General features: G+C 39.7%; 1 non-coding gene and 2 pseudogenes across 1 annotated transcript; 1 reads left to right on the top strand and 2 right to left on the bottom strand.

The window, feature by feature from the left end:
- Positions 1–26,098: 26,098 nt before the first annotated feature.
- LOC130019371 (translation machinery-associated protein 7B-like) lies at positions 26,099–26,329 on the bottom strand (annotated as a pseudogene).
- Positions 26,330–26,771: 442 nt separating this feature from the next.
- On the bottom strand, positions 26,772–26,876 carry LOC130019467 (U6 spliceosomal RNA). The gene has a single exon (XR_008791795.1). It is a non-coding gene; the product is annotated as a U6 spliceosomal RNA (small nuclear RNA).
- A 12,413-nt stretch (positions 26,877–39,289) lies between these two features.
- Positions 39,290–66,136, top strand: LOC130019307 (tyrosine-protein phosphatase non-receptor type 11-like; annotated as a pseudogene).
- Positions 66,137–72,089: the final 5,953 nt, after the last annotated feature.

Genomic DNA, 72,089 nt, shown 5'->3' with positions numbered 1-72,089 from the left:
AGCCTGGAGTCCAAGGTCACAAAGTTCCACTTTACCTGGTTCTGTGGGGCTTCACTCCAGTGTGAGGCTCAGCCCCAGTGGTCGGGAAAGCAGCCTGGAGCGTGGAGGCGCCTGGGTAGTGGAGGGATACTACTGAGAGTATCCCATCTGCATGGCAGAGCCTGGCAAGCTACCCGTGGCATATATGATATGCCAAAAACAGTAAAAACAATGGGCACTGGTGGAGGGATGGGTACTGGATCATTGTATAACTGAAACCCAAGCACAAAAATCTGTAAGTCTACAACTGTACTTCATGGTGCTTCACTAATAAAAATTTAAAAACAAACAAACAAACAAACAAAAACAATGGGCCTCATTTCCCTGACCCTGAAAGAGCCTCCAATAAGGCAGCATTAAGAAGGATGAGCAAGGAGAGGCTGATAAAATCTCAGGGTCGAACTAGGCGGCCACACATTCTACAAGATCATCGTGGTGATTTTATTGCCAAGATAGACTAAAATGATTGTCTGTACTTTCAGCACACGTACACTGGCATCGGAAGCATCCATTGAAGACCTGATGGTGCAAGCACAGAAGACCAAGTCTGACCAAGACGAGAAGCCATTGATCACATCACTTCGTTTTCAACACTGGAGAAGAATTGTTCCTTGGAACATGTGACAAAAGAGGCATTGGTGGTGCCGGTGTTCTTGTCAACACAAACTTGACCATGAGCGTTGATTCATTCGAATGCCTAACAACCTGAATTGGACAATTACACTTGAAAAGATGTGGCTCACTGACAACAGTTTATATCTTCATCACCTACACACCAACATCCAACTACAATAAAAAAGAAATTGAGAAGTTCTACATGGAGCTAGAGAAGTTCTATAAAGACCACACCTTTACAAGATCATTGTTTACAAGACCAAACCTTCTACAAGATCATTGCAATGATTTTAACTCCAAGATATAACCAAGAAGGTTGCCTGAAGAATTCCACATCGGGACCAGTGGCCTAGAATGGAATGAACAGTGTGAGTGACTGTCTAAGTTCATCATATGGACCAAGACCATCCATGGTAACTCACAATTCCAGAAGGCCGAATCTAAACGTTGGACATGGGAGTCTCCCGGTGGAGACTTTGATAGCCGAGTCCACCTGCCCACATACCAAATTCCGCAGCAAGGATATGTCGTTCCCAACGTTTTTCAATTATATATATGATGTATATATTCTAATATGACCTTAAAAGAAATTGAGAAGTACTAGATATACAAGTTATGGACCTGATCCTCATGCGATTTCAAATTTCCCTCACATCACATGAGACTCCTAGCTTCTCATACTTGCAGAGGTTTTTTTTGTTTTGTTTTGTTGTTAGGATTGCAATACAACACTGATACTCTCTGTCATAACATTATTTTTCCCTGTTGTGGGAAAACTACCTCATTAAACAATTTTGCTTCTTCTACCTAACATGTTTTTGCCTTAGTCTTCCACAGTGCATGAATTATCTCATGGGAGATAAATAATATTGTGACTATGAATGAGGAAAAAATGGTATTTAGATTTAGCAATGCTTCCAGTAAAAGGTAGATCAAACTTTTCTTTAACAATGCACTGAATCTTGAACCTTTGTTTGTGTGTGTTTGGTGCACACCTCAAATCCAGGGCCTCACACGTGCAGGGTGAACATTTTTCTGCCAAGTCATATTGCCTGCCTCTAAAACCAAACTCTTAATTGATGTGCTGGGCTTCATGGATAAAACAGTCTCCTTAGAGACAACACAGCCTGAGTACTAGGATTCTCTCACACAATCAATATTTCTTGAACAAGGCTGACCTAATTTTGATACCGACACCTCTAGACTTGATCTTGAGTGCAGAATCAGAAGTGAGCCTTAAGCAGAGCCAGGGCCAAATATGGCCTAGCACTTCTGACCCCAAAAGTAAACAGAAAACTACCTTGTGACCTAGAAATTAAACTCTGGAATGCATTTTTTCCAGAATAAAATGACATTAATAAAAAAATATGTATATAAAATTTTATGACAGCTTTATTTTGAATAGCCTCAAATAAAAAGAATCCAGATGTTTTTCAGTAAATGAATGATTAAACAGTATACCCAGACTGTAAAATAGTCAACAATTAAGAAATAAATTAAACTACTGGTAGACATAACAAGTCCGATGAATGTCAGGAGAATTGTGCTGAGTGAATAGTTATGTGGAATAACTCAGAAGGTTACATAATGTGTGGTTACCTTTTAATTCCAAAGGGGTTAAAGAAAGGATGGGGGTGGGTGCAATGTGAATAAAAAGGCACCCTGATATGAAAGATCCTTATGTTAATGAGAAGATATCTTTAGTGTCATGGTCACGGTCCTCCCGTTGTTCATCAATTTGCTTGAGTGGGCCCAGTAACGTCGCCATCGTGAGACTCGTTGTTACTGTGTTTGGCATATAGAATATGTCACGGGGAGCTTGCCAGGCTTTGCTGTGGGGGCGGGGCGCCGATACTCTTGGTAGCTTGCCAGGCTCTCGGAGAGGGGCGGAGGAATCGAACTCAGATCGGCCATGTTGGCTGCATGTAAGGCAAATACCCTACCCACTGTGCTATCACTCCAGCCCATCTTTAGTGTATCTTTGTCAATATGAACATGACACTGAAGTCTAATTCTGCAAGATATTACCATTAGGAGATATTGAAGAAAACGTACATAAATATTACGTACATGCTCCTATAATTGTATGCAAATTTATAATTTTCCCTAAACAAAAAGTTCACCTAAAAGAATAATACTCAGAAGACTCCAAAATGAAATAAACATAGGTTATTTGAAAAACACACCCGAGTTATTTCTTATGTAGTCTTGACATCCACTACTGAAAATTTTACATTGAAGATATTTAAAATTGTATTAAATTTAAAAAAATAAAAAAGAACTAGAAGACAGATGGTAAATAGACTTGAGCTTGAATTGAGTCATGATGGCAAAGGGTCACTCAGCTGCAAGAGCAGTGACTCCTGGGCAATCTTGTCTTGGATTTGTAACTTAATGGTCTGTCGGTAGGATGTCTAGAGACTGGAACCTTTCTCAGCAGTGCCCATTTTCACTTCACTTAAATCTTGGAGTTTAAAAGCTTCTAAATCTCCTGGACCGTAGCTCTGACTGTGCCATGTGAAATCCCTGGTCCACAAAGTTCACAAATACATTATGCAGTTCATTGCTCAGGAAAATTTTCTCTTTGTTTGAGCTACAGGGATTAAAAACATTAAAGCTTAATCCCTTTGATGCATGGAGGCCATTCTGAAATGGAATGTTTTTCTATTAACTTACCTACTGGGAACCAATTCACTGTCACTGTAGCAGCAGAATCAAGCAATCCTGATTAATTACAAGCATTTCTGCCCGTCTGCTTCTGTGAATCTTTCTAAGATGTCTAATAACAAAAGCACTTAAATAAATCTATGGGGTTAATCAGTGTTTATGTAATTTCAAAGCCTTTCCATAAAAATAGAAGGGGGAAGAGATGAAAACAAGTAGACTAAAGAAAGCAGTGTTTAAGAATCCATATGTATTAAAGGCTCAAGGCATGTTAACTCTCAAACTAAAAAACTAATCCACCTTTGAAAATCTGCACACACAATTCATTGCAATTCTTAAAATGGGTAACATTATAAATTAAATTATATACTCAATTCATAACTTATAATTCTGCTGTCAGATTCATAACCTATAATTTGCAAAGACCAAGGATTAATAAACTGTCAAGGAGAAAGCTGTTCTGTTCATCAGATCTGCTTTCAGAATATAGGTGAGATTAAATATTTTCCATATGGAAATCACAGAGATGAATGAGAGCTTTGATTTTACTCTTCTTTGTCATTGATGTTCATGGAGAGAGCTATATTGGAAAGACATATCTGATATAGAAAATTGAATATTGCATCACATTATGCACCACAGAAAATGAAATAAATGAAGTGAATCAATACAGGGACAAATTTTAGAATCCTCAGATAAATTCTAGAAACACTTGTTTAAAAATAACTCAGCTCACTGAGTAACAAAAGAAAAAGTGGTGACACTGGAAGAATTAAGATTACAGAAAAATCTGTGTATTTTTCTGTAGTGTGGAAGATGATATGTGCGTAATAGCAACTGTGTACACATAAAATTTGCAAACAAGTCTTGACTTTTTTCTTAGTTTTTAATATTCCATTTCATCACTATGTAGACCAGTGATGATTTACAGGCGTAGGAAAGTTGAAAGGCACTTTCATGAGGAACATTTTTCCTTGGTTGTAACTCCCTGTCCATTGAGCACTTTGTAGAATGGGGTCCCGCCAGCATATATAAGATGGCTGAAGAACCCTACTCAAGATGGGATCCATTTTCTGAGTTTGTGTTGTAAACTTTTCTAAAGAATAACAATGCGGGGCTGAAGCAATAACATAGTGGGTAGGGTGTTTGCCTTGCACACAGCCGACCTGGGTTCAATCCTCGGCATCCCATATGGTCCCCCAAGCACCGCCAGGAGTAATTCCTGAGTGCAGAGCCAGGAATAATCCCTGAGCATCGCTGGGTGTGACCCAAAAAGAAAAAAATAAACAACAATGCTTGGAAATTATTTGTTGATGTTTAAGGGTAAAGTACTATGCTAAATACACTGTATTAAACAGATTTCACACACCAGCCATTTTTAGCATTTCATTTATTTAATTTGTTTATTTTATAAAGCAGTTAACAATATTAGATTACATTTAATATTTGAACACCAATCCCACCACCATCACACCTTCTCATCACCATATTTTGGATTTTTCCATCCTGAACCCCAACCCCTGTCCCAAAACAGAACCAAAATAATTAATTTTGTATTGTTTGTTATGAAAAACCGCTAAAAATGTTAGAAAAAAGTTTCTTTAGAGGAAAAAGTGTGAAGATTGTTGTGTTTCACCAAGGGGTCACTAAGCCCTTCTATAAGGGATCACTAACATACTGTTAAACGTTGAGCCTTGTCTGCTTTTATACATATATATGTATAAAATATATAAATATATATATAAATATTTCTCCCTAAGATTGATTGCCTAGCACTTCAAACTCCATCAAATGTGGTGGAGTGGGATTGGAGTGATACCACAGCAGTAGGGTGTTTGCCTTGCGCGGCCCGACACGGGTTTGGTTCCCAGCATCCCATATGGTCTCCCGAATATTGACAGGAGTAATTTCTGAGTGCATGAGCCAGAAGTAACCCCTGTGCAACACCAGGTGTGACCCAAAAATCAAACAAACAAAAAAATGTGCTGGACTATTCTTGGAGTATATGAGTAGTGTGAGGTATGAGTTGTGGCCGCACAGTCCAGGAATAGGTTCACTAGTGGGTGAGATTCGGTCCAAGCGTGTGGAGAGCACCTTGAACATGGTGGCAGTTGAGTTCCGGAGGTTTTCAGCTGCTGGGACTGGCTCCCTTGAAGTTGACCCAGGTTCTATCTCCTGCATTGATTCCCAGCATCTCATAGAGTCCCCTGAACTCCACCGGAAGCAATCCCTGAGTGCAGAGCCAGGCTTTTGCACTACTGAAGTATGCAAAATGCAAAACAAAAAATCATCTTTGCATTCAGGTATTATAAAAGTCACTTATATTTTTAAAATTAATTCATCTGGATATTGTAGACCATTAACATTTTTATCTTATATTAAATAGTTTCTTCCCTTTTATATTTTCTGTTTTGCTTTTGGAAAATTGAATTTAATTATCCTTTTTAGCCTGAATTTTTGGTTTTTTATTTTTGCATAAGATTTGCCTGAATTTTGGTTTTTCATTTTTGTATGAGATGCTGGAAGAGATGTGTAGTTCCAAGTCCTGATTTCTGCCCTCTGGATAGTTAGCTGCCTGGTGGGAGAAAAGGACATATAATCCGAACCAAGAGGGAATGTGATTGAGGTCTCTACAATCATACATTGATTTTCAAACCATATTTATCACCTGTGCCTTGGTTAGAAATGCAGAGTCCAAGGCCCTTCATCAGTTCACTTTGATCAGAAACTGCATTTTAACAAAATTTTCAGATGATTAGAATTTGCACTATAATGTGACGATTGGGTACTGAGTATGTTATGTTATTGAAGATGAATTAAATGTGCCTTTTAAAAATGGATGGACATGGAGGGTATCAAGCTGAGTGAAATGAGACAGAAGGAGGGGGACAGATATAGAATGACTGCATTCATTTCTGGTGTGTGTGTGTGTATATATATATATATGTGATATATATATATATATATATCACTGTCACTGTTCTGTTGTTCATCTATTTGCTCGAGCGGGCCCAGTAACTTCTCCATTGTGAGACTTGTTGTTTTATGTTTGGCATATCGAATACATCGATACATCATCATCACAGGGAGCTTGCCAGGCTTTGTTATGCAGGCGAGATACTCTCAGTAGCTTGCTGGGCTCTTCGAGAGGGGCAGAGGAATCGAACCTGGGCCAACCAGGTTGGCTGCATGCAAGTCAAATGCCCTACCCGCTGTGCTATCGCTCCAGCCCATATATATATATATATACATATATATATATATATATATATATATGGCTGTCATACTGTCATACTATATGACAATATAGCTGGAAATGATCATGTCGGACAAGAACCGAGTGCTAAAAGTAGATAAAGGAATATTCCTGATAACCTTTCAGTGTCTGTACTGCAAACCACAGTGCCCAAAAGGAAGTGAGAGAGAGCCTGTCATAGAGGCAAGCTGGGGGTGTGGGGTGGGGGTGGGGGTGGGAGGAAGACTGGGGACACTGGTGCTGGGAAATGTCCACTGGCAGAGGGATGGGTGTTGGAACACTGTATGACTGAAACTTAATCATGAACAGCTTTGTAAGGATCTATCTCACAGTGATTCAATAAATAAATAAATAAAATTTAAAAAACCTTTAAAAAGCCTCAAGTTCCACAGTAATTCTAGCAAAACAACTTTGGAAGAACTGCTTCACACTCAATTTCCTAGTGTTGTTTTTAGATTTTGTGTCTTACCCGAGCCTAAGGAGAGTTGAGCAAGGCGGATGGATGAGAACTCATCTAAAACAAATTATTTAAAATCTTTAAGAAACATCTCAAATTAAAGGAGTCATCAGCTATGCTTGTGTTTTATGCATCATATTTTTAAATGTAACTCAGAATTCTCCTGATTCTACTAGCTTGATAGTAAAATTAAGACCTTATATTCGCTTTAATATTTAAATGACATTAATTTCTAGCCCCATCTTTGAGTAGCAATAAATGTTATGCACAAATCCAACCCCTGATGCCTTACTTTTTAAAATGTTTATTGAGGGCATAACATTTAATTTGCCTTGTATTTTCAGCTGTAGATTTTGAATGCAGTAGCTTACTTCACATTGTTGTGGAACTATTACCACCATCTATCCATTTCCAGAAATTTTCATCACTCTGATAGACTCTCTTTACTCATTAAATACTAATACCCTATGTTTTAGGTACTTTCTAGGTCGCCACTGTTACCATTCCACTTTCTGTCTCCAAGAATTTGAATGTTCTAGGTGACTCATAAATAGTCACCTAGACTAGTCATATATTTATTTTCTTGTGACTGGCTCAGTTTACTTAGTATAATGTCTTTGAGGTTTACCTGTGTTATAGTATGTGTATAGTATAGGTGAGGACCTCTGGAGCCAGCCACGTCCATCCTGGGACCACTCTCCACACGTCCGGACTGGCCTCATGCATGAAAGAACTGGCAGAGGAACCCAGGCATGCGGGTCCCGGGGTTGAGGTCTCCAAACCTACTCAGATTGGGACTGGGCCTTCTCCAACCAGACCTCCCATCTTCCAGTAGGTAGGCATCACACCTACCAGCTGCTGCCAGCGCCAGGTTGGTCCCATCAACAGCCAAGATGCAGAGACTATAAAACTCAGCTCCTAGAAGTGCGCAGCCACATTTGCGGCCATGCGACATTTTCTTTTTTCTCTTGGAGAACCTGGCAGGCACCAAAAGTATTCTGCCTGCACGGCAGAGTCTGGCAAACTTCCGTGTCGTACTCAATATGCCAAATACCAGTAATAATGATGGGTTTCATTCTCCCAATCCTGAAAGAGCATTGAAATGGCTCTTTTAAAATCTCAGGGCTAGGGAGAAGGAGACATTACTGGTGCCTGCTCGAGGAAATTGATGAACAACAGGATGATCATGATCGTGATAGTATGTGCCAGAATTTCATTCCTTTGTAATGATTGTGTGAATATAACACATTTTTAATGCTTTCATGTATTGATGTGCATATGCATCTTCACTTTTCAGCTATTATGAATAATGGTATTCACAATACATTATTGTGGTATTGTGAATATCATAAGTACCTTGCTCTTTTTTTTTTTGCCGTGCAGGTGGAGGGGAGGTCCCAGGAATTGTTCAGAGGTTATGGGGCCACTCACACTGTTAATCACTCAAATGGTTCAACGCTTTCCTGGCGATTCAGCTTTGCTCAGAGCAGCAGTACTTGAGGCCACTGAGGTAGTTCTGGCGGAGCTCCTGGACTTCCAAGGTTATACCTAGTAGTGCTCAGGAAATATGTGCAGTAGGATCTAAGTCCAGTTCTTGATCATGCAAGCCACACACTCTTGACCCTAGAGCTATCTCCCAGACCTAAAGACCTGACTGTTTTCCATTATTTAGTGCTACTTATTTTTTCCTTTCTCTTCCAGTTAAGCTGGACAGTTTAGGAAATTTTTCACTGAAGTCATTAGTATATGCATAAAGGAGACATTGAGGGTAGTATACCCACTTCACTCTACTGTTGTAATATCACTGCCAGAACTCAGATATTCTACTGAAGCGTCTACTTACCATTACTGCTAATACTTGTACATCGAATTTCTGGTGGAAGGACAATACTCTCTGCTCCAGTGTAATGTTTAAAACTGATTTGACTGCTACATGCATTGAGTATCAGCCATTTCTTATCATTCAGCTACTCCCCCTAAAATATGTGATTGTATGGGAGTGCCTTAGGGACAATCCCTATAGTAGTCATAACATTACAGAATAAGTTTTTCTTAGAAATAATCCATACCCTATGGTTTAGCCAAGGAATCAATTGCGAACACTTTTTCTAGTTTTCTTCAACTATTTCTGGATAACTTTTCTTTTCAAAGGCACTTATAAGTCTTTTATTGCTAACTCATCTAAGTGAAGATAATTTCCAGTTCTTTATATATGTTCTTAAAACTTTGAATCACAAAATGGATGAACTGAGATTTTAAATGATTTCATTCCTTATATCAGGGATTTGAAAAACTATACGTATCTTTTAATCTCTTAAATCTATTAAAGCATTGGGTTTTATGTGCCTACTAAACTAGAGCAGACCGTTGGCACAATGGAAAAGTCCAATTGTATTTTCTTCCAGAACAGCGATAATTTCTTGTTTTATATTTCTGTAACTAATTGTTACTACTACTATGGAAGTGGTCCTTCTCTGACTAAGGACTAAGGACAGTTCTTCATGACATGGGAAAGGAGAACATATCCTAAATTATTTTCCAATTTACAAAAGAATTTAAATATAGTTTTTCTGTACTCTGTCGCATGGAGTTTTATTAAATTGACTACTGTTTCTGTGAAGAAACAACCCATTTTGAGTATAAAAAATAATTGGTAAAATTGACTTGCTCCAATAACTGAACCTCAGGTGTGTAAACGTCATCACAATTCTGAATGCTCTTCAGTATCTATTTCTTTTTTTTCTTATAGTGCTAGTCTATATTTTATATGTAATAAAACAATAGCTTTATGATTAAATTAATACTGTTAAATTTTTTGTTTGTTGTACAAAGGCTTGAACCCACAGCCTCACCTGTTCAAGGAGAGTCTTCTACAGCTGAGATATATTTCTCATCCCAAATTTTTACTATTGACATTTTTTTTCTTAGCCTAACCCTAAGCACAACTGAGCATTAGACAGGAAAGGTGTTCTGAGAAAAACTGGGAGTATTCTCTTTATTTAGAATTTTGCTAGGCATTTATGCTTAACAGGTGACATAAAAGTAGTCTAATGCAGAGATCCTCCTCTTTATCTTTGTGTTCTGTGTACCTAGCCAGTTTACAAAAAAAAAAAAAAAAAAAAAAAACACTAGGCCTCATGTTCTCACAAGAAAAACACATCAGGTAAATGAGAGTGATAATACCTATCACTGATCACTTAGGACTTGGTAGGCGTTCAATTAACACTTTTCCGTGTGTTATTCCATTTGCCGTTTACAACTAATCTATTATGTTAGTACTATCCTTGTCCCAATTTTATGGATGAGGGAACGGAGGCTAGACTCGCAAGTGATGAAGCAGAGATTCTGTGACTCCAAAGTCCATGATTTTAACCAAAATGTAAATACTTATGATAAAGCAAGAATGAGTCAGTGGTTCAAAGTTTGTGCAATCAAGTGGAGGGATATTGAACGCAGGTAATTTTTAACAGGAGAGACCTTGAGAGTGCTATAGGGAGGGAACGCAGTGCAATCTGTCAGGAGTTTGGACTGGAGCTTGGTGGCAACGAAAGAGTGGTTGATGGCTCGGAGATCGTACGTTATTTGACCAGAGAGGGCTGAAGATAGACGTTTGGCCCAATTGTTCTTCTACCATAATTTCTTTCCTTCTTTCCTACATCCATCATTACAAAAGTTTCACTTACAAAGAAATAAGGACACATGGAAAATATTTTTGTTTAAAGCACGTTTGATTTTCTCTCTTTTGTGATATCTAAATTTGAGAGTTTGGTCCCTTCCAAGTGAGGAAAACATAAATAATAATGAGAGCTTTAATAATGTGAAGTAAGAGACAGAACTTTTCCCCTTCACCGAAAATGAGACTTGTGCTATAAGGGATGAGTGGGGGCAGGGAGGGTTGTTGCTGTTTGTTTGGTTTTTGTTTTGTTTTGTAATATGAATATTTTTCTCTAATGGACAAATCTATAAAATATTAGAGATGAATCCAAACTTGCACAAGAGAGTTGAGATACAGTGTACAGTCTCTGCAGTGGTTTCTAGTGCTGACATTTCTAACAATAAGTAAACTCTCCTCACATTTCCTAATCTGTTATATCTGTTATAATTATTTTATGTGTCAACTTGGTTATTTATGGTACCCAATATATTTGAGCAAACATTATTCCAGATGTTTCTGTTAATTTTAGGATCTGATTAGCATTTAAATCAATTTAAAGTAAAACAAATTATTCTCCATTAAGTGTGTGGGTCTTACCAATCGAAGGTTTTAATAGACAAAAATTGACTTCCATGGTATGACAGGGGATACTGTCAGTAGATCACTTTTGAACTCAAACTCTTCCCTTGATCTCCAGTTGACCAGCTTCCCTTGTATATGTTTTACTTTCTATGTCTCTATAATTTTTTAAAAATTTAATTTTAATTTTGTAAAGTTGTTCACAATAGTTCATTACAGATAATATTCAAACAACAATTCCACCACTATGCACCTTCCCACCATCATAAGTGTAAAGTGTCTAAAGATTGTTGTATTTCATCTTGGAGCCGTTTAAGACCTTGTATAAGAGATTACAAACATATATGATAAACCCAAACAAACATGTGCTACTTTTGGTACATCAGTGGGCTAGAGTATAAGAGGTCACGTGACCTCAAACTCCAGGGACGTTCTATGTCACTCTATTTCAGTATTTCATAAACTCTGTATCTTGATCGTTGATGAGATTATATGGCTCTGGAGGCAGTTTGTGGGTGTGACTGCCAAGCTACTGGAAAACTGGGGAGCTGGCGAGGAGGAAGTTCAGTCCCGTTCCAAGTGAGCTTGGAGATTTCAATCATGGGTCCTGCATACGCGAGTTTATCTGCAGGTGAGACTTGTCCGAGCCTGTGGAGAGCAGCCTTGAGCTTGCCTGTGCGGTTGAGTTCTAGAAATTTTTGGCTGCCAAGGTTCTGCTGGGGTGGAGAAGGAAACTCAGTATATACACTATCCCATTAAAGGGATCATGATGGCCCTGATAGCCTCTACTCAGTTACTAATGAATCTCCAGACTTCTCCTTCAGACAAAGTATTTACTGTGTTTTCATAGCACTTATTCAGAATACAAAACTACTTCAAGAAGAAAGTGTCAATATCAACTTCAGGTTTCAATGAAAAGAGCAAAGCTTAGAGAGACTAAGCTGAGAATAGACAGAAGAAAAGTAAGAAGAAAAAATAGAAAAGAAGAAAGTATGGATAGCTTCATGGAGTTCAGGCAACTGGATCTCTAGTCAATAAAATCACAAATATCTGAGTAGGATGTTCTAGCACTGACAGTGTATCTCCAGAAACAAATATATAAACTCAAAGATTTTATTCCAGCATGAAATATTCAATAACAACAATGAAACCAATAAATGAATCCTGAATCCTAACTTGATGTGGAGTGGGTTTGACTATGTAAGCAGTTAAATTGTTTCAACAAGAAGAGAAAGAGAAGTTTCATAAGAGAAGAAGAATGAAAGTAAAGGAAAATATAAATGCCAAAGTGAATGAAAACTTTAGTTTTAATAATGAAGTTTAGGTCCTAAGACAATGCAGAAGATAAGGCACTTGCCTTGCATGTGCCAAGTATGGTTCACTGACCACTGGGAGGGGTCATTTCTGAGCACAGAGCCAGAAATGACCCCTGTGCACTACTGGGTGTGGCCCAATTCCATATTCCAAATAAATAATGAAGTCAAAACATAAGAATGATTTCAATATATGTCATTCACGAGAAAATAAGAGAATTACAAAAGTAAAACAGATTATTCGGTGACTAGGCACAGAAATTTTATGAATATGCAAAAACAAAAACTCATTTTAAATTAAAGTTAAATATAATGTTTTCTGTGGCGATGCCAAAGAAGTTCTGGAAACAATTCAGAGATAGTTAATTAATCATATTCTTCTTTGATCGATCACTGTACTGTAAAAATAACAAATTATGTGGATTAGCTTACTGACAGGTCAAAGATTTCATCACCATATATTTGGTTAATACTGTTTTCCCTATTTTACAGGTGGGGAGATTGAGGTTCAAAGAATGTTTTATGATTTAAAAAGAAAAATAAATGAGTCAGTGGTAAGGATTATAAAAGTGCATGTTCTAGGGAGAATGCTAATAACTTGATGTAGAGTGGGTTTGGCCATGTAAGCCGTTACATTGTTTCAACAGGGGCCAGAGAGATAGTACGGTGGATAAGACACTTGCCTCGCAGATGGCCAAGTCAGGTTAGAGTCCTATAACCCTATATGATCCCTTGAACTACACCTGAGTGATCCCTGAGCACAAAGCCAGAAGTAAGCCCTGAGCACAAAGAAGTGCAGCTTCCTCCATGGGGGGCGGAGGGGAGAGGGGGCAGAAGGGGAATCCTTCAATAATATTTTGAACTTGACTTTCTTCAAAATTATTACTTTTCTTGGGGTTGACCCGAAAGACTGTGTTACGGGGATCTGGTGATACCAGCAGGTCAACCTGTACCTGCGGGGCGAGTGCATCAGCAGCCTGATGGTGCCTTCAGACTTACTGATATCCCAAAATTGCCACTGTGCCTTTTGGCCAGACCCCAACAACGTGGGGCCAAGTTCACCAAGAAATTAAACAGCCAAAGGTTATGTATGTGGAAGCCACACCTACAAACCACCTCCAGCTCAGCTATACAAGCTCATTTATTGGCCTTATTTTGGATACCCATATATCTCGAAAGAGATCAAAAGCCGATGTTAGGGCCAGCAGCGCAGTGGAATGTGGGAGAGCTGGCGTGCCCTGCAGGGCACATGCCAATTGTTTATTTCTCTAGAAGAGATAGAAAGAAGGGTCATCATCCAGAGACACGTAGAAGAATCTCCGAGCCGATCAGCTTGTTACAGAGATGCCTCTGGACTTTAAGCCAGGCTGCCTCCACCGGGGTGCCTCAGAGAAGGGCAGGCATCATCCCTCCACCTGCCCCCTAAAAATCCCTGGGGGCTTCCGACTTCCAGAACCCAAGGAGAAGTGTGGGTACGTGGGTTCAGTGACAACAAACTCCAGGCATCAAGGGATAGGGGATGGGCTGGGTCCTCTCATCCCCCATTCGCATGTGACCCTGGAGGGTATGCCCACGAACTGTCTCTGGCTGCTACTTGAGCTCCTTAAGGATCATGATCCAGAGACAAACAAAGGAATCTTCAAACTGGAGCAGCTCATTGCAGAGATTTCTCCAGACCCTAATTATGTAAAATTTTAGAATTCCAGGAGCATGCAGCCACTCTTGTGGTCACACATCTTATGCGATTCATAACAAGCAATACAAAAGAGAGTATGGGGGAGATTGTCTGCCATATAGGCAGAGGTAGGGGTGGGATGGGGGGAAGGGGATGGATACTGAGGATCTTGTTGGTGGAAGATGTGCACTGGTGGAGGGTTGTCTGTTCTATTACTGTATGACTGAAACTCAAACAGGAAAGCTTTGTAACTATCTCACAGTGATTAAAAATAAATAATAAAATAAAATTAACATTCTGAATAAAAAAATGTAATGTGGAGTTCATGCCCAATTCAATCAGCTTAATCAATGGGTGAATAAATGTCAGTACTCCTACATTAAAAACTAAAAAAAATTTTTTTTCAATAACCAAGACTGGGTTATTGAGTAAAGTTTTGTGAGAACAAAGGATGAGCATTAGTACTTGAGAAACACTGTAGCATTATGCAGAATGCCATGTTACAATGTCCTTAATGAGAACATTTAAGAAAAGACTAAGTACTGCCAAAAGTTTTATGTTTCAATATATTTTTTTCCTCCTAGGGAAAAATATTTTGTTTCTTGATTTATAGAAAAATGACAATGTCTTTATAATAATTCTCTTATCTTCTTTTATTCTTTAAATCTTAAGAATATAGTTAATATTTCTTTGTGATTCAATAAATAAACTAAACAATTCTTGTTGGTATGAGACAGCAATGATTGCACTGAATCAAACTTAAACAATGATATTTAAATCTCAAATTCAGAATAAAATTTGAAAATTTCTCAAGGACAGAGAAGCTTCCAGGGTTCAACCACATGATTTGCAATTTGTTATAAGGAGAAGTCAGTTAAGTATTTGTTTCATATCACTTGATCGTTTTGAAAGTCTTCCAAATGATTGCAAACTAAATTAAAGCAAAGTATTGTTTTAATCATGTATTTTATATTAAATTGCTTCTGTAAAACTGGTTTCCTTTAACTTTTCCTTAACGTTTTTGTTACCTGACTATGTTTTTATATAAGAGATGAAGATAGATCATGTCGTTAAACCATTTTGTAACTTGGATTATTATATTTAAACACATTTACAGTTGCCCACACAACATAGGTAGTCCCTAATTATACAAGAAAAAGAACTAAGTATTCAAACTAGTTTTTCCCAGCATAAATTAATTTACCCACCTGTCACACCAGTAGCAGCTGTTTTCCCCTTGATAAGGGTTAGGGTAATCAAAATAAAACTTTTTTTTCTTCTGTCACTCCAAACCTACTGTTTTTTTACATTAAAACTCTATTGTAGCCTTATTAGAGAAATATCAAACTGAATTAAGATTAAGGTTAAAGTTTTGAGAATAGTTGTGTGAATTTCATCTCTTCCAGAAAAGACCATCAGCATAGAATGGATCCCTTTATGGTAGTCTGATCTAGTTCAAGATAAAATAAATTGGTCACTGTAATGTGTGAGGATCTAATCTCATAGTTACATTGTACTTAATTACACTACATACAAATGCTCTCAGTGCCACTAACTAACCATGAAACTGCTAGAACTGTAACTATCCAGGAAACTGGGAACAAGGAGTCTTCAGATGACTTCAAGAAGTTTTGAGGACTTCCCACTGGTTTCTGGGAACTAGTTTAAGTGTTAATTTTTATTTTTAAAACTGCTCTAAATTCTAGTTTAGAAATTATCTCTTAGGTTATAGCTAAAGAGTTCCCACATTTGTACTGCAGATACCCAGAAGCAACGATCTTCCAGGAAAAAAAAAAAACAGGATAATTTGAACAATTAACAAGCCTAAATTGACAGAACCTACTTTGTAAGTTCAAATCCTCCCTTTTCCTCCTCGCTTTCTCTTACTTACTGTGTAGAAATAAGAATATAATTAGGAAAAACTTTGAAAAAATTTAACATTAGTATCATTAATATTGAAAGTGCCAGCAGTGAGCCACATCTATTTAAATGTAATCGTCTGATTCAGGTTGTTAGGCATTTGAATAAATCAATGCTTATGGCCAAGTTCGTGTTGACAAGGGCACCAACACCACCGACGCCTCTTTTGTCGCATGTTCCAATAGTGTCGAAAACGGTATGATGTGATTGATGCCTTCTTGTCTCGGTCAGACCAATGATGTCTACTTGATCTTTTGCGGTTGTACCATCAGGTCCTTGATGGATGCATCTGATGCCAGCATATGTGCATTGAAAGTACAGACAGTCATTTTTGTCTTTGAGTATCACGTTTCACTCAAATGAGAGAAAGAATCCAGAGTTCCGACCTCCGTTGATGGTCAAGAATCAGGGACGCTGTCTTCTTTGCCAAGGTGTCGAAACTCAGATGAACTGGACACGTAATGAGATTTGGAGACAGCCGCTGGACTAGAGCCATTACCAACTGGATTCCACGGGACGTCAAAAAGATAGAGAAGGGAGAACCAAATAAAGGATGTTTGGAGGATCCTCCCAGGAGGGGAGATGCATGTCGAAAGTAGACTATGGACTGAACATGTTTGCCACTCAATGCCTCTTTTGCAGACCACAACACCCAAAAGGAGAGAGAGAACACAGGGGATTGCCCTGCCACAGAGACAGGGGGGATGGGGGGATGGGGGTGGGAGGGATATTATCCATGGTGGTGGAAAATGGGCACTGTTGGAGGGATGGGTATCTGATCATTGTATAATTGAAACCAAAGCACAAAAAATTGTAAATCTACAACTGTAAAAAAAAATAAAATAAAATAAAGGGAAAAAAAAAAGATCATGTGGCCGCCCACCTATGAGATGGTCAGACTTCTTCGTCAAGACCCTGAACGATTGGTTTGAGGCTCTTCATGTTCCTAGAACAAGCAGACGCCATTGGGCTACTCTAGCACACGACAGGAACGAATGGAGATGTTACTGGTGCCTGGTCAAACAAACTGATGAGTAACAGGATGTCACGTGATCAAGTGATCATTAATATTAATGAGTTAAATTAAAGCATTTAAATTTCCATTTTTAAGAGTGAATAACCAGAGGATAGTATGATAGTACAGTGGGGAGGGTGTTTGCTTTGCATGCAGCAGACCCAGGTTCGATTCCCAGCATCCCATATGGTGCTCTTAGCACTGCCAGGAGTAATTCCTGAGTGCAGAGCTAGGAGAAACACCTGAGCATCTCCTGGTGTGACCCAAAACAAACAAAGCAAACGAATAAATAAATAAATAAATAAATAAGTGAATGGCCAATTCTACCATATATTCTAATAAAATGTCTGCTCATGACTCTATCCTGAATGCTTGTTTGTATCACATTCGGTATTTAAACCACTAGATTCTCACTGACAATTGCACCCTTTCGTTAGCAATGAGATCTGAATGAATTATGTGGAATCCTTTTTTAAGAACATATTTTAAAATCTGCTTTGTAGTTATATGCTTGTTTTAATTTAAAAAATTAGTTATTCTTTAACCATACTTTTTTTTGAACACTGAATGCCTGAAATAATTGTATCATGAACAACTGTGTAAGTCAGTGTTTAAATAAAAATAAGCAAAAAGTAAAAGACTTGAATTTTTCTGAAAATAGAAATTAAACTACATGCTTTCATTCCATGAATAAAGAAAGATTTCACTAAAAATATAATTAGAAAATATTTCACCAAATTTCTTAGAAACTCATAAAATTCTATGCTTTTTAAACATTCTGAAATGAATGATCAGTTTCTACATCAAGAATCAGGAAAGCAGTAAGAATGATTGAAGTATAACTTTGCAATAGGAAAATTAAGTAGCAAAAATAAACAAAATTAGGAACATATAAACAATAGACAATAAACATATAAACAACATATAAACAAAAATGATTGACTAAAAGACTTTTTGAAGAGTCAATAAAATTGACAAATATTTAACAAAGCCATATAAAGGAAAAAGAGACCATCTAAACCCTGAGGAAAACAGAAATAAGATGGTATTAGTATCATAAATAAAATTAAAGAACTCATTGCAGGCACCTCAAATATTAAAAGCCAAAGACTTTTAATATTAATAGACCTCAACTATTAAAAGCCAAAGAATCAATTTTAAATCTTGTATTATATAGCACAGCAGTAGGGTGTTTGCCTTGCATGCAGCCAACATGGCCGACCCGAGTTCGATTCCTCCGCCCCTCTTGGAGAGCCTGGCAAGCTACCGAGAGGATCTCGCCCGCACGGCAGAGCCTGGCAAGCTCCCCGTGACGTATTCGATATGCCAGACACAGTAACAACAAAGTCTCCAATAGAGACGTTACTGGACCCGCTCGAGCAAATCGACGATCAACGGGAGGGCCTTTATTTATTTATATTTATTTTATATGAACCTGAAGTCAATGGGCCCCCACGGGTGGCTTATGTGAAGTGTGGAGGAGAAACACTAGGTCATTTTCTCCCAGTGCACCTCTGCCACCCCAGGCCAGCTGGACAGGCTGGAACTGAGCAAGTCTATGACGAGCCCCTGCAGAGTCGGTCCTAGGGCTTTTCCAGGGTTACCAGGTTCTTATTTTGCCTCACGGGAAAGAATTTCAAGAATACAGGAGCAGTGAAGTCAAAATAGATTAAAAGTACTTTTTGTAAGTATTCCTAATTGTAGCCTTTCCCATGCAGCCTTTGTGTATACCATGCCCTTCCCTTCTAACCTGTAGAGCTTCTATGAAGAAGTATGTTGGTCTTCTTATGGAGGGCTTCTATTACATGTGACTCTTTGCTTTTCTCTTGCTGCCTTTATGATTGTCTGATTTTATCTTTGATTTTTGCCATTTTAATGATGATGTGTGTTAGTGTTTTTTTTTTCCTTTGTATTTATTTTGCTTGGAACTCTTTGAACTTCCTGAATCTCCTTTCTTGGCCATGGAAGTTCTCAACTATTTATTAACTCTTACAAAATTTTGGGCTATTTCTTCTCCAAATAAGGATTTTTTTTTTTTTTTGGTTTCTTTTGCTCCTCATTGTGGAATACACATCATGCATATGTATCTTAATGAACTCCTTATTTTATTTATATTAGTTAAAGTTATTTTTGCTGTTTATTTGGGTGGTTTCAGCTACTTTCTATGAAGTTGACTAATTCTGTGTTTTGTTTTGTTTTGTTTGGAAGGCTATACCCAGCGTGCTCAGATATTACTCCTAGCTCTGTTCACAGGGATCACTATTAGCAGAACCATAGCAGTGCTCAGTATTGAACCCCGGTTGGCCTCAAACAAGACTAGCACCTTACCTGCTATACTCTCTCTCTTTAGCCCACTGATTCATTTTCAGTTTGTTCCATATCACTGTTGAGTCTTTTTTTTTCTTTGTTCAGCAACTGTACTTGATAACTCTGACTTCTCCTTAGACTTGACCCTTACTTTTCTCTCCTGCCCTCTTTAACTTTGTTGAAGTTATCTTCCACTGATCTCCTCATTTCGGTAAATGTCATTAATATTTTTGCTTTGAAGTTCACTTAGGTAATTTGCCTGGCTCTGCTGTATTAGGAATTCTTTCCGAGCTACTGTCTTGATAAATTAGTATGGACAATTTTCTCCGTCTTCCTTTTATGCCTGCTGCTTCAAGTGTCCTGAGAGGGGGCTGAAGATGTGAACTTATTATAACGCATTATGCACATAGTCCTCCCTGGGATTCTTAAATTACAGCAATCCTGGAAAATAAATAATCAGGAGTTTATAGTGATGAGCATCTGATAGTAGATGTGGAACCAAAGTTGAATATACCCAGAAGAGACCAGGAGATTCCACAGTGAACCACTGACCCTGACTTGCAGCTGTGTTTAAGTGACCTGCAGTGATCAGGAGCAAGAGATTGTGAATGCCCAGAAGCATCTGTTAGACAAATTTAAGTAGGGATAAGTCCCGAGAAGTCACCTGAGTTGCCGGTGCCTGGCAACTGTGAGATTGCTTTGGTCAGACTCCTGCAATTGTGGGCAGTGGCCAGGGAGTACAGACCAAAAAGGACTCAAGAAGAGGCTCAGTCCCAGAGAACCATAGCGCTTTGCAAAGGTAAATAGTTTCTGGCTGGCCAGGAAGGACATGTGAGGCTGTGAGGGCCCTTTAGGAACTGGTTCTGCCTAAAGGGATGTTGTGGACTCCAAGTGTTTGTAGAGGTGTGGCTTGCTTTAAGCAGTCAGCTGTGAACGGCCTGGGGCTGGGTGTTTGTCTGAGAGGACTGATCATTCTCTCCTCTTCCCAGCTAACTCTACTATTTGCCAGGGGTGGGGAGAGCTTTCTTCAGGGATTTGCCCTCAAGGTCTGTTACTAAAGTTTGATCCATTATGACGTTAGGAGAAACCTACAGGAGCGAGGTTGTGAGAGGTCAAAAGATGGTGTCTGTTGAGGACAGACCCTTTTTATAGTTACTTGCCTCCTGTTCAGCTGTTGTGAATATAGAATGACAGGATTGAGGTGCCAGGTGTTTAGCAGAATTGTCCACCCCTTGATCTTCAGGGAAAATTTTTGCAGTTAGAAATCTCTCCCTGATTTCAGCTGATGCTCCTGGTGGGGTTTTTTCTTACCAGATGAGTCTATGTCCCATTCATTTGGTTGCTCTTTTTTGCAAAAACTTTGTTTATCAGGGTGTACGTTAGTTTCTGTGTAGATTAATACAAGTTATGCATGTGGATTTGCTTTGATTATGGGAGGTTTACACATATTCTCTCTATTCATCTTGGCCACCTAAACCAGGTTCTAACATGATTTCACAGATTTTTTTTTAAAATCCCTTTGTGATACTGATTTGACATGTAAACAAGTGTACCTCTTTTTCTGAGAAACATTGAACATTCTTTGATGATGTTAATAACAGATTTGTTGAGGCGTCTGATAATTTACCATAAGTATTTCCTCAAGCTACACTATTATCAATACACAATGACTCCCTTTATTAATGTTCTTCAGTTTCTTTTTATTATTCTATAGCATTCCTTTTACCTATAGTTTATCTTAATATTTTTTCAGCAAGTTATAGCAACAGAATGGTTAATAAATGCACAAGATATTTCAACAGAGTAGCAGTATAAGGTGAACTGATGTAATGTGTCTCCTTGAAGACATAGTTTTGAGTGCATTTCTCACCACCTAAACTAGTTTGTGTATGATGAGTGGTGTCAGACTGAAGACAAACTATTTTTGCTTTTAAAATAAGAATGTGGGTAGGAAATGGCCTTCTCGTGTGTGTGCAGGAATAGGGCAGAAAATGAATAAGGGGAAAGTCAGTTGGTACCACATAGGATCCCCCGAGTCCTGCCAGGAGTGATCCCTGAGTGCAGAGCCAGGAGTAAATGCTAAACACCACCAGGAGTGGCTCAAAAACAAAATAAACAAACAAACAAAAACATAATTTACAAACATAAGATGACAGTTAAAATAAAATTTTATATATATTCAAAGTGCAAAACTTTGAAATTTGGTGGTTACAGCTACACATTCACTTACATTGCTATCAAAGGCAGAAAATGTCTATTCTGAAATGCCGAGAAGACTAGCAGTTACTCATCCCTCTTTATCAATTCACCAGTAGTCACTCACATAGAAGGAAGATTGTTAGCAACGCCTAACCACCTAATTGCCCAAGTAACCGTCTTTTCTTTTATAGGCCTCATTGTCCTGAGCATGAAGGAAGTGGCAAACCAGTAAAAATGTAATCTATCGTCTGTTACCCCCAAAAGTGGTGAAGCATTGTGACATCAAGAGGGAAAAAAAGACTAGAGAGACAGATAGAGGGGAAACTCATCCGATAAGTGCTGGATAGACTCTATCTTCTTAATTCCTCCAGCTGACTCACTTACTGTACTGTGAGTACATTGTTGGAGATAGTATGTATATGAGAGAAAAGTAAAGGACAAGATTTGATAGAGAAACTTGAACAAGCTAGGAAAGGGGTGACTATATCATAATCTCCTGGTTGTAGCTCACTTATCTACAGAGTAATTGAGCAAACACACATGCACACATGCACATACACCAAGCGTACGCATTATTCATACAGATTATTTAATAAGCGAAAAAAGTGGGTGATAGGACACAAAGAATTAACAATGTCAGCATCCACAAATGATTTGTACCGCAGAAATTGGGTGGCACCCATAATGGTTCCAATTCATTTTAGTTACTGGACAGTACAGAAATAAAAATATATGCAAGGGAGTTGCAATTGTAACATTGTTTTTAACTAATGCTAAGATACCTGAAAAGGATGATCACCACAGCCTTCTGCAGTTTGCTTGCTTTAAGCCCTTGAGTTTGTAGCTGTTGGATTTTGTGATTAAGAAGTCGTTTTTGAGAAAATCCTTTAATTGTTGGGCTTTTTAAAACTTAATGCCCAGCTATCACTCTAATGGTTTTCTTGCCTGCCTTCTGTCTTAGTCTCTATAAAATGGTAGGTCTACAACTCTTCCAGAAACCAGGGCAAAACTAATTAATTAAATATTTTCTTTATTGATATGAGGGACTATGTTGATTGATTTCTGAATGTTAAACCATCCTTGCATCCCTTGGATGAATCCCCTTAGTCATGGTGTTTGATTTTTTTTGATGAATTGTTGAATTATATTTGCTAGTATTTTGTTGAGAATCTTCACATCCGTGTTCATCAGGGATATCGGCCTGTAGTTTTCTTTTCTTGTGGTGTCTTTGTTTCCTTTTGGTATTAGAGAGATATGAGCTTCATAGAAACTGTTTGAGAGAATTTCTGTTTCTTCAATTTCCTGGAAAAGCTTGAGAAGAACGGGCAACAGGTTCTCTTTAAATGTTTGGAAAAATTTGCTTGTGAATCTATCTAGACCTGGGCTTTTGTATTTGGTAAGACTTTTGAGTACAGTTTCAATTTCACTGAAGTTAATAGGACTGTTCATGTATTCTAGATCTTCTTGATTCAGTCTTGGGAGATTATAGGAATCCCTGAATTTATCCATTTCTTCTAGGTTCTCTTGTTTTGTTGCATACAGGCTATCAAAGTAGTCTCTGATGATCTTTTGAATTTCTTTGGTTTCTGTTGTGATGTCCCCCTTCTCATTTCTCATTCGATTTATTAGGGTTCTCTCTCTCTCTCTCTCTCTCTCTCTCTCTCTCTCTCTCTCTCTCTCTCTCTCTCTCTCTCTCTCCTTTTGAGTCATGGTAGTGGTTTATCTATCTTGTTTATTTTCTTGAAGAACCAGCTCTTGGTTTCATTGATCTTTTGGATTGTTTTTTTGGTTTCCATGTCATTGATTTCTGCTCTAAGCTTTATGGTCTCTTTCCTTCTGTCTGGTTTGGGCTCCTTTTGTTGGTCCTTTTTTAAGATATGAGCTGTGAAGTCAAGTTGTTTATGTGGTCCCTTCATTCCTTCCTGAAAAATGCTTGCAGAGCTGTAAATTTTCCCCTTGACACAGCTTTAGCTGCGTCCCATAGGTTCTGGTAGCTCATGTTTTCATTCTCATTTGTTTCCAAGTATCTTTTGATTTCATCCTTGACTTTCTTCCTGACCCATTCGATGTTCAACATTGAGTTCTTTAATTTCCAGTTGTTAGGTTTAGTTCTTTGTGTCTGTGTGTGATTCGCTTCTATCTTCAGTGCTGTGTAAACTCACACAAGAAGGGGGCACAGCACCCAGCAGCGGTGGCTCTATCTCTCCTGCCGCCCGCATTCGGTAGTCTCACCCTTCTCCCACCCCAGGGAGGTCGATGGCGATGGTCAGGCGGAGGAAGGAACGAGGGACAGGCTGGTTGATAGCAGTTTATTCTGATCCTCTCTGCTCCCTATTCTTCCTCCTCCATGCTACTTCATTCTCCTTCTACATTTCCCTTCTCTTCCTCTGCTTCTTTCTTCTGAACACTAGCCCACTCCTACAGTACAGTTAAATCCTCTCTCCATGAGGAATTGGGGGAACAATTACACATAGGTGTGGTCACAATCAATAGGGATAGAAGTCTTAGCCTCAGGGAAAGCCACTGCTAGGACAGATCCTTTCTCAGCAGGACGATCTAACCTAGAGCAGAATCCCAAGGGTGTGTCTCTCCTCTCCTTGTCCTACAAGCATATAAGAATATATAATATAAATCATTTTGTATGTATACAGTATAAATTTCTTAAACTTATAGAATTGCTCTCCTAGGGTCATCTCGATCTCAGACTACAGTGCTCAGGCCAGATAGTCCTTCCCACCCCTAGCAAGATCCTAGTCTCAGTCGTTACCTTTGGATCATGACAGAATTTGTCTATGATCAAACTCTTAACTTATAGTTAAGAATCGTGGCACTTTGGCCTGGCCCATTTCGCTGCCAGGGTAGCTCACCGCTTGCCCTGGGTCCATTCAGTCCCTCGTTGGGACCCTGCTTTTGGGATGTTAGGAACTAAGGGCAACTGAGGCTTAAGTCGAGAAAGCTGATGCCCGGGAGTGAATAATATTCAAAGCCAATCAAATCCTAAGTTACAAAGCATAATGTTAACAGTCTTCCTGTATCTATACAAAAGGATATTGCTTTAAAGTAAACTGTTCATAAGGCATAAGGAGAGGAGAGAGGCAATATTTCACTTATGCATATAAAATCATAGATTTCTGGGAAACTGATCTTACAAATTAACAGTGTCTGATTAAGGGGAAAGCTGATTAACTGGGTGGGGTGGAGAGCATAGGGAAGACTGTTTACAGATAAACACAATGGAGTGGAAGTGCCTCAGGAGCACTGTGATGGGTGTAACCAGATAAACCTAAGCTTCTTGTGGAAGAAGGACAAAGCAATGTTACCCTACAAGTGCATTATGGTCTGAAAAAATGCTGATACTATTTCTATCTTCCTGATTCTATTGAGGTATGTTTTGTGGCCTAGCACATGGTCTATTTTGAAAAATGTTCCGTGTGCACTGAAGAAGAATGTGTATTCTTTCTTTTGGGGGTGTAAAGCCCTGTATAGGTCTATAAGTCCTCTATCTTCTATTTCTTCCTTCAAAGCCAATGTTTCCTTGCTGAGTTTTGTTCTTGTTGATCTATCCAGAAGTGATAAGGCAATGTTAAAGACTCCGGCTACTATCTTGTTGCTAGCAATGTCCTCCTTAAATTGGTTAGCAGTTGTTTTAAATATTTAGCTGTTCCCTCATTAGCTGCATATACACTTAAGAGTGGGATATCTTCCTGATGTACGTATCCCTTGATGAATAGAAAATGGCCTTCGTTGTCCCTTCTAATCTTTTTCAACCTGAAATCTATTTTTTCGGGTACTAGTATGGCCACCCCAGCTTTTTGAGGGAGCTGTTTGCTTGCAGGATTGTTTTCCATCCTTTAACTTTGAGTCTTTGTTTGCTGTGACTGTTCAGATGAGTTTCTTATAGGCAGCAGAATGTTGTGTTCTGTCTCTGAATCCATGTTTCCACTCTGTATCTCTTAATTGGTGAATTTAGACTGTTGGCATTGAGAGAGATTATTGTTATGGGGTTTTGTGTCATATTTCTGTAAGGGTTTGTTGTGCTTATTAGGGTTTGTCTTGTCTTATAGTAGCCATTTTACCTTTAACCCTTCTTTTTTTTTTTTCAAATGAGTTGATTTAATTTCAGATGGTACAGAATAAGGGGTAGATCAAACACTTAAGAAAAATACACTTTGGCAGGGTTCTGGGCTAGGTTTACTGACTCATAGCTATTATAATAATATCTGAGAACCAAAGAATGAGCAACCTTATGCACTCTTTTTCTTCTTTTTTTAATTTTTTTTACAGAAGTTTATTCTTAAGTGTACAAAGTTTCCAAAACACTTCATTCTAGGTACTGCTGGAAACTGAGGTTACACAGGGAATCCAGATGTTTAAGGAGTAATAGAATTAAAGATCAGGAGTAATAGAATTAAAGATCACCATTATCTTCAGCACACGGGACAGCTCACTTTTTGCCAGAGTTCTTAATTCCATCAGTGGCCAGGAGGCCCTTCCCCATGGCCTTAGCTTTTAGTCCCTCCAGTTTCTTCTGCTCCTCCTTCTGTTTCTGCTTGAATGCCTTATCTCATCCATTTCCTTGGCCTGTTTCTTCAGCTGCTTCAGGGACTTCTTCTTGCCACCTTCGTGGCTGGACATGGCGCTGACTGCCCCTTGATCCTTAGGTTTGGTTTTGAGTCTATAAAGTTCCTGAGCTGATTTTTATCCACAAAATAATGTACTGTACCATTCCTTCGAGTTTGAGTGAGAGTTTAGCCAGACAGAGTATACTTGTTGAAGCATTCATTTCAGTGAGTTTTTTCACTATATTCCACCACTGCCTTCGGGCCTGCAGGGTTTCCTCTCCTCATGGTGGGGATTTGTGCTGTTTCTTCATGTGGGTGTGGTGGTATAGAGACTGAGAGTTACACGAGATTTCTGGGTATGATTAATTTACCTGCAGCCACATGAGTGTCCGCCGGCCCAATATTAGGCCATGCCAACTTCTGCAGAGGCCATGCTCCCTACGGGTACCTGGTGTGTGTGTGTGTGGGGGGGGGGGGGGGGGGGAGGGTGAAAACCTGAGTGATGGAAAGATCAGAAAAATCTACAATGCTTCACGAATTTGTGTGTCATCCTTGTGCAGGCAATACTAATCTTCTCTGTATCATTCCAATTTTAGTACATGTGCTGCCGAAGTGAGCACTGGAGTTAATTCTTTGAGCAGATCACTAAGCCATTATCATAGAGTGTTTTAGCTGATGCTTTAAGCTATTTCTTTTTTTTTTTTTTTTGGTTTTGGGGTCACACCCAGCAATGCACAGGGGTTACTCCTGGCTCATGAACTTAGGAATTACTCCTGGCGGTGCTCATGGGACCATATGGGATGCTGGGAATTAAACCCAGCAGATGCCTTACCCGCTGTGCTACAGCTCCAGCCCCTCAGCTATTTCATAGATTTGATCTAATATCTAAATCAGAGGTTTCTGAATTTATTTGACATACTTCCCTCTTTCCAGAAAAAAAAAATAAAATTACTCACTGTCCCCCTGGGAATGTACATTTTTTAAGTGAAACAACAAACAGAAAATACCCCTGCCCAATCACCTGTTCACTACTGGCTGTGCTCAAGGGACCCGTGTGGTATTAGGAATCAAATGCAAATCAGTGGGCTGGAGTGATAGCATAGTGGGTAGGGCTTTTGCCTTGCACATGGCCAACCCAGGTTCCATTCCCAGCATGCGATATGGTCCCCTGAGCACCTCCAGGAATAACTCCTGAGTGCAAAGCCAGGGGTAACCCCTATGCATCCCCTGGTAGACCCGAAAAGCAAAAAAAAAATGCAAATCAGGATGCAAAACATGTCCTCTAGGCCACTCAGCTCTACCTCACTGTTTAAACATCAATTTCCTGAGTCTGTCACTTCCCCTCCCCCATAGTTACAGCTTTTGCTGTGTTCCATATGTTCAGATAGTTCTTATCTTTATTATCCTTGGTTTCCAGAAATCTTATTTTAATTTACTCCTAGATTTCCTCACTGTTGCAACAGTAATTTATTAAGGACGAGGGGAAAATGGGAGGAGGAGGAAGACTTCCACTAAATCTGATACACAATCTACAGTGATAAACAATTAGACACAGGATTGTGAGAAACTACTGTGGTTATTATAGCCATTGGTATGCTGAAACTATATGGTACTCTTGGAAGAATCAATGTTGTATATCTCTTTTCTAGCCCGCTTTGTGTCACTTACATCATTATATCATGTTTTCAGGCTCACATAAGACTACATACATCATGGAAACAGACTCACACCATGAACCAGGTCTTTTTTTAACTTTTATTAAACATGACTTTCTTTTCTTTCTTTTCCAGGCGAGTAGTTCAAGGTAAAAACTCAGGTATACACTTCTTTGGGCTTTGCAGTTCTAGAAATTATCCAGGCCATGACAACGCTGCTCAGAGCCTCGAGGGCTGACATAAGTTAGACCCAGGGGATCATATGGTGCCAGAGATCAAACTGGACTGTTTCCATTGTCAGAAGTGGGGATGGTCTAATATTGGGCCGGCGGACACTCACTTGACGCAGGTAAATTAATCATACCCAGAAATGTCATGTAACTCTCAGTCTCTATACCACCACACCCACATGAAGAAACAGCGTAAATCCCCATCATGAGGAGAGAATGATGGAAATAGTCCAGTTTGATCTCTGGCACCAAATAGTCCAAACTGGGCTGAGTACATTCATTCTAACCACTGTATTATCTCTTGGTCCCTTACATTTTTTATTTTTGAAAATGAAAAGTTGTTATTTATAGAACACCACTAGTTATAATGCACAATATAGATTTAGAACCACTTATGTTTATATATATATTCATCTTAACAATGAAATAAAACATAGATTCTCTCTCCTCTACTAAAATCAGAGGGCACTTGGTGCGCATAGAAATAACCTGAGAGCACGAGAACAGATGACTGGTTAAAGAAACTATGGTACATCTACACAATGGAATACCATGCAGCTGTTAGGGAAAAATGAAGCCATGAGATTTGCTTATAAATAGATGGACATGGAGAGTATCATGCTAAGTGAAATGAGTCAGAAGGAGAGGGACATTAGAATGGCTGGACTCATTTGTGGGATATTAAATAACATAGTATGCGACTCACATCCAAGGATAGTAGAAACAAGGGCCAAGAGAATTGGTCCAGTTTTAAGCCTTCCTCAAGTACTAAGGGAGAGAGAAGTTGGGATAGAGAAGGGACCACTATGACAATGATGGTTAGAAGAAATCACTCTGGATGGGAGATGTGTGTGGAAAGTGAGTAAAGGGTCAAACACGATGGCCTCTCAGTGTCTGTATTGCAAACCAAAAATGCCCCAAAGTAGCGAGAAAGTAAAAGAAAAGTGCCTGCTATACAGGCAGGCAGAGGATGGGGGTGGGATAGGAGTGGCAGGAGGGATACAGGAGGGAGTGGTGGTGGGAAATGTACACTGTTGGAGAGAAATGTATTGGTACATTGTATTAAGGCTTCGTGGTTGTGTATCTCATGGTGATTCAATTAAAAAAAGAAAAGGGAAAAAACAGAAATAACATATTGGGTCTAGAGAGAGTACACAGTTTAGGTATTTGCCTTGCATACTGTCAACTCCGGGCTGGAGCAATAGCACAGCGGTAGGGTGTTTGCCTTACAAGCGGCCAACATGGCTGACCTGAGTTCGATTCTTCCGCCCCTCTTGGAGAGCCCAGCAAGCTACCGAGAGTATCTTGCACGCATGGCAGAGTCTGGCAAGCTACCTGTGACGATATGCCAAACACAGTAACAACAAGTCTCATGGTGGAGATGTTACTGGGCCCACTCGAGCAAATTAATGAACAACGGGAGGACCGTGATACTGTCAACTCCAGTATTATTCCCAGCACTGCTCAAAAGATCCTGAGTCCTTCCAGGAGTGATCCCAAAGCAGAAAGGAGTAAGCCCTAAGCATAAATCAGGAGTGGTCCAACCTCCACACACAAAAAAAAGAATAATAAATTCATTTATAAATGTGGAGTATCTAGTGCAGAGAATCTAGTTATGTTTTGTCTTTTTGGGGTGGTTGCTTGTTTTCTTTGGGGGCATACCTGGCAGGGCTCAGTGGTGACTCCTGGTTCAGTACCCGAGACTCACTCCTGACTGTACCTAGGGGAGAATGTTATATTAGAAATAAAACGTGAATCTTCAGTATGCAAAGCATGCAATGTAGGTCGTTGAGTTATATCTTTGGCCCAGGATAGACATCAATTTGATTTGCCAATGATCATATTATTTGGCAAGTTATCAATGTATTAATGTGATGCAACTATGACGTTAATTTTTCTTTTCCAGAGATTTTATCTATCAATAAATTGTAATCCTTGTAAACTATGAAATCTTCAGGGAATTTTACTGTATTAAAAATATATACTATATAAGTACTGGAAGTACTTGCAATAGCGATTAGGCAAGAAAAAGATATTAAGGGCATTCAGGTAGTAAAGGAAGAAATCAAGCTCTCACTATTCGCAGATGATATGACATTATACTCAGAGAACCCAATAACCTCCACCAAAAAAATTTTAGAAACAATAGACTTGTATAGTAAAGTTGCAGGCTATAAAATCAATACCCAAAAGTCCATGGCTTTCCTATATGCAAACAGTGAGAGAGAGGAAAACTACATGAAAAAAACAATCCCGTTCACAATTGTGCCCCAGAAAATCAAGTACCTTGGAATCAGCTTAACGAAGGAAGTAAAGGACCTGTACAAAGAAAACTACAAAACGCTACTTCAGGAAATAAAAGAGGACATGAGGAAATGGAAAGATATCCCCTGCTCATGGGTTGGTAGACTTAATATTGTCAAAATGGCAATACTACCAAAAGCATTGTATAAATTCAATGCAATCCCTATAAGGATACCCATGACATTCTTCAAAGAAATGGAGCAAACACTCCTGAAATTTATATGGAACAATAAGCCCCCACGAATAGCTAAAGCAATTCTTGGGAAAAAGAAAATGGGAGGAATCAACCTCCCTAACTTCAAACTTTACTACAAAGCAGTAATAATCAAAACAGCATGGTACTGGAACAAAGGCAGAACTGCAGACCAATGGAACAGGGTTGAATACACCGACATTTCCCCTCAATCATATGATCATCTAATCTTTGATAAAGGTGCAAGAAATGTGAAGTGGAGTAAGGAAAACCTCTTTAACAAATTGTGTTGGCATCACTGGATGGCTACATGCAAAAAAATGGGCTCAGAACTCTGCCTAACACAATGTACAAAAGTAAGATCAAAATGGCTTAAAGAATGGGAAGGGGGGCGTTCCGGTCCGTCCTTCACGCCCTACCGAGGTCACCAGTCACCCCCCACGAGCGGCTCTCCAGCACAGCCACGGCCCCAGAAGCACAAGGACTTAATGCAGAACCCAGCAGCTTGGAGCAGAAAAGTGAACGGACTATGCTTTGACCCAGGCCATCAAGTCTGCCGGAGGGGAAAGGGTGTTGCCCCATTCGCCCTCTCCTCTCTGGAAAGAAAGATGGCGGCCACATGGGAGCCTTGTGGACAGCAGGTATGAGCCGGGGGTGTGGGGGCGACTAAAACCTCATGGGAAAGGGGGCGTTCCGGTCCGTCCTTCACGCCCTACCGAGGTCACCAGTTGCCCCCCACGAGCGGCTCTCCAGCACGGCCACAGCCCCAGAAGCACAAGGGCTTAATGCAGAACCCAGCAGCTTGGAGCAGAAAAGTGAAAGGACTATGCGTTAATCCAGGCCATCAAGTCTGCCCAGAGGGGAAAGGGTGTTGCTCCCTTCCGCCCTCCTCCCTCTGGAAAGAAAGATGGCGGCCACATGGGAGCCTTGTGGACAGCAGGTATGAGCCGGGGGTGTGGGGGCGACTAAAACCTCATGGGAAGGGGGGCGTTCCGGTCCGTCCTTCACGCCCTACCGAGGTCACCAGTCACCCCCCACGAGCGGCTCTCCAGCACAGCCACGGCCCCAGAAGCACAAGGACTTAATGCAGAACCCAGCAGCTTGGAGCAGAAAAGTGAACGGACTATGCGTTGACCCAGGCCATCAAGTCTGCCGGAGGGGAAAGGGTGTTGCCCCATTCGCCCTCTCCTCTCTGGAAAGAAAGATGGCGGCCACATGGGAGCCTTGTGGACAGCAGGTATGAGCCGGGAGTGTGGGGGCGACTAAAACCTCATGGGAAGGGGGGCGTTCCGGTCCATCCTTCACGCCCTACCGAGGTCACCAGTTGCCCCCCACGAGCGGCTCTCCAGCACAGCCACGGCCCCAGAAGCACAAGGACTTAATGCAGAACCCAGCAGCTTGGAGCAGAAAAGTGAACGGACTATGCGTTGACCCAGGCCATCAAGTCTGCCGGAGGGGAAAGGGTGTTGCCCCATTCGCCCTCTCCTCTCTGGAAAGAAAGATGGCGGCCACATGGGAGCCTTGTGGACAGCAGGTATGAGCCGGGGGAGTGGGGGTGACTAAAACCTCATGGGTCGGGGGGCTATCTGGTCCGTCCTTCACGCCCTACCGAGGCCACAAGTCGCCCCCCGCGAGCGGCTCTCCAGCACGGCCATGGCCCCAGAAGCACAAGGACTTAATGCAGAACCCAGCAGCTTGGAGCAGAAAAGTGAACGGACTATGCGTTGATCCAGCCCATCAAGTCTGCCGGAGGGGAAAGGGTGTTGCCCCATTCGCCCTCTCCTCTCTGGAAAGAAAGATGGCGGCCACATGGGTGCCTTGTGGACAGCAGGTATGAGCCAGGAGTGTGGGGGCGACTAAAACCTCATGGGAAGGGGGGCGTTTCGCTCCGCCCTTCACGCCCTACCGAGGCCACCGGTTGCCCCCCGCGAGCGGCTCTCCAGCACGGCCACGACTCCAGAACACAGAAACCAGTTTCTTAACTATCTGACTTTCAGTAGAAATACTTCCAGGGTCAATAGGTAAAATAGCAGAAATCCAAAACCAACATTTAATTCTTGAACCCAGCTGTAGAAAGCAAATCACTTCACAATGCTTTTTCAGCATGTCTGATTTGGGGGGGGGGTAAACTCTAAATAATAGTGGTGAGTCTTTTATTGAAACAATGAATCTAATCAAAGCAGATAGAGTGTTAACTAGAATTCATCTGCCTCACAGGGACGGGGAGGGGTGGGGGTGGGGTTTTATTGGGGTTCTTCATGGTAAAAAATAAGTATTGGTAAAAGGAAATGTGTTTGATATTTGCATTACTGAGACATAAACCTGAAAGCTTTGTAACCTTTCCCACAGTGATTCAATAAATTAAAAAAAAAAAATGGCTTAAAGACCTCAACATCAGACCAGAATCCATGTGGTACATTGAAGACAAAGTTGGCAAAACTCTCCATGACATTGAGGCTAATGGTATTTTCAAAGGCGCCACGCTACTGGCCAAGCAAGTGAAAACAGAGATAGATAAATAGGACTATCTTAAACTAAGAAGCTTCTGCACCTCCAAAGAAACAGTGACCAAAATACAAAGACAGTCTACAGAATGGGAAAGAATATTCGCCGAATACACATCTGACAAGGGGTTGATATCAAGGATATACAAAGTACTAGTTGAACTCCACAAGAAGAAAACGTCCAACCCCATCCAAAAATGGGGCAATGAAATGAACAGAAACTTTCTCAAAGAAGAAATCCGAATGGCAAAAAAGCACATGAGAAAATGCTCTACATCATTAATCATCAGGGAGATGCAGATCAAAACCACAATGAGATACCATCTCACACCTCAGAGACTGGCCCACATTCAAAAGAACAAAAGTAACCGATGCTGGCATGGATGTAGCGAGAAAGGGACACTCCTTCACTGTTGGTGGGAATGTCGACTGGTTCAGCCCTTCTGGAAAACAGTATGGACGTTTCTCATAAATTTAGAAATTGAGCTCCCATTTGACCCAGCAATACCACTCCTGGGAATATATCCCAGAGAGGCAAAAGTGTATAGTCGAAGTGACATCTGCACTTGTTTGTTCATTGCAGCACTCTTTACAATAGCCAGAAACTGGAAGAAACCTGAATGCCCAAGAACAGATGACTGGTTAAAGAAACTTTGGTACATCTACACAATGGAGTACTATGTAGCTGTTAGAAAAGATGAAGTCATGAAATGTACATACAAGTGGTACAATATGGAAAGTATCATGCTAAGCGAAATGAGTCAGAAAGAGAGGGATAGACATAGAAAGATTACATTCTTCTGGGGGATATAAAGTAACAAAATATGAGATTAATACCCAAGAGTAGCTGAGATCAACACCAGGAGGATTACTCCATAGCTTAGAGGCCAGCCGGGTATTCTAGGGGAAAGCACAGTTCAGATAGAGAAGGGAGCACCAAATAAAGGGTGTTTGGAGGATCCTCCCAGGAGAGGAGATGCAGGCTGAAAGTAGACTATGGACTGAACATGTTTGCCACTCAATGCCTCTTTTGCTGACCACAACACCCAAAAGGAGAGAGAGAACAGGGGGGAATGCCCTGCCACAGTGGCAGGGTGGGATAGGGGGGATGGGGGAGAGGGATATTATCCATGGTGGCAGAAAATGGGCACTGGTGGAGGGATGGGTATTTGATCATTGTATAAACGAAACCCAAGCACAAAAATTTGTAAATCTACAGCTGTACCTCATGGTGTTTCACTAATAAAAAAATATATATATACTATATAATATACATATCATCTTATCATCTCATTCCTACTTTGGACAAACTGGCAAGCTATCGAATGTAACCTTCCCACATGGCAGAGTCTGGCAAACTCCCCGTGGCGTACCCAATATGCCAAATACCAGTAACAATGACGGGTCTCATTCTCCTAACTCTGAAACAGCCTTGAATATGTCACTTTTTTAAAAATCTCAGGGCTAGGACGAAGGAGACGTTACTGGGGCCTGCTCGAGGCAATCAACGAATAACAGGATGGTCGTGATCGTGAATATACATATACTATATACATGTACTGTACTAATTAGTGTGTAAGACTCAAGAATGATCACTAAGGAGGGAAATTGTTTCATTTGAAGTGATGAGAGGAAGTTAAAAAAAAAAGAATATATTCTACAAACTGAGCAATTACCAATGCACAGATAATATTCTCAACCATGGATTGTAACTTGGGTCGGCCATGTTGGCTGCGTGCAGGGCAAACGCCCTACCACTGTGCTATCGGGCTGGAGCGATAGCACAGAGGGTAGGGCGTTCGCCTTACAAGCGGCCAACATGGCCGACCTGAGTTCGATTCCTCCGCCCCTCTCGGAGAGCCCGGCAAGCTACCGAGAGTATTCGATATGCCAGACACAGTAACAACAAAGTCTCCAATGGAGACGTTACTGGGCCCGCTCGAGCAAATCGACGATCAACGGGAGGGCCTTTACTTTACTTTACTTTTATGGATTGTAAAGACTGCACTAACTCGTTTTTGTAGATACACTTCTTTTTTTCTTTATGTCCCCATTCAATTTTTAAAGATTCCATTGTATTCTTTAGGTTGGCAATGTAATCTTTGAGAAATTTGCACTTGTACTTTAAAATCATAAGTTTGTTATTTTTAAAAGAACCTTCAATTTAAGCACCGAGTTGTCCCTAAACATTTCTGTACTGCATCCAGAAGAAGTATTATTTAGGCCATAGTAAAGAAAAAAGAAGCAAGGAAAGGGGACACTACTAAAATCCTGGTTTTCATATGATGTATTTTTCTTACTTGAAAATATTTCTAAAGACTGATATGACATATCACTCATGATTCTAGAAATCCCTTCATACCAAAATCGCATGCTGAAAGTGTCATGATCAAACAAAACAGTATTATATGTGAGCCTAGAAATCCATCCCCTTAAATGGAGTAATGTCAGTGTAAATGCAATGTAGTAAATCACCTTACTCAAGATAATCCAAGAGTGTTGGATCCTATCCAAGAATCCCAGTATAACACGAAAGATGGATATTGTTCTTAAAGTGAACAAATCCCTAATGATCCTATTTCTTCATTTGCCACTTCCAGATTTTCAGTCTTGGAATGCTTCCTATACATCCTGCAGCCTCACTATCCCCAGCTCCACCAGTATCTGTCTTCAGACAGTTCGAATCTAGGACTTTTCTGTTAAAATAAAGTTTAGCAGGTGTTGAGACACCTTAATATTTAAATGTAAGTCCCACCCAAACAGTAACAGAACAAAATTTATGAATGCTTTTTGACAGTATGTATTTCTATAATATATTTTACGAAAGGCATAAACATTCCAAGTATTTGTCTTTTATGGGATCACTAGAACCTACCCGCTCACATTCTAAATGAGGAGAGTATTCTCCATGGGATGTCTAAATAGAGACCCAAGATTATGGTGCTTACCAGGGCAAAGCAGCAAGCAAAAACACACAAACTAAAAAGGCAGTTTACTCTGTAAACAGTAATTTTAAATTGACATTTGACTTCAGATAAGTTGAAACATCTGAGCTTGTATCCCATGCCACATTAAAATATACATAAAAATCATATTTGTGGTTGCAAGATCTTGAGGGATGTAACAGCAATGTAACTATATTCTTGATATTCACCTGTTCCTAACTGTTTCTCTTTCATATTTAAAGTACTTCATTTGTTTCCTAGTACACTACTGCTTTAAGTTTAGTGCCTCAGAATGGTATGGAAAGCCTGAATGATTCAACTACTCCTTTGCTATAGTTCAATCCTAGTTCCATTCCCAAATTTTATGCCGCTCATTCTGCATTTTTTCACTTGCCCCATTTTTTTGCCTTTTACAAGATGTTCTTGATGTTCTAAGTAAATTACTGTAATTACAGGATACTCATAAAAGAAGAGAATGTGTCCTGTCCACCATTGTATCCCAGGATTAAAATTATATCTGTTACATCACTGTCACTGTCAATGTCCTCTCGTTGTTCATTGATTTGTTCGAGTGGGCATGAGTAACATCTCCATTGTGAGACTTGTTACTGTTTTTGGCATATCAAATACATCATGGGTAGCTTGCCAGGCTTCAATAGAAATATATTCAGCAATAAACAGTTTGAATAATATATAAATTTTATATACAGTACATTCTTCAATAGCTAACATGATGTTAAGAATATTATTGAAACAATTTTCAAACATTTTCATATCAATTAAAATCATAATCCAGGGAAAGATATTATTGTTAGTCATCACTATTGCCAATATTAGTAATTTTTCCTATTGTATGTTAAGACATTTATATTTCTCAAGTAACATCTTCAGCAAATATTTTCTAGTCTGTTGAGTAGTGTTTTCTTATGTCTAAAATATCAAATATCCTTGAACTATGGTATTTTCCAGTTATATAAAAGTGCTCCTAATAATTACAACAAAAATGTTGATTTCTGTATATATTTCTCAAAAAGGAAAACAAAAGAGAGAAGATGTTTGCACACATTTTACTCTAGACAGGTTTTGTAGAAAATTAAAACATCTCACTGGAAGTTTTTGAGAGATGATCTGGTTCAGCACCATAATAATGAATTGGACATTTCTTCCCCTTTTTTCAAAGGAATTCTCATGAATATTTAATCATTTGACTACACATATTTAAAGTTTTTTCCAAAAATATCACTGTTCACGTGGAGGCACACATTAATTAAAAAATTATTGCTTCTAATAAAAAACATAGAGAAATTATTTTCTAATAGTGTAAATGCTAAAAACATTCCAGTATGCTTAATATGCTCCAGGAGAATTGGTTAGAATAAGCACAGACTTATGGCAATCACAGCACATGCACAGAAAGGGTGCCCTGAATCATCATTCTGCTATTTTACTGAAAACCTCATTTTTTGTCCTAAATCAAGACAATATTTGAGTCAGCCTTAATGTTTTATAAAAAATCACATTTCTGTAAAAATACACCCCTATTTTTAATGAAATAAATGAATAACAAATTCTCTGAATTTGTTGCACGCCTAAAGAAGTTACTTAAGTTTGAATTTCCTATGTTTAAGAAAAATGACCACTTGATCCTGTTACTCATCCATTTGCTCGCGCAGGCGCAGTAACGTCTCCATTCATCACTGTCACACACTAATGTAGCCCAATGGCATCTGCTAATTCTAGGAACACAAAGAGCCTCAAACCGATCGTTCAAGATCTTGATGAAGAAGTCTGACCATCTCATAGGTGGGCGGCCACAAGATCTTTTGATGTCCTGTGGAATTCAGTCGGTAATGGATCTAGTCCAGCAGTCACCTCCAAATCTCATTACATGTCCATCTTATCTAATTTTCAACAACTTGGCAAATGAGACAGTGTCCCTAATTCTTGACCATCGATGGAGGTCCAAACTGGATTCTTTCTCTCATTTGAGTGAAGCGTGATACTCCAAGCATAACTCTTCGATTGCTCTTTGAGAGACCCGAATAACGTTCTCATCCTGTTTTCATAGGGCCCAGGTCTCTAAAGGCGTATGTTAATGCAGGAAGAAGAGTGGAATTGAAGAGATGTGCTCGAGTTGGAAGTTCTTCATCCTCTTAGTTATTTCTTCGATGCTCTTGAAGGCGTTCCAGACCACTCTCTTCCTACTGTGCAACTCAGGTGCCAGGTTATTCATCATGTTGACTTAGCGACCTAGGTACACATAACTGTTGCATTCAGAGATGTTCATCTGGTTGAGAGTGAATGAAACGTCAGGAACAAGACCGTTTCTCATACACATTGTCTTCGTGAGATGCAACTGTAGTCTGACATTTCCACACTCATGGTCGAGGTCGGCCAGCATTGGTGCTACTTGACTGATGTTTGGTGTTATAAGAACAAGTCATCAGTGAAGTGGAAGTGGTATAGTTGCTGACAGTCTATTTTCACTCCAATTCCTCCCCATTCCATTCGTTGCATGACGTTCTCAAGGGTGGCACTGAAGAGTTTTGGTGAAATGGTATCACGCTGCCAAACCCCTCTCTTTACGTCAATGGTCACCTCCCTGTAGAATGGTGAGATCCTGGTAGTGATCCCGCAATACAGCTCACAGAGGACCTGATGTATTGACGTTGAACACCTTGTTTGGCTAGGGCCTCGATGAGCGCTTCTGTCTCAACAGAATCAAAGGCCTTCTTTAAATCAATGAACGTTAGACAGAGTGGCATCTTGAACTCCCGAGAAACCTCAGTGAGCTTGGTTATTGTGTGGATATGGTCAATCATGCTGAATCCTTTGCGGAACCCAGCTTGCTTGCATGATTTTCCTTCATCTAGTGTTCTGCCAATCCTATTTAGGATGACTCGAGTGAACAACTTGTAGACAACAGACAACAGGCAGATCGAGAGATAGTTGCCAATGTCATGGATGTCTCCCTTCTTGTACAGTAGTACAGTCCTGCTGGTTTTCCACTGGGAAGGAACCTTGCATTCAGACTGGTAGCATGTGAAGATCCAAGCCAGTGTATTGATGAGCACTGGTGGCAGGTTCTTCTGATGTTCAGGTCTGACCATGTCTGGGCCGGGTGCTGTTTGCTTCTTTACCAACAAAATGGTGTGTCAGATTTTGGAGGGGAGAACTTATACCCCATATCCATCTCGCAGATATGGACGACATATCCATCCTGCGGAATTTGGTATGTGGGTAGGTAGATGTGGGTGATCCAGGTAATCACATCACCACAGGGCCCAAGCAGCATTGCATCCTCTGGTCTTTGTACTGAACTGCTGGCCATGTTGGCTGAAAATTGCTGGAAGGTGCTCTTTGTCTTGGGAGGCCTCTCTGCTCGTGCAAAAACTTCACTGTAGGCTATAATCTCATTGTAGGCTTTTTTCCCTCCTTCCCTTTATCCCAGCAACATTCCTTCAAGATCTTATTCTGAAACAAACATCAGAGATCTCAAGGCCTTAGCCCATGTTGATTATGCCTCCCCAAAGTGCCTTTTCCTGGAACTGTGCAGAAGCATTGAGCTTGCTTTCTCCTCAATTTCTTCTCCTCTCTAGAAAAAAAATGTTTAAGGTCAGAAAAATATTTAAATGATCTAAGTCACATGCTTTGTATGTAGGAGGTCTAAATTCAGTCCCTAGAAACGGGTTGTCCCCAGAACTTCTAGGAGTAAACTCTTAGCATAGAACCAGGCATAGCCCCTGAGCAGTTGTACATGTATCCCAGAAACAATCAAACCATATTTTAAGTAAAATTTCTTTAGGCTTCAAAGATGAAACACCACTGACCAAGTAAGTGGAAACAAAGATAAACAGATGAGACTACAATAAACTAAGAAGCTTCTCAAAAAGAATGGTGACCAAGATACAAAAAGAGCCCACAGAATAGGGAAAAAATTGTTTCTCCAGTATACATTTGAAAAAGGGTTAATATCCAAGATATATAAGGCACTGGTAGGACTTCACAAGAAAAAAATTCAACCCTATCAAAAAATGGGGAGAAGAACGGACAGAAACTTCCTCAAAGAAGAAACTCAGATGGTCAAAAGCCACATGAAAAACTGCTCTACATCACTAATCATCAGGGAGATGTAAATCAGAACAACAATGAAATATCATTTTACACCAGAGATTGGCACACAAGAAAGAACAAGAACACCCAGTGCTGGCCCAGATGAAGGAAAAGAGGGACTTTCATTCATTTTTGGTGAGAGATTGGGTCAAGACTTTTTGGCAAACAATATGGACATTCCTCAAAAACTTGAGATTGCACGCCCATTGACCCAGCAATAGCACCAGCAATACCATGTAGGGAATTATATCCTGGGGGCCCAAAAATACACAGCAGGAACACCACCTGCACTTCTATGTTCCTTTCAGCACTATCCAAATAGCCAGAATCTAGAAACTACCAGAGTGTTGGAGTACAGACAACTGAATAAAGAAACTATGTTGTGTCTGCACAACGGAATACTATGCAGCTGATAGGAAAAAAAGGAAGCCATGAAGTTTGATTATAAATGGCTGGACATGAGAGTATTATGCTGAGTGAAATGAATCTGAAGGAGAGAGACAGATAAAGAATGACTGCACTCATTTGTGGGATATTAAAAATTAGTATGAGACTGATATACAAGGCCTGGAAATTCCAGGATCAGAAGAACACGCCAGTGGCTGGAAGCTTGCCACAAGTGTGTGTGTTGGGGGATGAAGGGGGGAGGGTCAGGGTCAGGGGAACAAGGGGCAGTTAGGATAGAGAAGGGACCAGTGCAACAAGAATAGTTAGAAGTGATCACTCAGGACAAGGACAAGAACTGAGTGTTGAAAGTAGGTAAAGGTTATACATGATAACATTTCAATATCTGTATTGCAGAGAGAGAGAGAGAGAGAGAGAGAGAGAGAGAGAAAGTGCCTGCCACAGAGGGAAGAGGTGGGATGGGGAGAGGAAACTGGAGACATTGGTGATGGGAAATGCACACTGGTGAAGGGATGGGTGTTGGAACATCATATGACTGAAACCCAATAATAAACAACCTTCTAACTGTACATCACTGCTATTCAATAAAAGACATTTTAAAATATTTCTTTAGGCTATTTTCTCCACTGTCAATGGTAAAAGCATGAGAATAAAGATGATCTTTTATATATATATTATTTATATAATATATTAGTATTTATATAATATATGTATTATCTTTTTTATATATGCCGGCAGTGAACCACATCTATTCAAGTGTAATCGTCCGATTCGGGTTGTTAGACATTTGAATGAATCAATGTTTATGACCAAGTTCATGTTGACAAGGACACCAACACCACTGACACCACAGACACCTATTTTGTCCCATGTTCCAAGGAACAGTTCTTCTCCAGTGTTGAAAATGGTGTCATGTGATTGATGCCTTCTCATCTCGGTCAGACCAATGATGTCGTACTTGATCTTTCACGCTTGTACCATCAGGTCCTCAATGGATGCATCTGATGCCATCATACATGCATTGAAAGTACAGACAATCATTTTTGTCTTTCTTTGTTTTGGCAGCCTCGTTTGGCCTTAAGACTTTATCAGCCTCTCCTTCCACATGGTTCTCAACACTGCCATATTGGTGGCTTCTTCATGGTCAGGGGAATAATAACCATTGTATTTACTGGTTTGGGCATATCGAATACGCCACAGATAGCTTGCCACGGTCTACCGTGCGGGCAGGATACTCTCGGTAGCTTGCCAAGCTCTCCAAGAGGCATAGAGGCTTTTGGGGTGGCCTCTAATTGCCCTTGTAGGTGTTCCTATGGCTCAAATCATATTTGAACCCTATCAAATATGGTGCGGGAATCCTTGGAAGATGGGTATTAGGTATTTTTATGATGTGTCGTGGCTGGGTGGTGGAGCTATTGACTGTCATCTACAAGCTGTTCACTCGAGTCATCCTGAATAGAATTGGCAGAACACTAGATGAAGGACAACCATGCGAGCAGGCCAGGATCCGAAAAGGATTCAGCATGAGCCACCATATCCACACAATAACCAAACTCATTGAGGTTTCTCAGGAGTTCAAGATGCTGCTCTGTCTAACGTTCACTGATTTAAAGTAGGCCTTTGATTCTGTTGAGACAGAAGCAGTCATCGAAGCTCTAGCCAAACAGGGCATTCAAACTCAATACATCAGGATCTTCTGAGAGCTGTATTACGAATTCACCACCAGGATCTCAGCATTCTACAAGGAAGTGATCAAGATGTCAAGAGAGGGGTTCAGCAGGGTGATACCATTTCACCAAATCTCTTCAGTGCCACCCTTGAGAATGTCATGCAACGACTGGAATGGAAAGAATGGGAGTGAAGATAGACGGTCGGCCACTACACCACCTCCACTTTGCTGAAGACATCGTTCTAATAACACCAAACATTAGCCAAGCGGCACAAATGCTGGTCAACTTTGACCGTGAGTGTGGAAATGTCGGTCTACAGCGAAATCTCACGAAGACAATGTTTATGAGAAACAGTCTCATTCCTGACATTCCATTCACTCTCAATGGAACAACCATTTCCGAATGTAACAGTTATGTGTACCTAGGTCAAGAAGTCAACATGATGAATGACCTGCGCAGGAGGAAGAGAGTGGCTTGGAACGCCTTCAAGAGCATCGAAGAAATAGCTAAGAGGACGAAGAACCTCCGGCTCAGTCATATCTCTTCAATTCCACTGTTCTTTCCACATTAACATATGCCTCAGAGACTTGGGCCCTACGAAAACAGGATGAGAACGCTATTCGGGTCTTCCAAAGAGGAATCCAAATGCTTGGAGTATCACATTTCACTCAAATGAGAGAAAGAATCTGGAGTTCTAACCTCCATGGACAGTCAAGAATCAGGGATGCTTTCTCGTTTGCCAAGGTGTCAAAAATCAGATGGGTTGGACACATAATGAGATTTGGAGATGACCAGTAGACTAGAGCCATTACCAATTGGATTTCACAGGATGTCAAAAGATCGCGTGGACGCCCACCTACGAGATGGTCAGACTTCTTCGTCAAGACCCTGAATGATCAGTTTGAGGCTCTTTGTATTCCTAAAATGAGCAAACGCCGTTGGGCTATACTAGCACGTGACAGGAACAAATGGAGACGTTCTGGCACCTGCTTGAATAAATCAATGAGTAACGGGATGTCAAGTGATCTAGTGAATATACTCAGTGTACTTAGTACAGTTTCCTGGCATATACCAAGAACTCAAAAATATTTGTCAAATAAAACTTTACCAACTGATATTTGAGTAGTATATGTCAACATTTTAAAATGTGAAATAAAATATTTTCATATCTTTTGCTTTTAGCTAAAATTTCTTAACTACAAGTTCAGTGACGACACGTTAGTAGCTCGATTTTTGTCTATTGTAATAATATTTATGATGCAACAGCAAATATTAAAAATTATGACTTCCCAACTACCATCCTAGACCCCTGCATGCGAGACAGTTTATAAGCACATTAATCAGAAATAAAACTGCATAATTAATTATAAATACATGTGCAAAATATTAAGGGAGTTTTCAACAGATGGCTCTGGAAAAACTAAATATCCACATACAATTGATTGAAACTGGACCATTAACCTTATACCATATGTTAAAGCTAATTTATAATGAATCATAGTCCTAAACAAGAGCTAAAGTTATAAAAATTTTAGGAGAAAACATAAGAAAAATTATTAATGACATTAGATTTTTAGTGATGTCTTGGATGTAATACCAAAGCCACGGGCATCAAAAGAAAACTAGTTAATTTGGACTTCACAAAATTGAAAACTTTTGTGCAAAGTAACTATCGATACTGACAAAGAAACCCACAGAATGGGAGCAAATCACATATCTTATATTCTAAGCATCTGGAACTTATAAAAACTACTACTAATCCAAAACAATAGCAAAACAACCCAAATAAAGCAGGTAGAGGACTTGAACAGACATTTCTCCAAGGAAGATATTTAAAATAATCAGTAAGTACATAAGAAGAAAATACTAATCACTGTCCATTAAAGAAATGCAAATCAGACTCATATTGAGGTGCTACTTCATGAAAATTAGGGAGGCTGTTGTATTATTTTTTAAAAAGTGTTGCCAAACACATGGTGTGTTGCTGATAGAAATGTTAAATATGACAGTTATATGAAAATCACTATGGCAGTTCCCCCCAAAATTAAAACAGACAACCAAATAATCAATCAATTCCTCTTCTTGTTATATGTCCAAAAGAATTGAAATCAGTTGCTTGAGAAGATATTTGTATACCAGTGCTCATGGCAGGATTATTCTTAATAATAAAGAATAAAAGTTACCAAGAAGTCACCAATAAATTAATGGGTAAACAAATGTAGTATGTGTACATGTGATTTAATATGATCCATGCTTAAAACAGAAGAAAATTATGACGTGCTACAACTTGGATAATTCTTGAGAACATTATTATACCAAATGAAAAAAGCCAATAAAAAAGGGGCAAATCGCATATGACTCCATTTATATGTGGTACAAATTATGGTAAGGAAAGTAGCATTGTAATTGTTGAGGACTAGGGAAGGGGAGAGTTTAGAATTACTGTTTATTGGATATGGAGTTTCTGTTCAAGAAGATGACAAGTGTTGAAAATGGATGGTGGTGATGGATACACAACATTATGAATCTGCTCATTGACACTCATTCATACACTTAAAAAAGGTGCCAATGCAAAACATACCTCCATAAAATTAAGAAGATAGAGATTGTATCGGCAATCTTCTCAGACCGTAATGCGCTGAAATTAGAAGTAAATCACACGCAAAAACAGAAACTAAATCAAACATCTGGAAATTAAACAGTTCACTATTGGACAACAAGTGGCTTAGAAAGGAAATCAAAGAAGAAGTCAAAAGATTCCTGGAAATGAATGAAAATGAGGACATGAGTTACCAAAACTTTTGGGACACAGCAAAAGCTGTGTTAAGAGGAAAGATTATAGCTCTACAAGCATTCCTCAGGAAAGAGGAGCGAGCCCACATAAGTAACCTAATCTCACCGTTTAAGAGCCTGGAGAAGGACCAACAAAAGGAGCCCAACCCAAATAGCAGGAAGGAAATAATAAAACTCAGAGCAGAGATTAACGAGATGGAAACCCAAAAAACAATGATCAATGAAACCAAGAGCTGGTTCTTAGAGAAAATAAACAAGATCGATAAGCCTCTAGCAAAACTCACAAAGAAAGGGAGAGACAAAACCCTAATAAACCGAATCAGAAATGAAAAGTGTGTCAGTACAACAAAAACTACAGAAATTCAAAGGATCCTCAGGGAGTACTTTGAGAAGCTTTATGCCATGGACATGAAAACCTCGAGGAAATGGATAAATTCCTAGATTCTTATAGACTTCCAAGACTGAACCAAAAAGACCTGGAATACCTGAACAGACCTTTCACTATAAAGGAAATTGAAATGGTAATAAGGTCTCCCCAAGCACAAAAGTCCTCGCCCAGATGGATTCACTAGTGGATTCTTCCAAACCTTTAAAGAGGACTTGCTGCCAATCCTCTTTAAGCTTTTCCATTAAATTGAAATAACAAAAACACTTCTGAACAGTTTATATGAAGAAAATATAACCCTGATACCAAAAGCTGGCAAAGATACCACAAAGAAAGAGAATTACAGGCCGATATCCCTGAAGAACACAGACACAAAGATCCTCAACAAACTATTAGCAAACAGAATCCAACGACTCATCAAAAAGATCATACACCATGACCAAGTAGAATTAATCCCGGGTATACAAGGATGGTTTAACATTCAGAAATAGATCAACATAATCCATCATATCAACAAAAGAAAAGAAAAAAGTATATGATCATATAAATAAATGCAGAGAAAGCATTTGACAAGATCCAGCACCCCTTTATGATGAAAACCCTTGCCAAAATGGGTATAGGGGGGACTTTCCTCAACATAGTTAAAGCCATCTACCACAAGCCTACAGCAAGTTTCATCCTCAATGGGGAAAAAAGGAGAGACTTACCTCTAAGATCAGAGACAAGACAAGGGTGCCCACTCTCTCCACTGCTGTTCAATATAGTACTGGAAGTACTTGAAATAGTGGTTAGGCAAGAAAAAGATATTACGGGCATTCAAGTAGTAAAGGAAGAAATCAAGCTCTCACTATTCACAGATGACATGATACTATACATAGAGAACCCTATAACCTCTACCAAGAAACTCCTAGAAACAATAGACTTGAATAGTAAAATTGCAGGCTATAAAATCAATATCCAAAAGTCCATAGCTTTCCTATATGCAAACAGTGAGAGAGAAGAAAGTGACATGAAAAAAACAATCCCGTTCACAATTGTACCCCAGAAAATCAGGTACCTAGGAAGCAGCTTAACTACAGAAATAAAGGACCTGTACAAAGAAAACTACAAAACGCTACTTTAGGAAATAAAAGAGGACACAAGGAAATGGAAAGATATCCCCTGCTCATAGATCAGGAGAATTAACATTGTCAAAATGGTAATTCTTCCCAAAGCACTGTACAAATTCAATGTGATCCCTATAACGATACCCATGACATTCTTCAAAGAAATGGAGCAAACACTCCTGAAATTCATTTGCTAAAAGGCCCTCCCATTGATCATCGATTTGCTCGAGCGGGCCCAGTAACGTCTCCATTGGAGACTTTGTTGTTACTGTGTCTGGCATATCGAATACTCTCGGTAGCTTGCCGGGCTCTCCGAGAGGGGCAGAGGAATCGAACTCGGGTCGGCCATGTTGGCCACTTGTAAGGCGGACGCCCTACCCGCTGTGCTATCGCTCCAGCCCTGAAATTCATATGGAACAATAAACCCCCACGAATAGCTAAAGCAATTCTTGGGAAAAAGAAAATGGGCGGACTCAACCTCCCTAACTTCAAACTCTACTACAAAGCAGTAATAATTAAAACAGCATGGTACTGGAAGAAAGACAGAGCTGCAGACCAATGGAACAGGGTTGAATATACTGACATCTCCCCTCAAACATATGATCATCTAATCTTTGATAAAGGAGAAAGAAATATGAAGTGGAGTAAGGAAAGCCTCTTTAACAAATTGTGCTGGCAAAACTGGATGGCAACATGCAAAAAATGGGCTCAGAACTCTACCTAACAACATGTACAAAAGTAAGATCAAAATGGATTAAAGACCTCAACATCAGACCAGAATCCATAAGGTACATTGAAGACAAAGTTGGCAAAACCCTCCATGACATTGAAGCTAATGGTATCTTCAAAGATGCCACACCATTGGCTAAGCAAGTGAAAACAGAGATAGACAAATGGGACTATCTTAAACTAAGAAGCATCTGCACCTCAAAAGACACAATGACCAAAATACAAAGACAGTCTACAGAATGGGAAAGGATATTCGCTCAATACCTATCCGACAAGGGGTTGATATCAAGGATATACAAAGTACTGGTTGAACTCCACAAGGAGAAAATATCCAACTCCATCAAAAAATCAGGCAACAAAATGAACAGAAACTTTCTCAAAGAAGAAATTCAAATGGCAAAAAGGCACATGAGAAAATGCTCTACATCATTACTCATCAGGGAGATGCAGATCAAAACCACAATGAGATATGATCTCACACCACAGAGATTAGCCCACATCCAAAAGAACAAAAGTAACCTGTGCTGGCGCGGATGTGGCGAGAAAAGGACCCTCCTTCACTGCTGGTGGGAATGCCAAGTGGTTCAGCCCTTTTGGAAAACAGTATGGATGATTCTCCAAAACTTAGAAATTGAGCTCCCATTTGACCCAGCAATACCACTCCTGGGAATATATCCCAGAGAGGCAAAAAAGTATAGCCGAAGTGACATCTGCACTTGTTTGTTCATTGCAGCACTCTTTACAATAGCCAGAAACAGGAAGAAACCTGAATGCCCAAGAACAGATGACTGGTTAAAGAAACTTTGGTACATCTACACAATGGAGTACTATGTAGCTGTTATAAAATATGAAGTCATGAAATTTACATACAAGTGGTACTACATGGAAAGTATCATGCTAAGTGAAGTGAGTCAGAAAGAGAGGGACAGACGTAGAAAAATCTCATTCATCTGGGGAACATAAAGTAACAAAATAGGAGACTAACACCCAAGAATATCAGGAGGTTTACTCCATGGCTTGTAGGCCAGCCACACATGCTAGGGGAAAAGACAGCTCAGATAGACAAGGGAGCACTAAATAAAGGGTGTTGGGAGGATCCTCCCAGGATGGGAGAAGCATGCTGAAAGTAGACTATAGATCGAAAATGATTGCCACTCAGTGCTTCTTTTGGAAACCACAGCACCCAAAAGGAGAGAGAGAACAAAAGGGAATGCCCTGCTACAGAGGCAGGGTGGAATGGGGGAATAGGGGGGTGGGAGGGATACTGGGATCCGTGGTGGTGGAAAATGGGCACTGGTGGAGGGATGGGTACTTGATCATTGTATAATTGAAATCCAAGCACAAAAATGTGTAAGTCTACAACTGTACCTCATGGTTTGTAACTAATAAAAACTTAAAAAAAAAGAAGAAACATAAAAATATGAATACTCAAAAAAAGAAAGGTGCAATGTTAAATTCCATGCTATATTTTGTGTGTACTATCACAACAAAAATAGTGACAGAATATGATAGTAACTTAATGAAATATGTAGTTGTATTGGTGAGGTCTGGAGAGGGAACATCATAGAGGCAGTCACTTCTAAATAGCAAGATGGGAAAACGTATTCCTGGACAAAAGAAAGAGCATCTACAAATGAAATAAACTTGAGAATACAGATACTTGCAAGGTTTTGCAGCTCAATGAAAGATGGTTACATAGATATGTCTGAACTATAGCTACATAAAGATTCTCCAAAATTTGAATCAAATAAATATAAAATTACATTCTCTTACTTGAAATCACAGGTCATAGATGTTATGTTGTTTTACTCACCAGACTATATAATTAAATAGAATATTTGAATATTAACTTTCCTATTTTTTCACCAAATTTCACAGCTCAATAAGTCTAATGATGAATTTATGATAATATTTTCAAGGGCTAGAAAACTATCTTTTGGGCATAATAGAAGAGATTTAACTTATTTAAATCAAACTTGCATTCAGATTTCAACATCCAAAACTAAAACACAGTTCAAAATCAACATGTCTAATATAAACCCAAGGAAAAGTCTTTTCTCTTTAAAATGTTCTTAATAATTATTGAAATCCTCATTATACTCTTTTCTCTATAATACAAAAATGCTTTAAGTCTCAGATTAATGGTTTATCTTGAATAATGTCTAAGTCACTTACAAATCTTTGCTGTTGCTATTCTGACTATAAAGAGTTGACTACAGAGCCATAGATATAGCACAATGTGTAAGATGCTTTTTCTTGCACAATTTGAAATACCAGCACCACATCTGGCACCCCTAGAACAACAAGGAGTGATTAATTCTTAAACATAGAGCCGTAAGTAGGACCTGAGTACCACACGGTATGGGGAAAAGAGTTTAACTACAAGAGAAGTAAAAATCAAATTTTGTCAGTATAATTCACCAGGTATTATTCAAAGCCAACGAAAAGAAAGTCTGAAAGAGTGTTTTCAACAGAAAAAGAATCTACTGATAACTAGAACTTGTAAACTTTGGGGATTGGGGAGCTTCACATACCTCTCAGACACTTAAGGTTCAAAGATTCTCCCGTATAAACTTACCAAGATATGATCTTGTACACTAAAGGATTTAAATTAAGGAAAGAATGGATGATTTTAAAAATGAGTTTTAAATGAAAAATAAAAGTACAAAACAGTCCAGCTCCTTTTATCTGTTTCTGCATTAAAATGGATTCTGAGAAGCTTATTTACAGCCTTCCAGTGAAAAGTAAAGACATTTATTCTGGGCAGAGGAACTGTCAGATTTGATCTTTTTCTTACTTCCAGACGTCATTTCACTCAACCATGTGTTGTTTTTTCTCTATTACATTATAATCTGCATGAGAACCTCATTTAGTTAAACATCCTCCACCCAGTGTCTTAGGAGAATGGAGGCTGCTTCTGCTTTCTGGTTTGGTTTTTCCCGTAAGTGTGTTGTAAAAACTATACTGCTTCTTTGTATCAAAACCCTTGCAGTTTCTTCTAATTTTAGTCTCCCTCTGCGAGCAAGAACCTGCAATCAAAATTCTGGCAGATTAAATACATCACAGGGCTCTTCGTTTTATGAGTGTTTCTGTTGAACATGAGCATATCACTTGGGAAGTTAAAGGACATTTTTTTTATCCTAACCATTAATCTTCTCTTTTCTCCCATCAAACAGTAACTTCACCTTCATTTTGCATATTCCATATAACTACATTATACGCTTATTAATATCCAAGTATTTTCAATAGCTAATATTGAAAGAACTTTAACCTTGGATGGCTTTTCTTACAGAATGTTTTGACTTTTTGAACTTCTATGAACTCAGAATCCTGAAGAAACTCATTCAAACTTTTCACAAGGTTGGACAAGATATTAACTAAAATACTTCTATGGTGTATTTATAACTTGATCTATGATCAGAAATACCATAGATATTGGTATCTGGATGGAAATGAAGAGACCTTTCTATGGGGTAAAATCCCTCAGGTTCACTTGATCACTTGATCCCCCGTTATTCATGGAATTACTCGAGCGGGTGCCAGTAACGTCTCCATTCATCCCTGTTGTGTGCTAGCATAGCCCAATGGCATCTGTTCATTCTAGGAACGTGCAGAGCCTCAAACCGATCATTCAGGGTCTTGATGAAGAAGTCTGACCATCTTGTAGGTGGGCGTCCACGCGATCTTTTGACGTCCCGTGGAATCCAGTCAGTAATGGCTCTAGTCCAGCGGTTGTCTGTAAACCTCATTACGTGTCCAGCCCATCTGATTTTTGATGCCTTGGTAAATGAGACAGCATCCCTGATTCTTGAGCATTGACGGAGATCAGAACTCTGGATTCTATCTCTCATTTGAGTGAATCATGATATTCCAAGCATAGCTCTTTCGATTCCTCTTTGAGAGACCCGAAGAGCGGTCTCATCCTGTTTTTGTAGGGCCCAGGTCTCTGAGGCATATGTTAATGCAGGAAGAAGAGTGGAATTGAAGAGATGTGCTCATAGCTGGAGGTTCTTTGCCCTCTTAGTTATTTCTTCAATGCTCTTGAAGGCATTCCAAGCCACTCTCTTCTTCCTGCGCAACTCAGGTGCCAGGTCATTTATCATGTTGATTTCTCGACCTAGGTATATATAACTGTTGCATTCAGAAATGGTGGTTCCGTTGAGAGTGAATGGAGCGTCTGGAACGAGGCTGTTTCTCATAAACATTGTCCTCGTAAGATTCAGCTGTAGTCCGATCTTTCCACACTCACGGTCGAAGTCGGTCAGCATTTGTGCCACTTGGCTGATGTTTGGTGTTATTAGAACGATGTCATCAGCAAAGTGGAGGTGGTGTAGTTGCCGACCATCTATCTTCACTCCCATTCTTTCCTATTCCAGTCGTCGCATGATGTTCTCGAGGGTGGCACTGAAGAGTTTTGGTGAAATGGTATCACCCTGCCGAACCCCTCTCTTGACATGTATGATTACTTCGTTGTAGAATGGTGAGATCCTGGTAGTGAATCCATAATAGAGCTCACGAAGGATCCTGTTGTATTGAGTTTGTACAACCTGATTGGCTAGGGCTTCTATGACCGTTTCTGTCTCAACAGAATCAAAGGCCTTCTTTAAATCAATGAATGTTAGACAGAGCAGCATCTTGAACTCCTGAGAAACCTCAATGAGCTTGGATACTGTGTGGATATGGTCTATGGTACTGAATTCTTTTTGGAATCCAGCTTGTTCACATGGTTGTCCTTCATCTAGTGTTCTGCTAATCCTATTCAGGATGACTCGAGTGAACAGTTTGTAGATGACAGACAATAGGCAGATTGGGCAGATAGTTGCCAATGTCATGGATGTCTCCCTTCTTGAACAGTAGTATGGTCTTGCTGGTTTTCCATTGGGATGGAACCTTGCATTCAGACAGGTAGCGTGTGAAGAGTCGAGCCAATGTATTGATGAGTACTGGTGGTAAGTTCTTCAGGTGTTCAGGTCTGATCTTGTCTGGGCCAGGTGCTCTTTGTTTCTTTACCGACAAGATGGGATGTCAGATTTTGGAAGGGAGGACATTGGGAACGACATATCCATCATGTGGAATGTGGTATGTGGGCAAGTGGACATGGCTATTAAAGAGATCTGAGTAGAAGTCATGAATAATCTTCTCCATTGCCCTTCTGGAAGATGTGATAGATCCATCAGGATGTCGGAGGGCGGTCATCTTGGTCTTGTAGTTGGTGAAGGACAGGCGGGCATTACGAATGCTTTTCCCGGCTTCTGCCGCATCTTCCAGCACCGCTGCTCTCCTGTCTTTGAGGTCATCCTTGATGGATTCTCTGCATTGTTTTGCCAGCTCTGACATTTGCTTGCGGTTGCCTGAGGCATGTGTCAAGCCACGTTGGCGAATAAGTTCAAGAGTGTTCAAAGAAAGGCGGTTTTTTGTGGCTATCTCTCTCTCTCTCTCAGCATTCCTCACACAATCATGGAGGTGCTGAATCATTCAATCGTATTCCTCATCAATGACGGCATCTTCCCATGTTGCCACAATAGTGCCAAAGAGTTCACTGATTTAAAGAAGGCCTTTGATTCTGTTGAGATGGAGGTGGTCATTGAAGCCAAAGCCAAACAAGGCATTCAAACTCAATACATCAGGATCCTCCGTGAGCTGTATTGCAAATTTACTATCAGGATCTCACCATTCTACAAGTGATCATCCATGTCAAGAGAGGGGTTCAGCAGGGTGATACCATTTCACTGAAACTCTTCAGTGCCACCCTCGAGAACGTCATGCGACGACTGGAATGGGAAGGAATGAGAGTGAAGATAGATGGTCGGCAACTATACCACCTCTGCTTTGCTGATGACATTTGCAGCACAAATGCTGGTCGACTTTGACCATGAGTGTGGAAATGTCGGACTACAGCTGAATCTCACGAAGACAATGTTTATGAAAAACAGTCTCAGTCCTGATGTTCCATTTGCTCTCAATGGAACGACCATCTCAGAATGCAACAGTTATGTGTACCTAGGTCGAGAAGTCAACATGACAAATAATCTGGCACCCGAGCTGCGCAGGAGGAAGAGAGCAGCTTGGAACACCTTCAAGAGCATCGAAGAAAGAGCTAAGAGGACAAAGAACCTCCGGCTCCTGTCACATCTCTTTGATTCCACTGTTCTTCCTGCATTAACATATGCCTCAGAGACCTGTGCCCTAGAAATACAGGAATCAAAAGTGCTGTGCTTGGAGTATCATGCTTCACTCAAATGAGAGAAAGAATCTGGAGTTCCAACTTTCATTGACAGTCAAAAATCAGGGACGCTGTCTCATTTTCCAATGCGTTGAAAATCAGATTGCCTGGACACGTAATGAGATTTGAAGATGACCGCTGGACTAGTGCCGTTACCGACTGGATTCCATGGACATCAAAAGATCATGTGGCCACCCACCTACAGGATGGTCAGACTTCTTTGTCAAGACCATGAACGATTGGTTTGAGGCTCTTCATGTTCCTAGAATAACCAGATGCCATTGGGCTACACTAGCACATGACAGGGATGAACAGAGGCATACTTGTGTCTGCTCGAGCAAATCGATGAGTAATGGGATGTCAAGTGATCAAGTGATCAAGAAGCAGAAAATAGAAGAATGGAGGACATGATTGGAAGAAGAGCTGTTCTGAGTTAGGAGTTGGATCTCTTCATTTTTCATAGAGAAATGTAAATCTGGAATATGTTATAAAACCATTTTTGGCCTGCCAGATCATGCTCCATTCTAAGTGATTTTTTACAGACACCAAACTACATAAAACTCCAGGATTTAGTTGCCTTTGGAAAGCAGGCTCTGTAATTGGTGTGTAGAGGAGCATGAATGCTGAAGTTCAATTTGGCTATGCCAACGTTCTCAGCAGAACTTTTCTCTGACTAAAGGGCTCTATTGGGTGATTTATTTCAAAATAAAAAAGGTTGAATATCAATAAAAGTTAAGGAAATGGTGATGCATGAATTATTGAGCTGTGGTAAGAAAAAAAGCAGGACCAGGCTGCACAGAGTTTCCCAAGGTCCAGCAGGTGTGCCCAGGAGCCCCTCTAGCGCCACTCGTTAGAGAACTGGAGGCCCCAAAGCACTGCCAGGTTGACCCAGGGAAATCTCTGGCACCATATGCCCCTAAATAGCACTAGATTCTCAGGTTCTATTATCAAAACATTGAACAACCCACAGAATTGCCTTGAGGGACACTCAGGCCTTTTGAGCGTCACTTGACATACACACACACACACACACACACACACGCATGCACACACAATATATATATTAAATAAATAAATGGCATGTATTCAAAAATCAAAAAGGGATGAAAGGATTGGAAGACAGAAGCAGAATAGTTCAATAGCTGAATAAAGTAGAAGTTAGGGAAAAACACAAGGAGTAAGTCAGCCTATGAACTGCGAACTTGTCATGCTCCACTCTACCATTTTATACTGATAACAGTTGTTTAACCTCTGATTCTTTATTTTGATTAATTTGTTACTATTACACTGTCACTGTCACTGTCCCTGTCCTCCCATTGTTCATCGATTTGCTTGAGCGGGCCCAGTAACATTGTGAGACTTGTTACTGTGTTTGGCTTATCAAATACGCCACAGGTAGCTTGCCAGGCTTTGCTGTGCAGGCGAGATACTCTCAGTAACTTGCTGGGCTCTCGAGAGGGGCAGAGGAACCGAACTCAGGTTGGCCGTGTCGGCAGCATGCAGGGCAAACACCCTACCCGCTGTGCTATCGCTCCAGCCCAATTAAAATTATGGTGCCAAAAAAAGAATTTGGGAGAAAATCTTATATTTGTGATCATTTAACCCTAAACTGATCTTAATTACTCTAGGCTTCCTCATCTTCATTCCTTCCATACGGATTTCAGGGAGACTTTATGTCAACCATCGGTATAGGCATAAAATTTGAGTTTTGTTGTCAACTTTTGAAATTATTTTCTTCGTGAGAGAATAACTAGCACAGTTAGAGAATAATATTTCTTTGGCAATACAAATCCCCAAATCCCAATAAATCCCAGTTATCTTTGATAATGAGTGTGCTATGGTAACTTTTTTTTTGATGTGGGAATTCCCCCCCCTAACAAAAAAACCTCAAGGATAGGATATGCCCCTAGGTAACAGAGTTTAAGTATTAGAATGCAAAGTGTTTGCAAACATGTACCCAGTATAGAATAAAATAGCAGGAAAGAATAAAATATAGAATAAGTGTCTGCTGGCTGCAAAAATTCACCAGAAAAGTATAAAATGAGATTGTTCAGGGTTTATTAGATATAGGGCAAAAAGGGCAAAAGTAGAATAGAAAACTATCAGGGCATTATATTTTATGGGTGCCTTTTGATAGCTGTAGAAAATACCCCAGCCTCTGATTGTCATACACTTATTGAATGTTGATTTGCTTAATAACTGATCTTAATGTTTCTGTCGGCAATGGCTCAGGCAAGCACAGGGGGGTGGGGGAGGAGTAGCATTGCACTGTAGCAGTGTCTTTCCATTGCTCATCGATTTACTCGAGCAGGCCCAGTAACGTCTCCACTTTGAGACTTGTTGTTACTGTGTTTGGCGTATTGATATGCCATGGGTAGCTTGCCAGGCTTTGCCGTGTGGCCGAGATACTCTCGGTAGCTTGCCAGGCTCTCTGAGAGAGATGGAGGAATTGAACCCAAGTTAGCCTGGTCGGCCACGTACAAGGCAAATGCCCTACCCGGTGGGCTACCACTCCAGCCTGGTGGTGGAGTAATTTTCTATAAATTAATGGCTGACCAGTGAGACCTCTCATGAGACCACTCAGGACCCCTCAAGCTTGGAGAGTTCATGTGTGTTTTTCTGCTCCTTAGGTGTTTTATCTGTCTCATTCTCTGCGACTTGCCCCTGCTAAAAAGGGGTGTCAAAGGTATCAATGTGATTGGCTTTAGACAGCCTGCCTAAAGCGTAACATTTGCACTCTTGAATACCAACTTCATTCAATAAAGAAGATTTTAAAACTAAGGGGCCAGAGAGATAGTACAGCAGATAAAACATTTGCCTTGTTCTTTGCTGACCTGAATTTGATCCCTGGCACCACCTAGGGTTCCCTGAGCCCCTATAGGAGAGATCCCTGAGGGCAGAGCCAGGAGTGAGTCCAGAGTACCACTGTGATAAAAGAAATTAAAATTCAAAATTAAAATGTCAATTATTTATGTCTATAGTGTGTTATTCAAGATAAAAGTTTGTAGTAAAGAACTTTTTAAAATCCCTTCTGATACAAAATAGGAATTGTCTGATTATTGGATAAAGAAACTATGATAAATATATGCATACTTGGTCATAAGAAAACATGAAGTCCTGCAATTTTCTGCTATGGGATGGATCTAGAGAGAATCTTGCTGAGGAAAGTGAGTCAGAGTAGAGGACAGACACAGAACAATCTCTCTCTTATGGGGCATATAAAAAATAGAAGAAGAAGAAGAAGAAGAAGAAGAAGAAGAAGAAGAAGAAGAAGAAGAAGAAGAAGAAGAAGAAGAAGAAGGAGGAGGAGGAGGAGGAGGAGGAGGAGGAGGAGGAGGAGGAGGAGGAGGAGGAGGAGGAGGAGGAGGAGGAGGAGGAGGAAGAGGAGGAGAAGGAGCAGGAGGAGGAGGAGGAGGAGGGGGAGGAGGAGGAGGAGGAGGAGGAGGAGGAGGAGAAAGAGGAGGAGGAGGAGGAGGAGGAGGAGGAGGAGGAGACGGAGAAGGAGACGGAGAAGAAGGAGAAGGAGAAGGAGAAGGAGGAGAAGGAGAAGGAGAAGAAGAGAAACAACAAATGTCCCAAAGCAGTAGAATTAAAAAGCATGAGAATTGGTCTTTAGTCTTTAGCTTGCCTTAGGGTGGGGATGGGAGGTATAAGTCAGGGAAGGAAACACTAAGACAGTAGTGGGAAAAAAAGCACCTGCAGTAGATAGACTAGAGGGTGGGGGAGAGGGAAACTGTGGATATTGTTGTAGGACTTGACATTAATAAAGGGATTATTGCTGGAATACTGTACACCTGAAAATCATAAATAACTGTAGCATTGTAGTTAACAGTGATTCCATTTAAAAAAAAATTTTTTTTTATAAAACAAGAACTGTTTACTTGTCTCTGAGGTAACTTTTGGCTCATACCACCAAGTGCTTCTGCCAGTTTGGCCTTTCTAAAAACAATAGTTGAAGATTTAATATATATATGTGGGTATTTGATGTGCAATTGTTATACTTACCTATATGAAAATTGTATTTGCATGCATAATGTATATATTTGGATACATATTATACATATTATTTATATATGTATAAGAGAATATATGTCACACAAATCTATTTTCCATTTTCTAATCTGTAGAGTAAAACAAATCATTTGAATTTTTATTTTGCCTCAAAATTTTATCTCAGTATTTTCATTACGTTTCTTTTTAAAATTCTATAGCCATACTCCTTGTGATATTTATTAGGTCTTTATTTTCCTTGCTATAGATGTACAGTCCTAGGAGTTCCAGGTCCTTTTGTTAATTTAGTGATTGTGTTCCAACCTTATGACACAGTTTCTAGAAATCCTTTTTCTCAACTAAGCGTCCATTTAACTTCTTGGCCATGATAGTTTTAAAATAATGTTGTATATACCTATGGGTGGTATTTCAGGAATTGTTATCATCTTGGATTTTACATTGAGTTCTGTTTTAATGTTCAAATTGGGTTTTATAGTATTTGCTTCCTTTAAATGTATTTTTTGGGGAAATAAAATTTTATTCTCTATTAAACTTATCATAAAAGAGTTCATGTTAATATGGTGTAGCTGGAAACCCTTACTGTAAAAAGTCTTAGAGGTCTTAGTCTGCCTTTTTTTTATAACAATCAAACAGCAATGTGTTTTGGAGAACATAAACTACTTTATTATGAGTCCCCTCTAAGCAGCCAAAATGGAGATATGCATATGACAAGTGTTTTGTGACAGCCTTCTCCAGAATCCAATTTATGAGTCCTTCTCCCAATACTGCCTTTATGTTCCTCGACCATCATCAGTGGGAAGCCCTCCCACTGAACTCACCCCCTTCTTGATTTATTTAAAACTTTACTTACCCCCGGCAACAGGAGTAAGCGCTTCTCAAAAAAGTCCCAAGTGAAGAATGAAACTCCCCAGACCTTTGCTCTCTTATAATGAGGAGTCAAAGCTCATGTTCTCCTCACATAGTACACTTCAAATCAATCCTCTTGCAAAACCCGTTTCTTTGAAAGGTCTAAATTTTCAAACCCTAAGGTATTCCATCCTGTCATGTACTCAAAGTACTTGAGAATTCCATGGCAGAAAAATATTCACTACATGCTTAAGCTATGGATTCCTGTCCATGGGACGAGCATTCATGAGTTTCTCCCAGACGGGACTATAAATGGCCCCCAGAACCATGCCACCAGACTCCGCACTGGCTGTGGGGTGGGTGAGAGCCCTCCCCACCCCAAGAGACCCATCCCCTGCTGCCGACCTCCACTTCCCAACCACTGCCTCGCTCCAGGCCACTTTCCAGACCATGCGGCTGCTTATAAGACACTTCCTACCCATTTATGCCTGTTGGAGAGCCCGGCAAGCTACCGAGAGTATCCCGCCCACACAGGCAGGGCCTGGCAAGCTCCCCAGGGCGTATTCAATATGCCAAATACAGTAACAACAATAGGTCTCATTCCCCTGACCCTGAAAGAGCCTTTAATTGTTGGGGAAAGATGACTAAGAGGATGCTGCTAAAATCTCAGGGCTGAGAGGAATAGAGATACTACTGCCGCCCACTCGAGTAAATTGAAGATCAATGGGATGACAGTGATACAGTGATTCGTGTCCATACTCCTTCCTGACATCACATTCTTGGTGATACCTTGACGATTCAAAATCTCCTTATTTCACAATTTCTTGATCTCTTCATCTTCATTTTTAGATCACCATTTTATTTAAGTTACTATTACTGAAAACCTGAATTATGAGATCACAATTTTACCTCTGAAAACCTGAATTCAAGCATTTCATGCATAAATCATTCACTTTAATTCCCTCAGTGATTTCTCAATATATTTCTTCATATTTATTGATTTGTTCAAACACTTGATAACTCTTTCTCCAGCACCTGTCTTTATTTCCTTCCTCCAGCTAAAAATCTACAATGAATTGCATCATTTCTTCCAGTATTCTTGATAACATTATCCACTGTTCTTCCATTTGTTCTAGACTAGCAAAACTCCTATCCTAGACCAATGCATCTCCCTACCCAATTCTAATGATGAAAGAATAACTAAAGAAATTTATGAAAGTATATCTACCACTGCTAATAAAAATCAGTAGTGGTTGTTGATTTTTTTTTGTACCAGAGTTCTGGAGTGATAGCACAGTGGGTAGGGCGTTGGCCTTGCACGCGGCCGACTAGGCAGACCCCAATTCCTCTGCACCTCTCAGAGAGCCTGGCAAGCTACCAAGAGTATCTCGCCCACACGGCAAAGCCTGGCAAGCTACGTGTGACGTATTCAACATGCCAAACACCGTAACAACAAGTCTCACAATGGAGATGTTATTGGGCCCACTCAAGCAAACCAATGAACAACGGGAGGACAGTGCTACAGAGCTACCAGAGTTCTTACCCAGGGTGATATATATGCAAGGCATGTGCTTCGTACCCTTTGAGCCACAAAAACTCTAACTTCTGTTCAAAGAAATACAAGACACAAGGAAATAGAAAAAATATTTTATGTTCATGAGTAGGAAAAATTAATATTGTTAAAATTACCAATCTATCCAAAACATTACAGAGTTTGCAGTCCCTACTAATATTCTAACGGTATTCGAACAGAACATGGAACATTACTGAAATATTCATAGAACTTCAAAAACCTCCAAACAGTCAAAGCACTCATAAGAATAAAATTTGGTAGGCATTGCATCACATTTCCCAACATTAAAAGTATATAATAAAGCTATTGTAATAAAAATTGGTAAATTATTTTATATTATATGGTCTATGGGTATAGTTACATTTAGTGTTTTTTTAATAAGCTATTTCCTTGTTCCTTTTTTAAACTGTTATTTTAAATCTAACTAGGTTTTGCTTTACTTCTAGTATCTAATGTATTTTGTTTAAAACAAATACAACTTTTTTTCCTTTCTAAGACTTCTACTATTTTATTTGTTAACTATAAACTATATATTTTGAATGCACATATAACCTGTAAAGCATCGAGTTTATTTTCTGCCTTCATTTCACCTTTCTCTATCATTTGTGTGCATTTGAGTTAATTTATTTTAATTTATCCTTTGTTTTACTCATATGTAAATTAAAATATTTTCATCTATCCATTTATCATAAATTCCTCCATCTTTTCTTAGTTGAATCATTCTCACTCTCTAATTTTATATGTAAATATAGTATTACTTTAGTTCTTATGTTTTTAATATTGTGTTTAACTCTTGCTCATGGAGAATATGTTATCTACATATAAAATCTCCAACTTATATTCTTCTTGCTATTGATATATGTAACTATTCCCATAGACCATATATGTAACAAAGTTTGGTTTTTGTCTAGAATTTTTTTTGTCTTTGTCATTAAAGTACAAAATATTTATCAAGATATGTCACTAAGTTGACTCTCCTGAAATATTTTTACCAGGTATTTTCCCACATATAGGTTTAGGTTCCTTGTTTCTGGGAAATTTTCTTTAACTCAGTATACTATTTATTTTATAATTCTTTTCTATCATTATTCAGAGACTCCAATTATATGCATGTGAGATCATCTTTGCCTGTCTTCTCTGAGCTAACATTTTATCTGATTGTTTCTATACTTTGATTTTTTTTGTCAGTAATTTTGCTATTTTTTCAATTGACTCTGTTCTTTTTGGTTACATTACAGGTTAGTTATTATTTCTGAGAAAATTTTATCACATTTTCTGTTTATTTTCTGGATTTTATTTTATTATCATATTCATTTTTCCTTTCTTTTGAGTTTTTGAGCTTTTCCTGGAAGTCATTTTTAATATATGTAAATATTTAATTATTTCTATTTTCCTACTCTTCAAGCCTTAGAAAAATTTTCATCAACAGGGAAGTTTTGTTCTTTTAACTCTTCTATAGTATTTTATATTTGTAATCAACATTTTTGTTTAGTTTAAATCTTTTGATTCATAGCAGTAATAACGTATTGCTGTAAAATAGAATATAAAATATTTTATGAATAAAATATCAAATTTAGCAGTAATAAATAATGTTGTGCGGACAGGTGTGAGACGTTTAGTGGCTTACTAGTCTTTATAGTTCAAGAGCACCCTCTTCTGTATCATACAGTATAATACAGCATAGTAAACTATATATTACACTATAATAAACTAATTTAATTACTGATAGTAAAGAAGGGAATAGGTTTCTTTTAAATTTAGTGATTCTTCTTTGCATAGCTGGATCTTCATTTTACACTGCTTATCCTTTATACTCTTTATCATAAAGTTCTTTTGATTCCCCACAAATGGGAACCGATCAAGATCTTTCATCTTAGGCTTCTTATACTTTCAGAACATTTTTAATCATAATATGAATTTTGATAGTTTTTAAATATGTATTTCAAGACGTTAGATTAAGCCACTTACCTGTCATATGATAGGTATTCCACAAATCATATTTACTATCATTTTCACATAAACATGTTTGAACACTAACTTAAGAAATTAATAAGTATAGGGACACTAGGAAATTTAATCTTCCTAAGGTTGGCTAAGTGAGGGGTAAAGGTGGCATTGCATCCCAAGTCTGCGCGTCCTGAACACATAGTCCATGCCAGAACACTCGGCTGCTTGATTCATCTTTCTTCAATTTTACTCTGTGGTTTTACCTATAGTGTTCCCTGTTCTAGTAATTTGCACTTTAGTTGACAGCCTGATTTAAATTCAAAGAGAAAACTGAGCAGATAAAGCAAAACTGATTTATTACATAAACAGTAACTCACTGAATGGGGGATTATACATTGAGGAGTTACAGTGTACCTGTTGACTGATTAATACACAATGTTAACAGATTTAGATCATTGACTTGACCTAACAAAAATTATGGTATTATAGTGTTGAAGAGAGATATTTCTTAGGGGATAAATATGTATTTTGCAATGGTAAACCTTTATCTGCCCGTACAACATTTAATACTTATTATCTAAAATTGATAAGTCTCCTAGGAAACACCTATGTATCAATTTAGCTAGAAAAAATAAAACCTAACGAGGTTCTAATTCAACATGGCAATGTAAGAGTCTTTTAAATTTTCTTTCTCATGTGGATACACCAAATGTCCAATATATGCAGATAAAAGCCCCTGAAAATATTCAGAGACGAGTAGAGTGAGTCAGTATATGGGATGCAAGAAAAAGTACTCGCATCAAAACAAACACGAAAAAAGGAATGCCATGTTCAGTGAAGAACTCCCACCCTTAGCACAGCAGCAGACAACTGAGAGGGAATCCAAAAATCTTAATTACTCTCTAAATTCAGTATTTGAACTTCATATCTACCTTCCAACTTTTAAGACTTGCCCCTGAGAGATGTGCCCCCACACCCCTAAGATCTGTAATCGATGGCATTATTCCATAAAGACTTACAAGTGTTGAGACCCAAACAAATAAGCCCTATTAAAAATTAAGGTCGTATTGGCTTACAGCACTGTATAAGTTTCAGGTGTGCAGTGTCACACGTTAACAACTATATAAAACACCACATCTAGCCACTAAATATTAGGGTAGCGTCCACCCACCAATCACACCTCCCACAACCTGTTTTAAACATCTCCCCAAACTCTTTTCTTCTGGCAACTAGAATCCTATCGTCATCTTTATCCAACCATCTAGCTATGGACACTTAGGCTGTTCTGTATCTTCACAATTGTGAATTGTGCTACAGTGAACTTGGCACATGTATATTTTCAATTTGATGTTTTCATATTCTTCATATAAATATACAGAAGTAGGATTAGATTTTTGTTTTGTTTGAGGCTTTCTTTGTTTTTTTTTTTGGGGGGGGGCAACAGTTGAGAGTACTCAGGCTTACTCCAGGCTCTGTGCTCATGATTCATTACTGGAATAGCTCAAGGACCAGATGGGGTTTGGGATTGAACGCAGGTTGACCACACACAAGACAAGCGCTCTACCCAATTTACTATCTCTCCAGCCCATAATATACAGAGGTGGAATTGGTGGATCATAGGTACCTATTTTGGTTTTTTTTTAAGGCATCTGAATATTGTCTATAATGGCAGCACAAAATTACGTTTATACTAGCTATGTACAAGGGTTCCTTTTTCTTCTCAACACTTAGGATTTCTTCACTTTTTGATAAGACCATCCTAACAGGTTTGAGGTGAAATTTCAAGATAGATTTGGAGAAGCCAGCCCATGATCATAAAGTCTCCAGGATCCCAAGGCCTGACATGGTATCTTGTCCATGGCCAACTGACTTAGCATCCTGTTCAGGTCTCTCCTGCTAGATAAATGTAACAAAACCCCAGAGGAGCTAGCACAAGGATCATTGTGTTTCAGAACTGGATAGCAGAAAGACATGGCCATTGTGAGCATGGTTTCACCCTAATGACTCCAACATGAGGCTAAGAATGTACCTTTGAAAAAAGAAAACGGGATTGACAGCAAATCTCTGACAAGGCCCTGGAAAGGACCCTGAAGACAAAGAAATCCTGGAGACTTAGCATTTTATATTTGAGAGGCCTCAAAGTATATCAGATCGGGAGCTTGTCTTGCCTATGTCCAACCCAACGTTCAATACCTGGCACACATATGGTTCCTCAAGCCCAACAGCAGTGATTCCTGAGTGCAAAGCCAGAAATAAGCCCGGAGAACAGCCAGGTGTGACCCCAAAGCAAACAAACAAAAATTATATTCATAAAAAAATGGAAATACACATGATAAAAAAATGGTAATGCACATCAATGCTCATAACACTAAAAAAAAAAAGTAAAGGCCCTCCCGTTGATCATCGATTTCCTCGAGCGGGCCCAGTAACGTCTCCATTGGAGACTTTGTTGTTACTGTGTTTGACATCTCGAATACGTCACGGGGAGCTTGCCAGGCTCTGCCGTGCTGGCGAGATACTCTCGGTAGCTTGCCAGGCTCTCCGAGAGGGGCGAAGGAATCGAACTCGGGTCGGCCGTGTTGGCTGCGTGCAAGGCAAACGCCCTACTGCTGTGCTGTCACTCCAGCCCAAATAAAATTATAAAAAAAATAAATAAAATAACAAATTAAAAAGTGTTGAAAAAACAAAGGGATTAAAAAGAACTGGGAAAATAATAAAATCCTTCGTGAGACTTGTTGTTACTGTGTTTGGAATATCGAATACGTCACGGGGAGCTTGCCAGGCTCTGCCGTGCGGGCGAGATACTCTCGGTAGCTTGCCGGGCTCTCTGAGAGGGGCGGAGGAATCGAACTCGGGTCGGCCATGTTGGCTGCGTGCAAGGCAAACGCCCTACCGCTGTGCTACGCTCCAGCCCATAGCACTAGTCTATTATTATTATTATTGTTATTATTATTATATTTGTACAGAGGGAAGAAGTTTACCACTTTAGTGGAGTTGGTCCAGTAAACATGGAAGATTACAGGCAATTAAAAGAGAAGAATAGAGATGTTATTGAACTCCAATATCTTCTAAATTATATATATATCCTTACTCAGAAAGATGGCTTCATAGATAGGACTCGGTGACAGAAACAAAGAAATGTTAACTAAGAAAGGGAATATATATAATTAGCTTTCTTGAATTACAGAGTCAGAACCATCCTGTAAATTTTGCTCCTCTCTCCAGACTAATAATGATAAAGGAGAGCAATAAAATAGACGCTAAGTGATAGCACAGCGGTAGGGTGTTTGCCCTGCACGCAGCCAACATGGCCGACCCGAGTTCGATTCCTCCGCCCCTCTCGGAGAGCCCAGCAAGCTGCCGAGAGTATCTCGCCCACACGGCAGAGCCTGGCAAGCCACCCGTGACGTATTTGATATGCCAGACACAGAAACAACAAAGTCTCCAATAGAGACATTACTTGGCCCGCTCGAGCAAATCTGCTGTCAGAAACTGAAATTTGATGTTGGCAGAGGAGATTCATTTGACTCTATGACACATCTATGTAGTATGACGAGAAGAATCCCTTTGCAGAGAGAGCACAGTAGGACAACTCAAGCAGCTACTCAACAAAATACTGAAAAAATAGAAAATGCAGCCAAGAGCTAAGCAAATTAGCTGAAACTGCCGATAAAGTCACACGAGGATTTGGGGAAGAACTAGAAATACTGGAAGCAGAGTACAAACTTCTCTGCAGTCAAAGAGATCAGAGGGAGGAAAATAGGAATAAAAATAGATACAAAAACATCCTGCTCTTTGATCCAGGGATGTCCTACAAACTAGTGATTTCAATGAGCTGGTTTCAGATTACATCAATGCAAATATTATCATGTCTGAATGTGAAACCAAGTGCAACAATTCAAAGCCCCAAAGAGAGTTATATTAGCACTGCCTGCAAATCACAGTGAGTTATTTTGGGGGTATAGTGTTTCAAGAGAACACTCAAGTGATTGTTATGATGACAGAAGAAATAAAAGAGGGAAGTGTAAATGTGTCAAAGACTGGGCTGAGGTGTAGACTCTCAAAAAATTTGGAAATATCCATGTTAGGAACATCAAAGTAAGTAATTCTCTTAGTTACATATTAAGAGAATTTAGCCTTTCAAAGGTTGGAAAAGAAAATAAGGCAAGAGCCTTTCTCAACCTTTCTCAACCTCCCCCGGCCTCCATGGCAGACAATTTCCACCAAATAATGTTAAATTTTAAGTAACAAGTGGAGATTGACCACATAAAAGGGAGCAGCAGAGGAATTTTCTTTCATTTTTGAAGTTTTTGTTCATGATTAAGGAAACATTAGCATACAGTCAGGAAAATAAACTCATTAGCCATCTACCCCTAGGCATTTATATTGTATAATCTAGATGTTCTTGGGCTTTGAGTTTGCATGAGTGGGGGGCCTCCCAAACAAGATTTGGTGGACACACGGACCTTATCTAGTAACGCTCTGATATTCAGACAACTGGGCTGAATGGTTCGAAGCTTTTGCCAGTGATGTGAAAACGTTGAGATCCCCCAGGGCTGGGTGCCAACTGGACTGCCCTGGAAGTGCAGGGCCTGCAGGGGATGGGGAGCCTGGGAACGCTGGTCAGGGAAGTGGACACTAGTGGCAGTACGGGTGCAGAAGCATTGTATTTCTTTGGTTTTTTGTGGGGTATTTTTTGGGGGGAGGGTTGTTGTTATTGTTTTTTTTTTCTTTATGAGTTACACCTGGCAATGCTCAGAAGTTACTCCTGGCTCTGCACTCAGGAGTTACATGTAGGAGCTTCTGGGTTTGTTCTCCCTCACGTCAAAGAAACAAAAAGAAACAAGTCTTCATCCATACAATCATGTGTTCTAACACTGAGATATAACGTCCCTAACGGTGCCCCCCCCCCCCCAGTCTGTGGGAGTTTTTTAAGATTAAGATCACTAAAATTCAGATTTTGACCTCTGTTCACCATGGATTAGGAATCAGTTCCTGGACCATTAAGCTCTGATAGTTGCTAAGGTAGGCTGGAGTGATAGCACAGCGGTAGGGCATTTGCCTTGCGCACAGCCAGCCCGGCTGAGCTGGGTTCGATTCCTCCACCCCTCTTGGAGAGCCCAGCAAGCAACCGAGAGTATCTTGCCCCCACGGCAAAGCCTGGCAAGCTACCCATGACTTATTTGATATGCCAAACACAGTAACGACAAGTCTCAAAATGGAGACATTACTGGGCCCACTCAAGCAAATCGATGAACAACGGGGAGGACATTGATACAGTGATACATATTAAGAGAATTTAACCTTTCAAAAGTTGGAAAAGAAAAGAAAATAGGGCAAGAGCCATTATGTTCAAGACTCTTCAAGACTTCCTTCAGATCTGAACATAGTGTTCTGACCACTTGTGCAACATTCTGGTCTTCCTGTTCCACCATAAGCAGGGAATCATCATGGATGCAGGACGTGTGGTGGTTCAGTGCAGTGCTGTGATTAATCAGAGAGAGGCATTTATTCTCACTGATATCCTTCTTGACATCATAAGAGAGAGAAATGTTGACTGCTACACTGATATTCTCAAAGCCATTGAGATGGTGTGATTTCAGAGATCAGGGATGGTTCTGACAGGTTAAATTAATTGTATGACTACCTAGTTTGGGGCTGGAGTGATAGCACAGTAGATAGGGTGTTTGCCGTGCACCCGGCTGACCCAGGTTCAATTCCTCCACCCCTCTCAGAGAGCCTGCTGCAAGGTACCGAGAGTAGCCCGCCAGCACAGCAAAGCCTGGCAAGCTACCCGTGACGTATTCGATATGCCAAAAACAGTAACAACAAGTCTCACAATGGAGACGTTACTGGTGCCCGCTCAAGCAAATCGATGAACAACGGTAGGACAGTGCAACAGTTCTATATTTTAAATATTAAGGTATGCTATGTGTATTTTTAGATGATGGTTTCTGCCTTTTATTATTTTAAACACTTAAATTAATAATTTTCTTTTTTCAGGAATAATAAGTCTTGTAAGAGAAAAATTAACATCCTACATAAGAAACTCTTATTTCATTCATTTATTATCACTTGTAGAGAGATAGTTAATTTTTCATATTGCCTCTTTATTGGTTAAATAAAAATTAAACTTATGCTATAGACTGTCAGGAATTAATTTTCCACTTCTGCATTGCCATTAAAAAGAGAGGACCAGAGAGATAACTCAGATTGCTAGAGTGTATACTTTACATACAAGAGACCCAAATTCAATCCCAAGCACCAATGATCCCCCAAGCATTGCCAGGAGTGATCTCTGAGCAATGAGCTCCATAGCCCTGAGCATTATTGGCCAAAAAATTGTTTAGGTTTCAGGTATACTGACTTACATGTCAGTATATCTGTCTATCACACACACACACACACACACACACACACACACACACACACAGATGTTCGGAATCCAAAGTCATTTTCCCATCTACCACAAAATGACACTTTTTGTGGTCCACCCCCTTCTCTTCTAATGATCACTATTTTTATTCCTGTAGTCTAAGAGTTTGGTCTTCAATACACACGGATAAAGTCATATATTATCTGTCTTTCACCATCTGGTTTACTTCACCAAGCATAATACTCTCAAGGTTACTCTCCAGGCCTATCCTTATTTTTGTCAATGTCAATACTTAATCATTTTTTAGAAGACAGTTTCAGTTTAGTGTGCATCAATATCATGTATACACTAAGTATGTTTGTATTTATTTTTTTATGTTTGTATTTATATACACGTCTTTGTATTATATCACTTAATCACTTAACTTCCCGTTAATCATCGAGTTGCTCGAGCGGGTGCCAGTAACGTCTCCATTTGTCCCTGTCGCATGCTAGTGTAGTCCAATGGCATCTGTTCGCTCTGGGAACATAAAGAGCCTCAAACCGATCGTTCATGATCTTGATGAAGAAGTCTGACCATCTGGTAGGTGGGCGGCCACGCGGTCTTTTGACATCCCGTGGAATCCAGTCGGTAACAGCTCTAGTCCAACGGTCGTCTTTAAATCTCATTACGTGACCAGCCCATCTGATTTTCGACACCTTGGCAAATGAGACAGCGTCCCTGATCCTTGATCGCCTACGCATGTCAGAACTCCGGATTCTTTCTCTCATTTGAGTGAAACGTGATATTCCAAGCATAGCTTTCTATTCTTCTTTGGGAGACCTGAATAGCGTTCTCATCCTGTTTGCGTAGGGCCCAGGTCTCTGAGACATATGTTAATGCAGGAAGAACAGTGGAATCAAAGAGATGTGTCCGGAGCCAGAGGTTCTTCGTCCTCTTAGCTATTTCTTCGACGTTCTTGAAGGCGTTCCAAGCCGCTCTCTTCCTCCTGTGCAGCTCGGGTGCTAGGTCGTTTGTCATGTTGACGTCTCGACCAAGGTACACATAGCTGTTGCATTCGGAGATGGTCGTTCCGTTGAGAGCGAATGGGGCGTCAGGAACGAGGCTGTTTCTCATAAACATTGTCTTCGTAAGATTCAGCTGTAGTCCTACCTTTCCACACTCACGGTCAAAGTCGGCCAGCATTTGTGCCACTTGGCTGATGTTTGGTGTTATTAAAACAATGTCATCAACAAAGCGGAGGTGGTGTAATTGCCGACCATCTATCTTCACTCCCATTCCTTCCCATTCCAGTCGTCACATGATGTATTATATATAATTGTATTATATATAATTTTATATTTATATGTACGCAAAACTTAAAATATTTAAGCCACAGGTGACAAAAATTATTGAATTAATTAAATCTTTATTTTTATGATTGGTTTATAGTAACAGATTATTGATCTTCTTGTTGAAAACTTTCTTTTCAATGCTGAATGCTACTAGGTAGCTCCTTCTTAGACTTCACTTAAAAATATAATAATTTTTTCCACAACTAAGATATCTGCATTTTATTAATCCAATATTTTTAGCACAGCGGGTAGGGTGTTCGCCTTACAAGCGGCCAACATGGTCGACCCAAGTTCGATTCCTCCGCCCCTCTCGGAGAGCCCGGCAAGCTACCGAAAGTATTCAATATGCCAGACACAGTAACAACAAAGTCTCCAATGGAGACGTTACTGGGCCCGCTCGAGCAAATCGACGATCAACGGGAGGGCCTTTACCTTTTTATCTATCTATTTATTTATTCATTTAAATTTTATTGAATCATCGTGAGATAGTTACAAGCTTTCGTGTTTGGGCTACAATCACACAATGATCAAACACCCATCCTTCCACCAGTGCACATTCCCCAACACCAATATCCCCGGTATACCCCCCCTTTTCCATCCTCCCCCTGCCTCCGTGGCAGACAATATTCCCCATAATCTCTCTCTACTTTCGGGCATTATGGTTTGCAATACAGATATTGAGAGGTTATCATGTTTGGTCCTTTATCTACTTTCTGCACACATCTCCCATCCCAACCGATTCCTCCAGCCATCTTTTCCTTAGTGATCCCTTCTCTATTCCAGCTGCCTTCTCCCCTTTGCTCATGAGGCAGGCTTCCAGCTATGGAGCAATCTATCTGTCCCGTGTATCTACTGTCCTTAGGAGTCAGCCTCATGTTATGTTGTTTTATACTCCACAAATGAGTGCAGTCCTTCTATGTCTGTCTCACTTTCTGACTCATTTCACTCAGCATGATACTCTCCATGCCTATCCATTTATAAGCAAAGTTCATTACTTCATCTCTCCTGACAGCTGCATAGTATTCCATTGTGTAGATATACCGAAGTTTCTTTAACCAGTCATCTGTTCTAGGACACTTGGGGTTAATCATCAAATATTTTAAGGGCACTTCCTGTGAAAACAAATAGTAACTAAGAAAGGCACTCCAAAACAGAGTATCATCTTGGTGTTCTATTCTCCCACTTTTGCACTGGAATTATATTTTATTCTGCCATTCTTTTCTCTATAATGATTACATTCTGGCCCTAATAAGAATAAGATTTTATATAATTTTACAAAGCAATATGTCAGCACTGAAATAAAAGCAAATAAAGTAATCAAGAAAGTAGAATGCTTTCAGTATGATACACGTAGTATAAAAATATACTCAATAAAAATATTACCTTAAATATTTCACACATGAACTTAAAAATTTTTGTTGCTAAGAGATATCATCTCACACCACAGAGATTGGTCCACATCCAAAAAAACAAAAGCAACCGATGCTGGCACGGATGTGGGGAGAAAGGGACACTCCTTCACTGCTGGTGGGAATGCTGACTGGTTCAGCCCTTTTGGAAAACAGTATGGACGATTCTCAAAAAATTAGAAATTGAGCTCCCATTTGACCCAGCAATACCACTCCTGGGAATATACCTCGGAGAGGCAAAAAGTATAGTAGAAATGACATCTGAACTTGTATGCTCATTGCCGCACTGTTTACAATAGCCAAAATCTGGAAAAAAACCCAAGTGCCTGAAAACAGATGACTGGTTAAAGAAACTTTGGTACATCTACACAATGGAATACTAGGCAGCTGCTAGAAAAGAAGAAGCCATGAAATTTGCATATAGGTGGATCCACATGGAAAGTATCATGTTAAGTGAGATGAGTCAGAAAGAGAGGGACAGGCATAGAAAGATGGCACTCATCTGTGGAATATAAAGTAATAGAATGGGAGACTAACACCCAAGAGTAGTAGAGATAAGACCAGGTCTCCTCCACTGGTTGGAAACTGGCCTCACATGCGGGTGAGGTGGGGGGGATGGCAGCTCAAATAGAGAAGGGAACAACCAAGTAAAAGATGTTGGGAGGACCCATTCAGGTTGAAAGATGCATGCTGAAAGTAGACTATAGACCGAACATGATGGCCGCTCAATACCTCTATTGCAAACCACAACACCCAAAAGGAGAGAGCATAAAAGGGAATGCTCTGTCACAGAGGCAGGGTGGGGTGGTGGGAGATGGGATGGGGGTGGTGGGAACATTGGTGGAGGAGAATGGGCACTGGTGGAAGGATGGATAAATGATCATTGTATGACTGTATTGAAAACATGAAAGTTTATAAGTTTGTAACTGTACCACACGGTGATTCACTAATAAAAAAATGTTTCTTTTTGAAAACCCATGTCTGACTATAACGTGGTTTGTCCCTCACTACTGTACCGAATCTGCATTCCCAAGAACCATAAATCAACTCCTCCTTGTTCTTTTCAAAGGCCCTTTTTCTGG

This window comes from Sorex fumeus, unplaced genomic scaffold, assembly GCF_029834395.1.
Source record: "Sorex fumeus unplaced genomic scaffold, SorFum_2.1 ptg000008l, whole genome shotgun sequence".
In the NCBI taxonomy this organism is placed as follows: Eukaryota; Metazoa; Chordata; class Mammalia; order Eulipotyphla; family Soricidae; genus Sorex; species Sorex fumeus.
This window is presented reverse-complemented; position numbering and strand designations above follow the sequence as displayed.